Source organism: Maylandia zebra, unplaced genomic scaffold (genome assembly GCF_041146795.1).
Source record: "Maylandia zebra isolate NMK-2024a unplaced genomic scaffold, Mzebra_GT3a scaffold11, whole genome shotgun sequence".
Taxonomy (NCBI): domain Eukaryota; kingdom Metazoa; phylum Chordata; class Actinopteri; order Cichliformes; family Cichlidae; genus Maylandia; species Maylandia zebra.
This window is the reverse complement of record NW_027490041.1, coordinates 2,820,154-2,892,242: the sequence shown is the minus strand read 5'-3', so window position 1 is coordinate 2,892,242 and position 72,089 is coordinate 2,820,154. Positions and strand designations below refer to the sequence as shown.

At 42.9% G+C, this 72,089-nt stretch overlaps 1 protein-coding gene and 2 long non-coding RNA genes across 3 annotated transcripts; 1 reads left to right on the top strand and 2 right to left on the bottom strand.

The window, feature by feature from the left end:
- Window positions 1-439: 439 nt before the first annotated feature.
- Window positions 440-5,762, bottom strand: LOC143415907 (uncharacterized). The gene is made up of 3 exons (XR_013096335.1): window positions 5,649-5,762; window positions 797-926; window positions 440-541 (listed from the first exon to the last, which is right to left on the bottom strand). It is a non-coding gene; the product is annotated as an uncharacterized LOC143415907 (long non-coding RNA).
- A 7,435-nt stretch (window positions 5,763-13,197) lies between these two features.
- LOC143415902 (uncharacterized) lies at window positions 13,198-13,667 on the top strand. Its single transcript, XR_013096329.1, has 3 exons — window positions 13,198-13,309; window positions 13,395-13,502; window positions 13,580-13,667. It is a non-coding gene; the product is annotated as an uncharacterized LOC143415902 (long non-coding RNA).
- A 13,923-nt stretch (window positions 13,668-27,590) lies between these two features.
- LOC143416076 (protein NLRC3-like) lies at window positions 27,591-64,880 on the bottom strand. The gene is made up of 8 exons (XM_076881450.1): window positions 64,595-64,880; window positions 62,643-64,443; window positions 55,321-55,494; window positions 49,159-49,338; window positions 38,155-38,328; window positions 33,234-33,407; window positions 28,614-28,660; window positions 27,591-28,465 (listed from the first exon to the last, which is right to left on the bottom strand). Exons 1-8 carry the CDS (start codon window positions 64,878-64,880, stop codon window positions 27,927-27,929), a joined length of 3,375 nt encoding a protein of 1,124 aa, XP_076737565.1. The 3' UTR covers window positions 27,591-27,926.
- Window positions 64,881-72,089: the final 7,209 nt, after the last annotated feature.

The window sequence follows — 72,089 nt, the reverse complement described above, 5'->3', positions numbered from 1 at the left end:
CTCCAAAGGTCACAATCTGAAGGTAACATCTGGTTTTGTTCCCTGTGGTTAACTCTGAGCATCAGTATGGTGGGATTTATCCACTACATCCACACCACTGTGGTTCAGTGTTGTCCTGATGGAGTAACAGCAGCCAGTATGATCCAGGCTTTAGCTGCTGGGTCTCTGTGTGACCTCTCAGACTGTTTAACAGATCAGACACAAAGAGAATCAGAGCAGCTCTGTTCTTTAAAGACAAACATGAACCCACTCAGGTCACACTTTCCCCACAGATATGAGCATCACTGTCCTCAAACAGCAAATGACCAAGTCGAACATTTGGATCTTTTCTCTTTCATTGTTTTCTTTTTAATGAATCTTTGTAACAATCTGAGGATGTTTCAGGTCATATTTATCCAGGAAACACAAACATGTAAAGGAGTCATCACAGCTCTCTGACCTCGTTGCTCCAGGTTCACCACTGAAGACTGGAGGGAAATCTTTGGACCGGTCACTCCTCACAGACGGACAGCTGGACCCTGCAGACTGTGACCTCTGACCTCTGCAGACACAAACATGATTGAAGCAGCTGTGATCACACAGACTGCAGATAATGCAGCTGTTTCCTGTCAGTAACATCCTCTTAGATTAGAGTTCAGCTTTTTACAGGAAAACTGGACAAAACTGATTTTTGTTACAAACTCATTTTCATTTCCTCTCAGCTCACAAACACAGTCAGACAATCAACCAGAGTCAACACTGATTATAATGTCAGTGCAGAATTATTTCTGTTACTCAGTGAGTTCAGCTCTCTGACCTCGTTGCTCCAGGTTCACCACTGAAGTCTGGATTTAGATCTTTGGACCGGTCACTCCTCACAGACGGACAGCTGGACCCTGCAGACTCTGCTCTGTCCTCCTCTTCCTCCATCATCATCTTCAGCCAGTCTGAGAGGTAAACCACAAGCACTCAGTGAGTTCACATTAACAGGAGGAACTGAGTTACAGTCGCTGACCTCTGACCCGTCATGTGACCATGAAACCAGGTCAATGTGTCTGTAGGTTCAGTCATCCAGGTCATGTGATCTAAGGAGCTTGGAGAGAAAAGAGACGTCTTTAAGTTTCTGGAAGACGTTTCATCTGAGAAGCTTCTTCAGCTCTAAAACCAAACGGTGGAGAGTCCCAGATATTTAAACCTGAGAGGGAAAGAAAGCATGTCGCTGACCCACCACTGATGTTATTTCAAGGAGGAAACTGAGAGCCTTTGCACCAGGAGCACAAACATCAGCTCCAGCAATGATCCACTGATGTGTTTTTATTCCATGTATGAATGTTGTTATTGACAGAGATGACGTTTGTGTGTCAGTGATGCAGTGACTGTTGTTGTTACCTGTACAGGCTGGTTAGACTCTATGAAACAGATCATACAGATCTCTGCATGTTAGAAGAGACTATTAAAGGTCATGAATGAGACAAAGGCAGGGAGGCGTCCTTTACAGCTAAACAGCAGAGTGAGAGAACAGCCAGCACCTCTACATTTATCACATTATACAGCACATGTATGATACTGACAGGGATGAGAAGAATTTAGTGATTCTGATCCCATCATTGATATTACTTATTGATTCTCAGTAGCTCTGCTCTGACAGTCACCACCATCACTGAGCAGCATATCAAAGACATTTGTGCACATTAACTGCATGTTGTGGCTCAAATGTTTGTGCATGTTGGAGGCATTTCCTCTTTGTTGTGATCAGTGTTGGTCATTACTCAAAACAGTCATTATTACACATATTACACAGAACACTTTAATTAAAAGTAATGGAGTACGTTACTTCATTACTCCTCATAACATTACTTTGATGTTACTGTGTAAAATGAACAAATGAGCATGTAACAACATAAAGCTGAGGTACAGCCCCACACACCAACACAGATCCTGATGAGGTCACGTGATGTTTCTCTGAGTGTTTATGAACACAAATCAAAGATGAAACAGCACAAAGACACTTCAAAGTGATTCTACTGTAGAAACATGAACAGGTAGAAACCTGCAGCCTGACTGCTCATCACTTTGTTACCTGTTCAAGTTCAGCAGCAGCAGCTCACTTTATCACGGTGCTGGGCCCTGTTTCAGGAAGCCGGTTTAGTGGAAAAACTGAGTAAGTATACCCTGAGTTAACGAAAACTCTGGGTTTTCGGTTTCACAAAGCGAGTTCAGCTGCAGCCTGAGTGAGTCACTATGACGACACACGCCGTGAAGCTAACCTGCCCCCTAGCAGGTTTACTACAACTAACCCTGACTGTCTCCGCCCCTTTGTCGGAAACCTGACAGTAGGAAGTGTCGGACATGGCGTGCCACTTCCTTGAAGAGCCAGTAGATGTTGAAGCCCAAATTCTCCGCAGAGCTCTCCGCCGGGAGAGAGTGATTAGAGCGCGTTCGGACATTTTATCATTTCCTGATGATTTTCTGTGTGAACGTTACCGTTTCTCAGCACAATCTATAATTTATTTGAATAACATCCTCAGGCCATATATTACGCATGTGACACATCGCGGACATTCTCTCAGTTCTGTACATATTATTTGTATTGCACTTCGGTTTCTTGCAAACGGGAGCTTTCTGTATAATATTGGTGACGCTGAGCACGTTTCCAAGGCTACCGTCTGTCGGGCAGTCAGGAATGTTACAGTTGCACTGAAACGTCTCCTGTACTCGTCTGTGGTGTTCCCCGGTCACAGACCCACAAGATTTATCAAAGAGGGATTCCACAAAATTGCAGGTATCAGGATGAACGAAACTTAATTCATGATGTGGTGATATTTGAACTACTACTTAAATTTTACATTTATTTTCACGGTTCCCAGGCGTGATTGGCTGTACAGATGGCACTCACATTCCAGTCATTGCTCCTTCAGTAAATGAAGGAGACTATGTGAACAGGAAGTCTTTCCACAGCATTAATGTACAGGTACATAGTTCCCTGTAGCATGTCAAACTAACAAATTATTTCATCATAGTAATGGATGCTAATTTGTGTTCTCTGCACTGTGAAGATCATATGTGATGCTGCCAACATTATCACAAATGTGGAAGCCAAGTGGCCAGGCTCTGTCCATGACTCACAAATATTCCGTGAATGTACACTGAGCACAAAATTTGGACATGGTGAGTTGAGAATACTTTAAAATATATAAAGACCAATTGCTTCAGGGACATTTGAACTGAAGTGTACCCTTCTGTCTTAGGAGAGTTCACTGGCTACTTGCTTGGTGATAGGGGGTATCCATGTTTACCCTATTTGCTTACCCCTTACCCTGACCCTGAACCGGGCCCACAGCAGCGATATAATCTGGCTAATTGCAGGACAAGAGCCAGAATTGAAATGACTATCGGAATGCTTAAGGCCCGGTTCCAGTGCCTGCAAAGACTCAGGGTCACCCCAGAAAGGGCATGTGACATTATTGTGGCATGTGTGATTCTTCACAACATTGCCACAATTAGAGGAGAACACTGTCCTTCTGAACCAAACATCAGCAGTGATCCAAACCATGAACATCCTGACCCTCCCACGGACATACAAGATGGAAGAGCAGTCAGAGACACCATATGTCACAATCATTTCCTTTGACCCATCACCTCAACATGTTGAAAGAAGAATAAACAGATTTTTGTTCAACTGGCTTTATTGGTCGCCTGTGTTTCCTGTACACAAAGTATTAAAAGATGTAAACCTCATAAAGTGTCTCTGTTGCTTCCTCCTCTGTAACAGCTGTCAATGTTTCTTCATTATTTTCCTGTAGTAAAGAAATAAACAACATTGCTGTTCTACTGTAAACTCATATAATCTGTGGAGTATTAAGAGTACTCACAACTGCATGTTGGTCTGGCTCAACAGGAGGCTGCACCAGATGCAGTACACCACCACCATCAACTGATAGAATATGAGGTTTATACAGGTCACTTATAACTTACAAGGGACCAAATGGCAATTAACAAACATACCAATCACCTTACACTTCATTGTCATTATGCTCTCAAAGACAACCAAGACTGAGGCAAGGCAAAATCAGTAGGAAAATAACTTCACTACAAAATAATCCATTATGGTAAAGAGTTTATCAAATGAATGAGTCGCACTGCAAAGGTGACTGTGAAGAAAGGATGTATGCACATCATGTATTATTTTGGATTTACCCCCTATGTAGGCACTTGTGTCTTGCGGGGTTATTGACTCAGAGGATGTCCCCGCAGAGATGCCTTCGGCCACAGGGCGCCCACTGTTTTGGCTGAGGGCCAACTGCTCAGCCTCTGTGAGTGGTGGTGGTGGAGGACCCCCACCTGTTTTTCGGGCCTGCGCTTTTTTTCTGTTGGCTATAACGGGTCACATTTGAGCATACAGAGTAAGCAAATATGTACTTGTAATGTGCTCAGATAATTTCAATAAGTGCTTACAGACAGAAAATTAATGTAGCCTCTAACTGCAATTGATTTACATAGGACAAACAGACCAAGCACTATGGCTCATAATACAATTACACCTTACCTGTTTGGACTATATTTTTATATTTCATTTTTACTTGCTGCCAGGAACGTTTGGGTCCTGTTGGGTTGCACCTGCGCTCACATCACGTCACAAAATAAAATGTATAAAATAACAAATAAAATAACATATGATAAAATAACGTGTTAAATGGGTGGAAATCCCTCGATCAATGTTTAAATTAACACTCACGCATTGACTCTGTCGGCTATGTTTTGCCATGCATGCTCACTTTCTTTTGCAGCTGTCGCTGTGTTACTTTTTTCCGCGGAATTTGCATGTTATCGGCATATGCTGCCATCAGAATTTCGGCCTCAAGCGCTGTGAAATACATTGACCGCGCCTTCTTTCCCTCCGTCTCCATGGTGACTCGCTTAATCTGTGCTCCGCTTATCAGGGCTTTATGTATCCTCGTCCGCGCGCTTCACTTGGGGTTAAAGCAACTCCGCCTTGATTGAACTAATTGTTATCAGCCTTTCTGAAACGGAATATTCCGAGTTGGACAGTTCGGGGTTACTCAACCGTGAGTGTCGTTTTTCACTCTGAGTTTTCCAAACCGGCTTCCTGAAACAGGGCCCTGGTCTGGGGTCAGTGTTTACTCAGCTTTAACCTCACTCTGGGTTCTTGGCTAGCTTAGCATTAGCTTAGTGTTAGCTTAGCGTTAGCTTAGCATTAGCTTAGTGTTAGCATGCTGTGTGGCTAGCTTAGCGTTAGCTTAGCGTCAGAGCTCTGCAGGTGTCTCGTGTGTAAATATTAATCACAGTGACAGTAAAGGAGGTAAAGGGCTGTGACGTCATCACGTACGCTGCGTCCTCTGTGGGCTCTGAGTGAACTCAAAGTACAAACTACAAGTACACAAACACGAACGTAGCTCAGCGTGGCGGACACACTCGGCCTCGTTGGTCCAGCTGTGAGTCCGTTACCGTGAACTATGGAGCGGCAGATTTGTGCTGAACTAAGCTGCACACAGCTGATGTTAGCCAGGAAACATTACACACTGACTTTAATGGAGAGACCGGAAATACAAACACACACAGTTTGTTGTGTGAAGAAATCAAACACGAGCTGAACAAACAGTAAAGTTCCTAAAGACAAACTGTTAAAGGAGGAAACAAAGCAAACTTACAGTTTCTTCACACACCAACAACAAGCTCCACTCCACACCTGGACACTAAACACGGACACACAGGTGAGCTGCTTCCTGGAAGGAGGCGGGACTCCACCTGAAACTCAGCACAGGTGGGAGGGGCTCAGCTCTGTGTTTGCTGATGTGTTAACTTTAAAAATATGCCGTCTGACTGCTCAGACTGAGTCAGAGTAAAGTTCACATGCTGACGTGTGGAGACATGAAACCTTGTTGTAGCTGCAGGTGTGAACACACTGATCCCAGATCAGCTCTGCTGTATTTGTAACATGAACATTTCTGCTGCAAAGCTTCAAATGTTCAGCATGTTTCTCTGTTTCCAGTCTATAGATCCAGTCACACTTTCTACCTTCACCTGTGCAGTAAAGACTGAGAGCAGAGCTGAAAGCAAGCGTCCAATCAGTGAGCAGCATCAACACCTGAGCTTCATTCAGACTCTGTTATTGAAGATGTTGTTGGTACAAAGTTCATCTGCTGCTCACATGAATCCATGAAAGATTTATTTCACTGAATGTTTCTTCAAAGCTCATTTCAACCTGTTGAAGTCATGAATGAAAGTGCAGACTGAGAGTGGATCACATGATGTTTGAGGTGTGTCATGTGACATGTTCAGTATTGTCACACATGTCTAGATTGTCCCTGATATCATAACTGCTCAAACACTGATGATTATATTTGAAGAATTATTCCTGATGGCAGCAAAGTTTGAATGGAGCTCTCTGTCTGTGCTGATTTGTCGCCCTCTGGAGGTCAAAGCACAAACTGCATGATGTCACTGTAACCACCACAGTGACAGGAAGTGTTTTTATGACTGAAACACTGAAATGATGCTAACGGCTGTCGTTAGGCTCACTGACAGCAGTGCTGATGTGTTCATGTCAAACACTGGCTCAGGTCAGACTCCTTCATCCTTCTCCAGCGTGAGGCCGCCCTCAGACCCACAGGAGCTCTGACCTTTGACCTCCTGACCCTAACCATTTTAGTCTTGTTGCATCTTTAAATGCAAATCCATCCAAACTGTAGCCGAGCAAAAGAAGCTGGAAGCTGTTCTATGAATGATGTTGTTGAAGGAGCTTGGAAAGAAAAGCGTCTGGACTTCTTTAAGTTGCTTGAAGAGGGACATGGACGTCTTAACGCCCACTCACATCCTGGGACATTTGATCACAGGAAATCACATGATAGCGTGGGGCTAGATCTCACAATGGGTTCACCCAAAACCTTGGCTGATTGTGACCCACACCCGTTTTCACGGAGGAGGAGGAGTTTCACATGCTGAACATGTGACAGCCTGGTTTAAAGGGACCAAAAGTAACTGGACACCTGATTCAGTTCAGGTTTATTCATCCGCTCCAAACCACAGCAGCAGTCACCTCCAGGGAACCAGCTGATCCATGTAACTGGGGACAGACCACAGCCCAGAGCACTGGTTCATGATGTGTTTGTGGACTGTAGGTTGTTTGGATAGAGATGAGATGTACTCAGCAGTCTGTCTCTAATGTTTAATGAAATGTTCTGAAGATGATAATAACTTGTGATTTTCTTTTGAATGAATCTTTAATCGTGTTGTAGGGCCTCTGACTCTCATGAAGATTTTCACATCAATGTGCTTTTCACAAAGATATTAACAATGAAAATGACGTGCAGCCCTGAACTACTCATGCGTTAACTCAGCGGTTCCCAACCCCCGGGTCACGGACCGGTCCGTGAGTCGTTTGGTACCGGGCCGTGAGAGTCGAGGCTCGGTGTGAAATTGATGGTTGATAGGTTTGTAGCATAAACCTGTTCGCTGGATCGTTCAATCCAGCTACACAGCAAAGCAAGACACGAGTAGTTCTTTATGTTTCTCGTGCACGGGAGAGAACTGGACCAATGCCGTTCCTTCGCTTGACCACAGTCGCTCTCGTCCGTTCCCTCGTAACACTGTTCTTTTATTGAGGTTACATGAATATACATAGGTTCATTAACATACACGTGAACAAAGGTACCAGTCTGTATGTTATGTAGGTGTGTGTGTGTGTGTGTGTGTGTGTGTGTGTGTGTGTGTGTGTGTGTAGGTGTGTGTGTGTGGAGTCAGAGTGTGACCCCATAAACGACTTCCCTAAACCTGCTGGTCTGGAAGTCCAGCAGTTCATCTAAACAAAAGGCACTTAGACTAAAACAGACATCCTACCACAAAACAATAAGAAGGTAGCACCTCTCCCATGATCCCAGGACGTGGGTGTGAATGCCAGAACACTCTGGAGTCACACAAAGTCTTTAAAGACTACTATCATTACACAATTGGTTCTACACCTCTAAGCATATATGGTTAGATATTCCCCAATAACAATGACAATGATAAAATATAAATCCAACAATGGTTTTCAGGGTTTTTATCGTTAACTTCGTTTCCCTGGGTCTTTTCCCGTGTTGTAGTCGTGTGTCTTATTTTGAAAGAAATGTTTACGCGTTACCATAGCGACCAGAGAGCATTAAGGGTGCAGACAGGTGCATCCAACCAACATTTTATTTTCCCTTATTTGATTTATGGACCTAACTGTATGAACTGGACTTTGGCTTTAATGCTGCTCCTCTTCATCATTGCTGTGTTGCATTTCCATCATTCTGCTGCTGGATTCACTGCAGGCTTTAACAAACACTCCTTTGGGTCCAGGCCCAGCCACGTGTTTGTAAGCTGCTGTGCTCCTCACAAATAAAGCCTGAAGCAGCTCAGACTGTTAGAAGCAGCACTGAGCCCTGTTACAGTTATAGTGTTAGAGCAGCGGCTGCAGCCTACAGCATTTAAACTAGCTGACAGTAAACACATCAGTCCAGATGTTACCACATTACTTTGTGATGCTGAGAGTTAAAGGAGACTGGCTGATTAAAATCCCATTCCTTACATCACCGTCCTCTGCTCTGACTGCTTTCATTTACTCACAATCAGAATACTTTTTTGATCCCCAGGGGAACGATGAGGCCGCCTACAGGGAGGAGGTGGATCGTCTGGCTGAGTGGTATGACACAAACAACCTGCTGCTTAACACCGAGAAGACCAAGGAGCTCATCGTGGACTACAGGAGGAATGCTGACCCACATCCACCCATCCACATTAAGGGGACGGCTGTGGAGCGTGTGAGCAGCTTCAAGTTCCTGGGAGTCCACATCTCCGAGGATCTCACCTGGACGACCAACTGCTCCAAGCTGGTCAAGAAGGCTCACCAGCGCCTCTTCTTCTTGAGGACTCTGAGGAAGAACCACCTGTCCTCAGACACCCTGGTGAACTTCTATCGCTGCACCATCAAGAGCATCCTGACCAACTGTATAACAGTCTGGTACGGGAACTGCTCTGCCTCGGACCGGAAGGCGTTGCAGAGGGTCGTGAAAACTGCCCAGCGCATCGCCGGAGCACCACTTCCTGCCATAAAAGACATCTACAGGAAGCGGTGTCTGAAAAGGGCTGGGAAAATCATCAAAGACCCCAGTCACCCATCACATGGACTCTTCACCCTCCTGCCCTCTGGGAGGCGCCACAGGAGCCTCCGGACTAAGACCACCAGGTACCGGAACAGCTTCTTCCCCACAGCTGTCAGACTCCTGAACTCTGCCTCCTGACATCTGACCCACATTAAACTCATGGACTGAACATACACACACCCACAATGGACAACTGTACCCTCAAACACACAATAATAACATGGACTGAACCACCACTCACAACCACTAGCACTTTATATAGCCTCTGTAGAAACTACCTACACCCTCACTTATCTTAACTGCACTACTGTATAGCTCTGTGTAAATAATCATTCTGTACATTCGATAATCTTTAATCCTACAACTGTTTACAACTTGCATAGTTCCCATTTCTGTATAGCTGTATATCTCAGATTCTGTAAAGTTATTTATTTTATATTCTGTATAGTTTTTCATATTTATACCCTGTTCATAGCCTGTACATAGCTTGTACTCACTACAGCCTGTACATACTTATAGTTATAGAATATTCACAACATACTTCATACCGTGTACATTATAACATAATAGACCCATTTCTGTAATATACTTACATATCTATACTATTGCTAATATATATTGTAATATATCTATATCACTAAAGCACTTCTGGATGGATGCAAACTGCATTTCGTTGCCCTGTACCTGTGCATGTGCAATGACAATAAAGTTGAATTCTATTCTATTCTATTCTAAAGTGACTCTTTTAAAAACACGTCTGCCTGAAATTCACATTTCATTTATTTTGGGGGATTTTAACAGAGAGATAGAACTTTATGAATCCCTCATGTTTATCCTCCAGGGAATCCAGTTTGTAGTAGCAGAACACCGACAAATTTTTACACAGCACAGAATTAGGATATCAAATAAAGGGGAATAAGAGAATATGAATATAAGCATAAATACACTGAACAAAAATATAAACGCAACACCTTTGTTACTGCTCCCATTCCCCATGGGATGGACGTAGAGACCTAAAATTCATTCCAGATACACAATATAACCATCCCTCCCAAACAGTGGTCACAAATCAGTCCAAATGTGTGGTAGTGGGCACATCTGCTATATTGAGATAATCCATCCCACCTCACAGGTGTGCCACATCAGGATGCTGATCTGACATCATGAGTAGTGCACAGGTGTACCTCAGACTGCCCACAACAAAAGGCCACCCTGGAATGTGCAGTTTTGTCTCACAGCAAAATGCCACAGATGCCACAAGCAATGAGGGAGCGTGCAATTGGCATGCTGACAGCAGGAATGTCAACCAGATCTGTCGCCCGTGCATTGAATTTTCATTTCTCAACCATAAGCCGTCTCCACAGGCGTTTCAGAGAATATGGCAGCACATCCAACCGGCCTCACAACCGCAGACCTCGTGTAACCACACCAGCCCAGGACCTCCACATCCAGCAGGTTCACCTCCAAGATCGTCTGAGACCAGCCACCCAGACAGCTGCTGGAACAATTGGTTTGCACAACCAAACAATTTCTGCACAAACTGTCAGAAACCGTCTCAGGGACGCTCAACTGCATGCCCGTCGTCCTCATCGGGGTCTTGACCTGACTCCAGCTCGTCGCCGTAACAGACTTGTGTGGGCAAATGCTCACATTCGATGGCGTCTGGCACGTTGGAGAGGTGTGCGCTTCACGGATGAATCATGGTTCACATTGTTCAGGGCAGATGGCAGCTGAGAATGTCCCAGTTCTTGCATGGCCAGCATACTCACCGGACATGTCACCCATTGAGCATGTTCAGGATGTGCTTGACCGGCGTATACGACAGCGTGTACCAGTTCCCACGAATATCCAACAACCTCGCACAGCCATTGAAGTGGAGTGGACCAACATTCCACAGGCCACAATTGACAATCTGATAGACTCCATGCGACGATGTGTTGCACTGCATGAGGCAAATGGTGGTCACACCAGATATTGACCGGTTCTGGGTCCCCAGACCCCCAATAGCGCAAAAAACTGCACATTCCAGGGTGGCCTTTTGTTGTGGGCAGTCTGAGGTACACCTGTGCACTACTCATGATGTCAGATCAGCATCCTGATGTGGCACACCTGTGAGGTGGGATGGATTATCTCAATATAGCAGATGTGCCCACTACCACACATTTGGACTGATTTGTGACCACTGTTTGGGAGGGATGGTTATATTGTGTATCTGGAATGAATTTTAGGTCTCTACGTCCATCCCATGGGGAATGGGAGCAGTAACAAAGGTGTTGCGTTTATATTTTTGTTCAGTGTATATACATATATACACAGACCTCACACAGAGACAGCAGCTACACTGTGTGTGGATGTGATCCAGTCACAGCTGTGGGTTTCAGTCAGTGTGTCTCTGACTTCATGGTCACATTTCAAAGCTTATTGGAGCCAGAAGATGTTCAAGTAAAAGATTTATTGCTGTACTCGTCTACCAGGATAACAGGAGGTTCATAAAGCTGTGTAATACTTCAGCTTTACATCATGCAGTAGTAGTTTATTAAACCCCCCAAAATATGACTATCCAGAGTTGGGACCAGGAAGCAGAGTTGCAGTCTTACATGCCTCTCTGCAGCTTCTCTCCTCCTGCTACCCCCCAAAAACCCATCTCCATAGAGACTGTGTCAGCTCCCAAACAGACAAAAAACAAACTAAAAACCAGCAACAAACAACTTAAACATAAACAATCACAAAGAAAGAACAATACAGTATCCACATCTGAACCAAAGAGTAAAACAGTGAAATGTGGATTATTAAACATTAGGTCTCTCTCCTCCAAGTCTCTGTTAGTACATGTTAGTAAAAACATTTCTGCATTTTACCCATATTTTATTTTTAACTCAAAATCAAAGATTCCAGATTCTCCTACATGTTGGTTTTGAATCAGATAGGACGACAGATTTCAGGTGGCCCTGTGTCTTTCTCTATTACATTTGCCACTGTGTAACTCAAAGTTATTTAAGGACTAGTTTATTTCAATGGATGAGTTTACTGACTGACGCGCAGAAGAAATAGTTCTTTATGGAGCCTAGATGGTGTGAATGATGAGACCAAAGACTGCAATATCTTGTACCAAAAATATATTGAATAAATGGAGGAAAGGGGAAATGGAACAAAATAATTAACACAACACACAACATAAATGCCCACAATTAAATAATAAATCAATGCTGTGATTTTTCTGTGCAAAAGTCCTTTTTGGTCCTCTTCTTTTTAAAGTTCACTTTTAAGGTATTCCTCCTTAGAGTCCAGCTTCATACAAATGGGGAAATATGTCCGTAATCCAAAGACGGCTAAGTGGGGGAAAGAGGGGAAACAAAGAATGGTCCTACCGGCTCGCCACTTCAATATGAAGAAGATTAATTCAAAGGGAGGGAACAAAACCTGACCTGTAGGTCAGAAAAACGTCCATTAGCACATCAAGTTCGATTCAGTTTACCGGTAAACAAATATATTTTTCTGCAAGCCTATGTAACAATGCAAATCATCATCAACCAATGTACAACAGTTAAATTATTAATTATCTTGGCTACGTAGCTTAATCTATACATTCCAGTAGCGTTCGCTACAAACAATACAAAAACAACAATAAAGGAAAACAGCTGTCTAACAGACAGCATAGCCGAATTCAAGGCAACACATAACAATAATCATTCAATCGCACTTTGTTTCAAAGTAAGCCCATTAAAGTGCTTAAGTAAATAAAAGTGTTCAAAAACAGCGGTTTTTGAGCCGGAGTTCTGCTCGTGGTGGGAACGCCGCCGCACAAAGTCATTTTTTAATCGCGCAAACGATCGGCTGGTTACTGACAACCAAAAGGTTGTTTTTGGCAGATATTAAAGATCATGGGTGGGCGGGGCAAATGGAGCAGTTTTCTACAGTCGAGTAAAATTCCAGGAAAGAGCTGGGTGTGGCTTTCCTTTAAATCACATGATCAACAGCTTTAAGATGGAGGCAACTCGCTCAGTGTTTCCTGTTTCATTCTTAGACTGTGGCGATGGTAAGTAGCAGCTTTTCACTTGTTACCTGGCATCTTTTCACTTGTTACCTGGCATCTTTTCAGCCACCAATGATAGTCATTGTATGTTATCAACATTTCACTAACTATGTTTTCTCTCATGTTTAAAATAGGCCGACCAAGAGCAAAATAGGTATGTCTGCAGACTCTGCTGTAGCCAAAGTTATCAGATCTCCTGTGTCTTTAAATCCCTAACTGCTCGATCATTATCATTTTAGAAGACAACAATTTCTCAAAGGAGGTTCAAAACTAATGCCTACAAGATTACCAAGAGGAGGGTTCGGGGCTCTTACATGACTCCGGGAAGTCAACACTTGGTGGATGAGGTGTGTTACCTTTGACACTTTTAAGACAGTCCTGTTTATCACTACTAACAATAAGCAAATATGTTTTCACTCAACAGATCCTTCACAGCATGTTGTTTCTGGGCAAAATCAACAACATCCCCTTTTCTCCAGAAGAAATCTTCCCTAATCCTTTTGTGTTGGGTTCTTTAATGAGAAGATATCCCAGGCCTTTTAAGTTGTATTCGACTCAGCTTCCCAGGCGAAGTCCCTTCTCCTGTGTGCTCGACATGGTAAGATAACTCTTCTCACATTTTCAGTCAATCTGACAAACTTCCAGTTTTTAGGAAAGTATAATGCAAAGTGCTTTTTTACTGAGAAATCCAAAGAAAATCCATACTGTACCTTATACTTCAACATATGCTTCTAGCTATACTTCTCCACCAAACACAGAGACTGCAGGAGAGCTGGAGACTTGCTTCAGAATTTGTTCGTTCTAAATAATGTCTAACAGACTCATTATTGGAGATGCTTACAGTCTTCAAGGCGTATATGATGCTGTCACTGTGTAGCTGCTGGATCTGTTAAGCTCAAAGACTCTAAATTCAGCGTGTTTTGACAGCCCGGCATAGCAAAATAGAAAAAAAAGGTCAATTAGCAAATTTAATTATAAATTAGTGAGAACAAAGATGGATTTTTGCTTATTGATTTAAAATTAAATAGATTTTTGTGACATGTTTCACCCCCTATCTTAAAATGTCTAAACCAAAAGCATCCAATGGTCCTGCATAGTTAAACAAGTCAAGCAGCGAAACAAACATGTTGATCAACTTTCTATGAAAAACAACTATATAATCAGGTGCAACACTTTGACCAGATCTGTAACTGTTTTCAGATCGTCCTGCAAAATAACTCAGAGAATGAAGAGCAAATAAAGCAGAGTCTGCAAGATCTCCTCACAGACTTGGACTTAGAAGAGAATAATAAAAAAACAGCTTTCGTCTCGTCCACCATCTGCATTTCTCAAAAATCCCAAACCAACAAATCAGAAAGGTACTGCGGAGTCTCCATGTCCACCAAAGGTCCTAACGCTGGGAAAATTATGATTGCTGCCTCCTGTCTTAGCAAATGGCATAAATATGTATCTGGTGCGGTGATGACCTATTATCCAAACACAGTCCAGAAAGATTACTTTGATGGAACAATTGAAGTACCTGGAAATATCAGGTGTGAGGCTTTTTGTCTCCGTGATGGTGCCAGAATGAAGCCTTGCAGATCATGTAAGAATTTGTTTGGCTTGAACACAGAAGACCTCAGAGAGTGGCCATATGGTAACTGTGCTGAAGCTGAGAGCCTGAGCAATTTGCTTGAAAATGAGAGAGAAGTTGAAACACATGTGGATGAATACTCAGCTGAAAAGGATAACAGGCAGAGAGCTGAGGATGAGGTTGGTAGGGTTCTTAGAACCGTGTTGCAAAGGATTCGGTTTAACTGGACAGGTGAATTTTACAACCCAGAACAAGAGTGAGATTTCATGAAATCATTTGCATTCATCATTCTGATAAATCAAAGATTCTCTGCTCTGACAGCATCTGTGTGGATTTTCTGTAATCACAGAGACGTGTATAAGCATGTTTACTTTCCATCTCCATGTAATTGTCACATTTAATAATTAAAACTGGCTTCTATGGGTTTTTGTTTGTTTGCTTACATATCTAGTGTTTAATGCAATATGAAGCATTATCAGACAGCATTTATTGGGAAGAATCCCATTTTTATACTGGTCTGTACCCAGGGTACACAGAAAATAAAAACACATGTTTTCTTATTATGATCCCAACTATAATTTACTTAAACAAAAGCACTACATGTGTAGTTATAATATTTATAGCAGTTACTGTTGAGCTTTAAATTTATCATCTTAAATGTTTATATGCTGATTATATTGCTTTATATAAGAAAGGCCTAACTCTGAGTACACTCTGTGCCAAAAAGTGCTGACAGGAAACTGCATGCTTTTGCAGAAACGTGCTTTTGCAGCTAGAAAGTGAAGCTGATATATATCAGTTTTAATTAGTTTTTACCAACTGCTTGCTAGGGCAATCCCACGAGTTTGGTGTTTTTGTATTGAACATGATTCCAAGTGCTTTCTATAACACATAGCAGAGGTGCCACAACAAAGACTGAGAAGAGGACAGGAAGAGACAGTGAAAGAGATGCACTCCTTCGCCATTCATGTTAAAGCGTTGCATAGCTTTAATTTTAGAGAGTGTTGCATAACTTTAGTCATTTTTCTACCACAGGTGAAGCCAAGAATTGTGAAGCTCTCTTTTGGCCAAATACCAGAATCTGTAAGAAGAAGAAGAAACAAACAATCAAATAGGTCATTATTAAGAGAACAACAATCTCTTGATGATTATCCACAGTGTCTTTGATAACTCTGAGATACAAACTGTCAAGTATATACACATCCCAGCAAACAATAGCTGTGTTTGACTAAAGCGATTAATAACAAGGACAGAGCTACAATCACTACAGTCAAACATAAAGGGCTTAATCCTGAATCCAAGTCTGAGCTGTGATGCCATTGGTGCTGAAAGCTGCTCAGATCCTGAAGCTGCACGTTTTGTCTCTCTCTAACCAAACCAGCAGCAAAAGAAGACACATTTCGCTTGACATAAACATTGTCATGAATTCCCTCTTACTTTTGCTGGTTTGCTTCCACCACCATTAAAACACACACAGAAAAACAACACAGCACAGCTCTCTGCCTCTCTCAGTGTACTTTAAGAACACCGTTTCCCATCTCAAATCTCTGTTTTTGGCATTATTCGCTTGCTTGTTATGAAGCAGTCTACCGTTGCTTACAGCCATTTTTTTTTAATGACTTCCGACAAGACAGCCTCATTTCTGCTGTTCAATACCAAATTTTATTTATTTTTTTCAAATTAAGTGAAACTGCAAAATGCTCTGCTGTGTCTCTATTAAAACCTCTTATTAAAACCTCTGAATCACTTCAGCAGCATCAGCCAATGTACATTTGTTGAGTCGTGGTTCTCGTCTGCTTTTGTTCTACTGCAGAATAATATTTTTAAGGTTATCTACTGTAAAAAGCTAGGCCAGGAAAATCTGCTTCATGGTTTTGTGTTTTATCCTCAGTTACTTTGACACAAAAGCATCTGCTGTGATGCTCACACCTCTGATGAAGTTTCACAAGTGTCAGTACTGATAAATGATCAGAATTATAATGTTTCTGACTCTCTGAGTAAGAATTAAATGGAATCTAATTGGGACCTTGTGAATTGGAATTGAACAGGTTCTAGAAATCAGTGATGATACTCAGCTCCAATACCCACCTATGATATTAGGCTGACGAACGCTGACTGGGTTTCATTTACCAGCTTTTTATGTTCTTCCTGCAGTTTCCTCCCCACATCACTCATCTTAACTTTTTTCCAGTCCTCCTCAGTCTAAACAGAACACACAACAATACAAAGAAAAGCTCAGGTGATTGATCTCTAACACTAGGCATCCCCAGTCTTATTCTTAGCAGTCTAACTTCTCACCATATCTTTGAAGGCCTCTCCATTGTAGTAGCGCTTGGATGCTGGATACTCTATCGTTTTGTCACATAGTTCCAGGAAACTGGAAGCCACCAGATGCAGCTCCTCTCCGTCATAGCCGTACAGCTTTTTGTCCTCACGCGTCATCAGCACAAGCTCGTCACATGGACATGAGGTGCCCTTTACCACACCAATAACCTGCATTTTTACAATCTCGGGAAGGTAGAATTTTCCCCAGGCGTTAACTTCATCATCATCCCCGTTGTATTTGGTGTTCTCAAGCTCTTCTATCCACAGGTCAGCACCACTTGGCTTCTTCAGGTGAACGCACATGCTTTTGTTTTTGGAAACAAAATCTTTCACCCATTTCAGGTACTTTTCACCTGGAAAGAAGCAGACAAGGAAATATGGATGAATGTAGAAGTGTTGGAAAAGACAAATAGCAAGGTTATCCTACAGCAGTTTGTGAAAATGTTGTATCTTGAAATAAGCAGGCAAAATGAGGATCTCACTTATCTCATATGTTCTGACTACCGACTTTCTTCAGTTAAAGGACAAAAAAAGGGCACACTGGAGGCTGACAGAGTGTGCAATGGTGGGAATCATTTTGCAGAACTCACTAAAGTTTGTTTCTCCTGGAACAAGCTTTTTACACTTCGGCAAATGAAAATACTGTGTTAAACTAAAAAAGAGCACCAGACCAAGGTCTACAGTACTAACAGAAAAGCATGCCGTTACCTGTTGCCTGTCGACACAGCTGCTGATCTTCCTCACCAAAAAAATGAGGATCCCTGAAAGGAATAGAAAGGTTATGTTAAAATGAATGACTGTCACGGTGATCATGGGAAGCTCCGAAATATCACAACAATAGCTACGAAATCACAAAATGCAGTGTGATGTCTGTAAGCACCAAACATGACATCTCTGCAAATTCATCTTGAAATATGTAGGTACCTCACACGTACAGCTGCAGCCATCTCAGCCATTTATCACTGTGGCTGCCAAGTGGCAGCCACTTCACAAGCGCATGGCACAACACAGAAGAGCCACCTCCACAGGACAAGACTCAGCAGTCCATCTGCATCTTAAGGATAAAGGACACTCTTTGAGGATGCTAATGTTCACATTTTGGACAGAGAGGACAGATGGTTTGAAAGAGGAGTGAAAGAAGCATCTATGTCCACTGTGAGCGACCATCTTTGAACAGAGGCGGGGTTTACGACACCAACTCTCTGCCATCTATAATCCAGTTTTGAGATCCTTCCCAGACGCCTTAACGCCCACTCACATCCTGGGCCATCTGACCTCAGGAATTCGCATGATAAGGTGGGGCCAGGTTTCACAATGAACTCACCCGAAACTGGCTGATTGGGGCCCACACCCAGTTTCACACCTTGGCTCAGGTGATTAGAGGATCATCAGGGGGTCCTTTTGTCCCTCTGTGGGGGGTCACTCCCACTAGGTTTATATCTGGGACTCTCCACCATTTGACCTTAGAACTGAAGAAGCTTCTCGGATGAGAGGTGAAACGTCTTCAAGTAACTTAAAGAAGTCCAGACGCTTTTCTTTGCAAGCTCCTTTGACTACGATGACCTGGATGACTGAGAACCTTCACAGACATAAGGTGAATGTGACAAACAAAGCGCCTTCTTGTTCTCTGTGATAATGTAAAGTTATTAATGAAAAAACAAACGAGTAAAAAACGGACTGGAAACATGTCTTCAATCAAAACTCGACAAAAACAAAGAAACATCCTCACTTCTCTGCGACGCTCCCTAAAAATGACGTTACGTGTTACGTACCAGAGATTTCTATACAGCCCTTTATCAAGCCGAGAGAAAGTGACGCAAAACCCTCCAACTAATAACGACTAGCAGAGAGGCTCAGCTGAGTGTAGTTACCTGGTTTGCAGACGCATACAGACGTTTCCTGTCCTCTCGGACGCAGCTGTGATAGAACATGTGGTGCATTACCGCCACCAACTGGCTTGGAGTGAGGACCGGAAATCGCTCATGCCAAATCAAAAAAAAAAAAAACATAAAGAAAGATTAAGTGAAGAGATAAATGAATACATTAAATCAAGAAGAAAAAAACCCACCACCGGACATATACATCCTCATATCCTTCTGTACAAATGAGTTTGTTTTAGAAACTGAAAAAAGCCACAAAACCTTCACATCTAGAAATCCTTTGCAGTAAAACTTGTTTTTTGGCAGGTTCCACAGGTTTTGAATCAGTTTTCTTCTTTATTCCTGATAATTTTGACAATGAAAAAGAACATGTTCTATAGGGCTTTGGAGTTGACGTCACGCCGCAATGCATTGTGGGAGCGCGGCACCATTTTCGAAGTCTACGAATCAAAACAAACACACTGTGTTGGAACGACGATTACAAGATGCTTAAAAGCAGCTCACATTCTGTCTCTCACAGTTGACGTGTACCTCTGGTGCAAATTACTGACCTCTGTGCAAGTTCCCCCACCTAAAATGATGACAATCGGTGGCTGACTAAATACTTTTTTGCCCCACTGTATATATCAGCAATCAATCAGAAAATCATTGGTTCATATTACAATTAAATATGAACAGGCTCCTTAGATGTAAGCAGTTCAGATCTGATGTCATTTACATTCTTCACACAGCACATTCGTCCAGGCTGACAGGTAAACATAGAACTAATCTCAGGTAACATGACTCATAGTAGAGATCCAGTAAGAAAGATTGCAGGCTCTAATATTATTACCACACAATGCAAGGACACACCAACAGCTCAGATTTGTAGAACTATTTAAACAAATGTCTTCTGAATATTCAATTCAGGTTCACAGTGGGGGGGGGGGGTTTCGTGGAATTTTTTAAATAAAGTCTGCAACACAGAAAGAGCTGTGATCAAGCTATTTATTACTGCGCCAACACACATCAAACATCACAGTTCAGTCATGTCAGCGCTGCCACAGAGGTCGTGCTCCTCCTTTACGCCTTCCAAGGAAGAGGGAGGAAGTTACAAACTGATCCTACCACACTTCACGTGTCTCGCTATGAAACCTAACGCATCAATGGTTGTGCTGTTTTGTGCCCTTGGCCTTATCAGCGCCTGTAAAGGGAGTTGTTTTCTCAAACTGCTGAAGTAAGTTCATCTAGTTTTAGCAACTTTCACTGAACAGTAACAGTGTCACAACTAAGCATATGCATAAGCACTTAAACACTTTAAATGAGAATAACAGAACATTTCTATTACAGAGGCTGGAACCTGTCCCAGTAGTAGGTAGAGCACACCTGGACAGGTCACCAGTCTGTCAGAGGACTAACACAGAGACAGACATCAGAGTAACAAATCTATTTAAAATTAATGTAAGTTTGCTGCAGCTGTATGTATGAACATGTGTTTCTGTGCTCACAGTCCACCTCTCAGGAACCTGCAGTTCACTTTTAGTCTACTTTAAACAGACCTCACAAAAGGCTGATGTGGCTGGATCAGTAGTCTGATTTGAGTACGATACCTTTGGCCAGGGATTACTCTGGTGCATCGCTTCACTGCAGTCTTACGTATTTTCCCCACACCTGAATAAAAAAATACTGATATATACAAATAACAGCTTCAGCTGATGCAGCCTGACTCAATCCTAGATGTTCAGCACACAGAGACACAGAGGTGCCGTTTAAAGTTTAGTGTTAACCTGAGTCACTGATCATTTGCAGTATTACAGAGTCTGGCAGTCTTTGCATGATGTCCACGTCACTGTAAGTTTCTAGCTGACTTCACTGCAATTTCAATTTCAATTTCTGCTGTTCACAAACGCTGTCCATCTAATCTGACTGAGCTGGAGCTGTTTTGCAAAGAAGAATGGGCAAAGATTTCAGTCTGTAGATGTGCAAAGCTGGCAGAGACAGACCCTAAAAGACTGGCAGCTGGAACTGCAGCAAAAGGTGGTTCTACAAAGTGTTGACTCAGGGGGCTGAATAATTACGCACACCCCACTTTGCAGTTATTTATTTGTAAAAAATGTTTGGAATCATGTATGATTTTCGTTCCACTTCTCACGTGTGCACCACTTTGTGTTGGTCTTTCACCTGGAAGTCCAATAACATTGATTCATGTTTGTGGCTGTAATGTGACAGAATGTGGGAAAGTTCAGGGGGGCCGAATACTTTTGAAAGCCACTGTATATGTAGACACAGGACTACAAGTAGAAGATCAGACATGAAAGTGGAGATAACACAGAAGACCTGCAGCAAAGGTCAGAGGTCAGACTGGGCCCTGGATTCAACAATGAGCCAATGATCATCAAGCAGTGACTAAAGCAGAGCCCTGACATTCTGACATTCATCACACAGTCAGAACAAATGTCTGCTGATGACTTCATCTCATGAAACGACTGATAGATGTCAGTTCATTGATCAGCTGAGCTGCTGATCTTCATCGTCACAGAAACATTCAGCTTGTTTCAATCAGTAAATAACTCCCACTACTCCCAGTTTGAACTGTTCCCACTCAAAATGCTGTGAGAACAATGATCATTGTAGAACTTCACAAACATCACGTGTTGTTTTCCACATGTAAGATCAGCAAACACACAGAAACTTCCTGTTGCCACACACGGCCTCTAAAATCTCTTCCACGCTTTCTGTCTGAAGTCCACTCTCTGTGTCGGATCCACAGGAAACAACAAGATCTTATTAACATGGTTTTCAATGTGTCTCCTTCCAAAAAGTCCAACCAATGAACAAATGTGTGTATTTGTGGAGGCCGAACAAAAGCATGACACATTTCTCTGTTTCTATAAACTGGAGTCAAACACAAACATGAAGAGTTTCACTGACAGACTCCAAAATGCCCCCACAGTGGATCAAAGGGAAATCCTACAGTGTGGCCAGAGACTCTTAATGGCTCCAACATCAACACATCCACAATGTTGGATCCAGTTCTGCCTCACAGAGTTACTAAGACACACCCTCTGCCAGCATCACAACAGCTCCACCTGCTTCACCTGCCTCCTCAGCATCTGTACACCTGAAGAGAAAAGAAAGGCTCCAACAGCTCAAATCTACAAAGGATTCATGAAGTTTCATCCAACAATAACATGTTTGCCTTCCACAGTGTGCTGTTAGACACCACTGTACCTCTGCCATTTCAAAAAGAGCAGCTTGGGAACATTTTGGCTCCAAACACTTTGTGTTTAAGTTCTTTGTTTTCTTTGTGAAGCCGACAACATCTGGAGCTTTGTGACTCATAGAAACATCATTTTGTTCTTTAGATGACAGCAGATTGGGACTGAATAATCAATCACTATCAAACCAATAAAGACAAACATGCTGATTTTACAGGAACTTTGTTGGAGAAGCTGCAAAGACATGAAACTGGTGGAGATCCCAAACCAGTTGATAGTGCTGGTTATTCCAAATAAAGCTGTTTCCCTTTGAGATGAAATGACTTTGTGTCCTGATATATAATAAAGATGTTGTTGTTTTTGAGCCCCTGTATTAAAAGTAGTTTAAAGTCAGCTTGAGTTTGATGTCTTTATGTCAAAGCTGCTCATGATGTTGAGCTGCTGATGGAATAAAAACAATATAAAAGCATGTAGTCCAGACTTAAATGTAGCCTGTTGTTAGCTGAGGTCCACACACAGTGTTTGACAGTGTAAAGTGTGTGAAAGGGCTGCTGGTGGAGCTCACTAGGATGAGCAGGTGACCACGAGGTGGAGAGCAGCTGGCCTGGCTTTGACCCGGGCCACGCCCCCTTTCTCTCTGCTTTGCTGTCACTTATCTTCACTGCTCTGTCCAATAAAGCTGAAAAAGGCCCCGAATCAAAGAAATCTGCTGCAGCCTCTGAAACGTCTTCTGTTTCCTTCCCGACGGCTTTTTCACCGTCAGCCCATCAGACAGTCCAGCAGCATTTATGATGATGTCATGATGTTGAAGAGGCTGCTACGGTGGCCTCCCGTGACCCCCAGCCTCATCACAGCTGAGATGCAGACATTTGAAAACATTCAGCAGACAACTGAATAACAGTCCAACACAACAGTCTGTGTGCAGACACACACTGACCTTTCATATAGTCAAACACAGCTGGTTGAGTCATTTCTCTGTGAGTCTAAAGTGAATCTAGTATTTGAAAGTCCACTTCCTGTATTTGTTGTTGAAGACTTCTTCAGCTTCTTCTCAAGGACATCAGCTGCTTGTTTGGCAGCAGAGGCAGTTAAGAAGCTTCCTGAAAAACACTGAACAGTGAGTTCACTGTGGCATATGACAGATTCAGCTTTCTGTGTGCAAATGTGTCTGTGTCGACCTTTCAAATGCTGTTGAATCCAAAACATCAGCGGCTCCTCGGCTGCTCACTTCATGCACTTCTGTCTGTGTGACAGTCCAATGACATCACAGCTGTTTCCAGCCCCAGTGTCTCAGGACTGGACACCTTTAAACATGTCGAGGATCAAACAGCGTCCAGCTAAACACACATGAAACTATCAGAGCTGACAATCATTCCAATAACATCTAATGGTTCATGTATGTAGACACAGGACTACAAGGAAATGGCTCTCAGCATCTGGCTGTGGGAACACATGAGTCCCTGTTTGTGTTCAGATTGTGTGCATGTTTTAGACGTGTGTCACATGTAGAAACACAACAATCCCACAATGACACACAGATGTGTTTGACACAGCTGTGCAGCTGTAAGTTGTTTCTAATGATTCATTGAAGCTCTTCTAACATTCTGGAGACGATCAGTACATGAATCTGTTCAACACGATAACAATTTGACTTCAGTGTGAACGTTTGCATTAAATAACCTTCTTCATCCAGCTGACAGCATCTTCATCCTATGATGTGAACAGTTCCTCCTGTTGATGACAAACCTCTGACAGGATCTGCTTGAGGAGCTTTTTCATGTGCAGCTCTCTGAGCTCAGGGCTGAGCTGCTGTTTCATCTTTAAGAGCTGCTGCCTCCTCGCCGGACTTGTTCTCCTCTTCTCCTAATGACACCATTTCTGCTTCATATAAAATTCAATAAAGATGCTGACATGTATCTGTAGCAACAACATCATTGAATCTAGAACAACTGGAGCCAAACCAGTGGCTCTGCTGGGATCACTGGTGAGCCAACACTTCCTTGTTGATGCAGATTTCAGGGCTTCCTTTTGCTCCTCCGTTATAACTGTTCTCTCTTCTCAACACATGATGACACAAAGGAATCAGCAGTGACAAAGATGATGCTGAAGAGAAGCACACACTTCACACATATAACAGACCAGTGCAGTTACACACACCTCTGCTCGACATCAGGCCTCAAACAAAGACACAAAACACTAACTTGACTCTAAACAGAAGAAACGAGCAGCTGTTTCTGTTCTGTGCTTATTTATATTTGACACACATGCTTCTCTTTGTGCAAACACACATCGCACTATAAGGGTAACCTCGCACACAATGATTGGACAGCACAGTGATGATGCTGGGAGATCCTATACGCAGCAACACAGAAACACTGAGAACTTTAAACAATGATGGAAAGTGTTATAAATGACTTGTTGGCCTCTGATCTGTCACAAACAGCTGAAACGTGTCTCTCATGAGTCACATGAAGGTTTTTGACAGAAAGGACAAAAAGTAGCTGCAGTCAGTTTGTGTCATTTTTATATTTATTCATCTGGGAGAAAAATCTGAGGGACATTAAAATGTGTTTTCAACAGAGACAAGAACATGAATATAACAGAACAGGTAAATGAACATGTTTCAAGTAAACAGCTGGACTGATCAGGTCCAAACACAGAGTGATAAACTTGTCAAACAGCTGTCATATCTTTATATAGAAGCTCTTTATAAATGCTGCTCACTGCAGTCTGTTTACTAATAATGTCAAAGTGTTAGAAACACAGAAACATCAGAATGGTCTTTGTTCACAGAAACCTGTCTGGGATCCTTTGTTGTTCTTTTGATGCAGAGTTACATTATAAATATAAAGAGTTATTTCAGAGTCTCATCAGTTTTCCTGCATGTCTTTATTTAACACATCAGCAGGGCTGAAGCTCTCATGTTAAACACACACTGATCTATGGACACGTTCATGTGTTTCTAACAGAACCAGGCTGTTATCAGCCTGCACTAACATTATGTCACACACACTGAATGTAACAGTGACAGTTTACATCATCACACAATCAGCTGTGATTGTTTCACTGTCATCAAACGAGTCAACAGGAAGTAGAATCAATAGAAACCAATCATTTACTGACAGCATGTCTGATGGAAATAAGTGCAGATTATGTATGAAGTCTAACTGCACACAGTAACTGTGTTACAATAAGGACTTAACAGCGCCCTCTGCTGGAGTGTTTCAGTACTGCGTTAACTACAATACACCACCTCCTCCTCACACCACCTGCTACAGCTCTACTCTTCTATGACTACAGTCATCCACAGCACTGATGTGAGGTCACATGGTTCATATGTAAGGAGCACAGCTGACCTCAGGTCAGTTTAATGACTGTGAGCAGCAGCTGTGTTATTGTCACTGTGACAGGGAGACACTCTCAGACACAGCGCTCATGTCAGCTTGTTCTCATGCAGGAGGATCAGGAGCTCCATGTTTGTCTTTCTGTTTGAATCATGATGTGTTTGTGCCATCAGAGTCTGTCATGAGTACTCAGGGTTTCACAGCAGCTCTTCTGGATGCTGACGAGGACTCCAACCTCATGTTTCACCTCTCTGAGCTTCTGATGTCTGTGAACACTCGTGTTTCTTCTCTGGGCTCATCTGGACAAAAACACCTTTCTGTGTTTGGCTGCAGCCTCATTCTGACTGACAGGAAGTGTGTTATCCATGAGCTGCACTTCTGTGAGGAAGTTTCCTGCTGTGTTTCCTGTCTGTGGACAAACACGAGTGTTCCAGCTGAGGACTTGGTTCCTTCCACCTGTCCATACAGGACATCACGCTGTCTGCAGCTCTGTAAATGCAGCTCCAGGTCCTTCCACGTGCTGCTCTGTATTTGTGCAGTTTGTAGTGTGTCCTGGGAAACGTAGCACACATGGTGTTCTTCTGCTGTTTCCTCCTTTCACTGAGTGTGAAACACTGACGCTGTGCTGTTGTTCACAGAGGGGAGCTGATTCTAGCTGCAGCTGGACTCTGTCATCTAACTGAATGTGTTGGTGCTGATCACGGGGCTCTGAGGGGGGAGCAGCAGGAGGACTCTGGATGCTGACGTCAGTGTATCTGTGGAAGCTCCCACAGCGTGTCTGTCATTCAATATTGTGCTGTATATTGTATCTATGCAAAGATGAACAGACTGTGTGTTCACTGGTCTCTGTGCTGCAGCTCTGATGTCATCATCACTCCCTCCTCCACCCTCAGCAGTCCCAGCATGCTGCTGTGGTGCACCCCACCCTCACTCTACACCTGAGCCACAGACCACACCCTCCACCTCAATATACACCACAGTTTTCTCTGCTGTGGAAATGAGATCAGGAGGAAATCATCATTATTATTATTTAATAAACGCTCACATTAATGTGGGCTTATTTGTTTCATATTAGAAACATTAGTTGAGTGTTTTTAGTATAAAATGGTCAAAGTCCCTCTTTTTGCTCCTCCCCTCACCTGTGGATGGGCGGTGCTGTTACCGTGGTGACAGCTTGGATGTGTTTCAGTCCTGCCTGGTTATCACTGCAGGAATCTTTCACATTTATTACAGGTAATAACTCTGATTTTTCTGTGTATTATGAACCAAATGTATCCTGATACACACAGAGATGGATGAGCAGAGGTTTTTTTTGCAGTTTATGTAGTTACTATGGACTTAATGCATACATATTATTAAAATTAGGGCTATAACAGTTGTATTGATGTATAGCAACTTGAAATGCTCCCACAAATGGCTCCACAGCATGTAAAAATATAACAAAAGCTCTGGCGGACTTGGTTCTGTGGTCAGTCTTAAAGGGTGAAGTTAAACTCTGTAATCTTCACTGTGTCACAGAGTTCAGTGAGTCCCGTTATTCACAGTATCAATCAGATCATCAGAGAACAGCTGATCAGCAATCAGTGGTGCCAACAGCGCCTCCTGTGGTGAGAGGATGCAATAATGCAATGTAGCATTTTTCCACTCAACACTTGCAGTCATGGAAACTGTCTGTTGGATCTGTGTGACGTTGCTTTCTTGGTTAGAGTTCCTCACAAATGTCCAGATGATTCTTCTAATGAGGCGTCGACCATGTTTGCAGCTCTTTGGAAGAAAACGTCGCCCTTTGCCATCCTTACTTTTCTTTGACTTCTTCAAATGCAGCTGAACTCCAGCTGGTATTTTCTTGGACTTTGCAGCTGTTTCTGGTCATCAGTTCATTCCTGCAAACCTCTGAAGCTGAACAACAATGATGCTGCATTGCTGGCTGATCCCAAAAGGTTGATTCTGTTCATCTGGACGTTTTCAGAAACGTTTGCTCACTGATCAGGTGACTTCTTCAGTCTCAGCTGACTGCAGCTTTACAAGCTTACAAACAGCACATTTGCACAATGACTGAAAGCAGCAGCACCTGATATATATGATACTAATATAATACATATACATATATAATCCATACTAATGATGAAGGAACTGAGCTCACAGTCCATTGTTCATTCAGTGAACTACTCAGTTTATTTTGGGCCTCAGAAATGCTCACTCTGTTTGTACATCACTGTCAGCAATAGACTCATTCTGCTGTGTGGACAGGAACACATGTGACATCACTTCCTGTTTGTTTGTGACTGAAGAAGTTTACAAGGAATCATTTAGAAGAGTTTCAAACATCAACTGATTGAATCCATGAATCTGAAAACGTGTTTGTGAGTGAAAGAGACAGACATGTACAGACTGAACTATCTGTTCAACAGTCAGAGTGTTTCTGTAACAGGAGACACTCTTTACACTCCACTCAGCACAGGGACACTGAGGAACCACGAGACCAGAACCAAAACCCAGGATAAAGAGTTTGAGTGAATGTGGTGTTGAAGGTGTGGAGGTGGATCAGAGTGTCAGAGGAGACTCTGTAGAAGGACAGAGTGCCAGCAGGACAGTCCACATACACTGCTGCTCTGTTAGAGACAGAGGAGGAGGAGGAGGAGGAGGAGAAGGATGTGTAGCTGTTATTGTGCCAGACAGACTGAGGACCATCATCAGAGCAGACCAGACTCCAGGACTGATCATTGTTTCCAAACAAACAGTCATTACTGTCTCCTTTCCTTCTGATGCTTCTGTAACTCACTGATATACAAACGTCTCCTCTCCACTCGACCTCCCAGTAACAGCGACCAGTCAGACCATTTCTACACAGCAGCTGATAAACATCATCAAATCTGTCTGGATGATCAGGATATGACTGAACCTCCTCCACACGTGTCACCTTCCTGTTGTTGTCAGACAGTTGGAGCTTTGTGTTCACTGTGTTTGTGTCGATTGTGAGTTGACAGGAATCTGATGGAGAGAACAAACACAATCCAGCTGCAGTTATTGATCCATCATCTGTTCATTGATTGACACTTTGATGATGACTCCTGACATGATGAAGATGGTTGAATGTGTGCTGCTTTGTTTTCATGAATCCCATTAAAAACACACTTACACTTCCTCAGACCTGGTCTCAACCATCGGACTCCAGCAGGCTCCACCCTGAAAGGAGGAGGGGGGTCAGAGCAGCACAGTCAGCATGCACACATGGACATTACATGGCTCTCACACACACACTGTTACACACTGAGCTCAAAGCTCGGCTCCACTGTTTTATTCAAAGAAATCTACATTTATTTATCAGCACATTTAAAAACAGCTTGAGCCAAAGTGCTGCACAGAGTAGAGAGAAAATAGGAAACATACACAGTAATGACTATAAAGACTGGTCAGGATTGAAAGCTACAGAGTACAAATGTGTTTCCAACCGGCTTTTAAAAATGTCCAGTGTTGGTGACGACCTGATGTGAAGGGCGACTGTTCCAGAGTTTGGCTGCAGCCATCGATAAAGCTCACCTCTGTTTTTACGTCTAGTTCTGGTCAGAAGCTGCTTATCTGCAGACCTGAGGGCTCCACTTGGATTCTTTTGTTAAAGAGAGATAAGATGGAGCCAATCCATTCACAGATTTAAAGACAACCAGATCTGGAAGTGGATTCTACCACGTACTGGTAACCAGTGGAAAAAGCTGGTGATGGGTCGTCTAGCACAGACCCACCGCTGGAACCAGACAATTGATGAGGGAGAGAACTGTGACAGCGCCGTTCCTTCACTTGACCTCAGTCGCTCTCGTCTGCTCCCTCGTAACACTGCTCTTTATTGAGCTTACATGAATATGCACAAGTTCATTATGACGTCTTACACAGGTATGAACAAAGAGTACCAGTGTGTGCATAGTGTGTGTGTGTGTGTGTGTGTCTGTGTGTGGGTGTGTGTGTGTGTGTGTCTGTGTCTGTGTGTGTGTGTGTGTGTGTTCCAGATGTGACCCTGTGACCCCAAAGCTGGTGCTAAGAGTCCAGCGGTCCCCCTAACAAAGGGCTCTTATACTTAACCAGACACAGAGTAGGTGTCCTCCTACACCAGGGGTCTCAAACTCGCGGCCCGTGGGCCAATTGTGGCCCGCAGGACGATAGTTTTTGGCCCCACCTTAATATGAAAATGTAATGTTAGTTTGATAATGTATGACACTTTACAGTGTTGTGGGCGGAGCTGAATTAACCCACCAATCAGGGTGGGATATGGATTTCAGGGGACACCAGCCGGGCTTGATGCAAGCAGGGAAACATTTCTCAATGAGTCAAAGTTCCAGCAGCGTTGCCCTGGAGTGTTTCTTTCTTTCCTGTGCCTGGCTGGCTTCCTCCTTTCTATTGGGCAAATGCCGACATTCGCCCCAGCGCGCTGCGTTCACAACACTTCAAAAAAAGTTGTTTTTTTAAGTTGCTGCCCAGCGGGACATTATACGTATATAGATTTATACACACGTCAGTGGGATTTAAAGTTATTTTTCCACAGAGAGAGATCTCATATTAACTCTCACAGTGATGCGTAGGCGGCGGGATAAAAGAAAAGTCATGAACTCAATGCAGCCCAATTTAGTCTGCAGTCACATAGCGACACCTGTTCATCGGCAACAACAGTCCCCGGTAACCCGGACTAATTATAGGGTCGCACCGTAATTTGTGGCTCGATGTTTTTATTTGCATCACTGCGTTTGCATTGCAGCAAACATGAACATTACATATATTTCAATATAATGTAAAAGCAGTCAAAACAACTAACATCAGAAACAGCTGATGTTATTTGTTATATGTCACGGTGTCATTTCCGCTTCTTTCTCCTGTAACAACAGCCCGGCGCCGTGAGCAGTCGCCTTTTTTGCGCTCGCTATCCCTGCACTTTCTACCATCTGCAAACGCCACGGTGTTCGTGTCGTCATGAAAGACATGAACATCGAGCGTAAAAACAAAGGAGACTGCTACCGGCTTTTTATCTGCCGATCGCCGTGCTACGGTTGCAAGAAAAAGAAGCAGAAATGACGTTCTCTACGCGTTGAGACGTTCCCCGTCCGTCGGCTAAACGCTTGATTGAAACTTCAATGCGACAGTGACACCAAGTAGAATTATAAATGTCACATAGCCCCAAACATGTCTTTTTCAAAGCCTGCGGTGAAGAGAAAGGTTGGTGATGAGCACCGACAATTTCAGGAAAAGTGGGAAATGCAATATTTCTTTGTTGAGCACAGGGGCACCCCGACCTGTCTTATTTGCACAGAGAAAGTTGCGCTGCACAAGGAATACAATTTGAAACGTCATTACACAACTAGACATGCTGAGCTGGATGCAAAATACCAGGGAGACGAGAGAGCGAACCGGGTTGCCAGTCTTAAAACAGATCTACTGAGGCAGCAAGATTTCTCCAAGAAAGCAACCAAAGAGAATAATGCAGCAGTCGGAGCCACGTGGTTAGTGAGATGATTGCTAAAGCAGGGAAGCCATTCACAGAAGGTGCATTTGTCTAAAAGTGCATATTGCAGGCTGCAAATATAGTCTGTCCGGGAAAGAAAGGTCAGTTTAGCAACATCAGCCTTTCTGCCAACACCGCAGCAGATCGCATTTCTGACCTGTCAAGTGACATTTATGACCAACTGTGTGAGAAAGCCAAATGTTTCAGTGTATACTCAGTCGCTCTTGATGAGACCACAGACATCACCGACACTGCCCAGCTCCCAATGTATGTCCGTGGTGTTGATGACAGTTTTGAAGTGATGGAGGAGCTGCTCACAGTAATTCCAATGCATGGCCAGACCACCGCTCAGCAGATATTTACAAGCTGTGTGATGCCATTGAGAATGTTGGTTTGCCATGGAAGAGGTTTGTTGGAATAACAACAGATGGAGCGCCATCAATGACAGGGAGGGAAAATGGACTGGTGGCACAAAACAAACTGGAAGAGGAAGGCGTGGAGGAGGCCATTGCTCTGCACTGCATCATCCATCAGCAGGTCCTTTGCAGCAAATGCCTGAAGTTTGACAATGTGATGTCTATTGTTGTGAAATGCATCAACCAAATCAGATCCAGGGGCTTAAAGCACCGAAGGTTCTGTGCTTTTTTAGAGGAAATGGAGTCAGAATATGGGGATGTGCTCGACTTCACTGAGGTACGTTGGCTCAGCAGGGGAAATGTATTAAAGAGACTTTTTGAGTTGAGAGCAGAAGTGAAGCCTTCATGGAGAAGGATGGAGTTAGTGTTCCTGTGCTAACTGATCCCAAATGGCTCATGGACTCAGCTTTTCTTGTTGATATGACACATGAGCTTAATGTACTGAACAAGACGTTACAAGGCCAGGGGCAACTTGTCAGTGCTGCCTATGACAACGTGAGAGCATTCTCCACAAAACTGGCGCTCTGGAAAGCTCAGCTCTCTCAGACAAACCTTTGCCAATTCCCAGCATGCAAGGCACTCGTGGATGCAGGCACACCATTCAGTGCTGACGAGTATGTTGATGTCATTTTGAGGCTACAGGAGGAATTTGATCACAGATTTGCTGACTTCAAGACACACAGAGCCACCTTTCACATTTTTGCGGACCCCTTCTCCTTTGATGTGCAAGATGCCCCTTCTGTGCTTCAAATGGAGCTCATTGAGCTGCAGTGCAACTCTGAACTCAAAGCAAAGTTCAGGGAGGTGAGTGGAAAAGCAGACAAGCTTGGACAATTTTTGAGAGAATTGAGCCCTAGTTTCCCTCGGCTTTCCCGAATGTTCAAGCGGACCATGTGCCTTTTTGGTAGCACATACTTGTGCCAAAAGCTCTTCTCCACTTTGAACTTCAATAAGTCCAAGTACAGGTCCAGACTTACGGATGATCATCTTCAAGACATACTGAGGGTCGCAACTGCTTCCTTCCTCCCTTTTTTAACCATGCCTTTATTGTGGAAAACCTTTCCTTATAACAATATGAGCAGCTAATGCTAATTTGATGTGAATTAGCATTATATTAGTGAGGAGTTAATGTTAAGTAGGCTACCATTAGCAGCTAAAGCTAATTTGAGGTGAATAAGCATTAGTAGCTTATGCTAATACCCTTTTCTCTTGTGTTATAATGATGTGAGACGTTAATGCTAAATAGGCTTCCATGAGTGACTCCTTTCCCTTGCATTATAAAGATGTGAAGAGTTTATGCTAAGTAAGCTGCCATTAGCAGCTAATGCTAATACTGTTTTCCCTTTCTTTATACAACTTGAGCAGCTATTGCTAAGTAGGCCACTTTTCTCTGCTAAGGATTTGTGTGACCATGATGGAAACTGATAAGCTCATGCTGCTAAGCTAATGCTGTTTATGGGCCCTGTTAGAATCAATATTTCATTCTCATTCTGTTGTTTGAGAACAATAACAGAAAAATGTGCACTTGAGAACAAATTTATTGTGAATTCAGCTGTGAATGTACAGTTTGTCATTATTTAAGCTTCCATTTCCAAATGTTAGCTGACACTTTATTAGGTACACTGGTATCTATATCAGGTACACCTGTGACCTAAATGTTCCCGCAAACAGACTCCTTGGAGACCCCTACATAAATATCCATGAACTATCCAGCTAGACAGCTAGTGTGTCTGTCCCTGAAAATATTCCTGCATGTGTGATTGTTCATGTGTCATCTGCCCGAAACAAACAGGAAGTGAGTGAAAGACACAGGAAATGTTTCCAGCTCTTCCTCCTCTATCAGATTTTCTCTCCATACCTGAGAGTGTCCAGTCTCCAGCCTGGATCCTTCAGTCCAGCCGAGAGCAGCTTCATTCCTGAGTCACCTGGATGATTGTAGCTCAGGTCCAGCTCTCTCAGATGGGAGGGGTTGGAGCTCAGAGCTGAGGCCAGAGAAGTACAGCCTTCCTCTGTGATCAGACAGCCTGACAGACTGCAGACACACAAAACAACAATCTATCTGTCAACAGTTGTTTTCTCTTTGTCACAATAACATCTATCCATTTACATCCATCCATTGTAACTTTATTTATAAGTGACAATACCCAACAGACAACAACAGTCATCTGAAGCTGTTTAACAGTGTAAGGTAACCGCCTCCACTGTGAGCAGCACTTGGTGATGGTGGGAAGAAGAACTCCCTTTGACACAAAGATCCTCCCAGTGAAAACAGGCTCCAGGAGGAGCATCTACCATGACTGGTTGCAGGGTGAGGGGAAAGAGAAGAGATGAGCTCAGAGAGACAAGAACAAAACAGAGAGACAAAAGTTAAGGACATGCAGTAGTGACATATAAAAGCATCAGGAGTGAAAAGAGGGGAGAAGAAAGCAGAGCATCATGGGAAGTCCACCAACAGCCTGAGCCTATAGCAGCATAACTAAGGGATGGTTCAGGGTCACCTGATCCAGCTCGAACTATAAGCTTTATCAAAAAGGAAAGTTTGAAGCTGATCTTCAAAGTAGAGAGGGTGTCTGTCTCCTGAACTCAAACTGGGAGCTGCTGCCACACCCAGTCCAACATAGCCAGGCTTTCTTTGCTGCTTTGACAAAACCTCAAATCCCAGTCAGAGATGATGAGCATCATCACAGTGATGATCATTTCTCTGTAACCCAGGCTTTCTGCTTCAGGATCTGTGCACGCTCACAGAACAAGGAGGCTTAAAATGGGCGTCATTATGCGTCTCAGCCAATGGGAGCATTGAGGGTGGGCCTAATACTACTGCAGCGCTCACATGACCCAGGACAGAAAGAAAGGGGCGGGGACAGAAACATGGAGACAGGTACAGATCTTTGACATGTTCATTTTAAACTGTTCCAGGAGGCAGTGTTGATACAACTAAAGTTATCTGTTGTTGAAGAAGTCGGTCTGAGGAACGTTCTTAGGATCAACAAATGACGGCATGTATGAGCCTCAAGACGCAGCATCACAAGAAGAACACATGAGCTGTACAAAAAGGAGAGGCTACGAAAGCCACGGCGTTACAACGTGAACCAGCTGTTGGTCTCTCTGGAGACTACTGGGCGTGGCTGTGTAACCATGGTTACCTGGGAGTTACAGAAACGTGCAGAACATGTGATTCATGTTGCACAGCAGTGGGACATTTGAAATAAAGTCAGCACACTCAGTACAGATAGTGCATCAAATATGATGCTGCTGCCAGACGTCTGCCTTTGAACACGTCCCTGCATCGCGCACAACACCAAGGTTGCCATGGCAATCACAGCTGACAGGGACAAAGCGCACAGCTGGAAGCCTGCAGGTATATTTAACATGATGTATTTCTCAGTGTCCTGTCTGTGTGTGAGAGACAAACAGCCTCTGTATGTGTGTGTAAATACAGCATGAATATGTAGAGGACATGTTTGTGGATATAAGTAAATGAAAGCTCTGCGTCATTTGAATCTTCTTGTTTCTGTTGCAGGTCTGTGACTGAACTTCTGGGAGGAGAAACGTTGGTTTCATGCTCTGTGATTCTGTGTTTTGTCATCTCTCTCAGGTGATGGAGAGCTCAGATGATGACCCCGCCTACGTGGTCAAATTCAAGTCTACATTCAGAACAGACCTGGAGACACGCAAGCAAAATGCCAACATTGTATATGTGAAAACTGCTGCTGGAGCCAGATTCAAGGAGCTCAAGTGTTTACCCAGATCTTACTGAACTTACTGCAGGAACAGAGGGTTGTTGGAGGGAAACCTGTGGAAGCAACAACATCCGAGCCACCAGAGAAGAAGTTGGCCCTGTTGGTGCTTCATCAGAGTGTGAACAGGAGGAAGACTCAGCTGAGAACAGTGTGGTGGATACAGAGCAGAGCCCACCATCAGTACAGAGGCCTGTCCATTAGAGTGCTGCTCCAACATGCAGCACATGTACTTGGCCACAGCTGCAACATCTGTACCTGTGAAAGCTTCTTCTCTGTTGCTGCTCATATTGTGCAGAAGAAGAGAGTTTCTTTATCATCAGAAAATGTCAATGAGCTTGTGAGTCTTAGCAGCTGGCTCGGTGCAGAGGAGGAAGAACATGTCAGTCAGAGGAAGATAAATGCAGTTCATGTTGTCAACTCAACCTGGACTGTTGAAAGAGTTTTTCTTTGTCTGGTTTCTGACTGAGATTCTCCAAAGGAAATCCAGCACAAACACACACTTCACACACTCAAAGTCCTGCACAGTAAATGAGCTGATGAGCGTTTGTGCTGCTGCCTGATAACAGAACAATAGTTCTGCTGCTTCCTGTTCTGCAAACACACATTTATAAATGTTCACTTGCTGTTGATCAAAGGTATGTTGGTGGCTCTGGACGCTGAGGGAACTTTGTAAAAAACTAGATCAAATGTTAACGTCCTGGCAGAGGCAAAGAACTTTGATTTGATATTTGATTAGATTCATGTTTCAGCTCAGACTGACAGAAATATTTGAACTGCTGCTGTGTTAAAGGGAACACTGCTGTTAGAAAGCACCTGATCTGTTTCTGCACACTGAATGTTGCACTTCTCATACTGCAGTACTATTAAAATAAGTACACAATGCACTACTTTTGAACTCATGACTGCATGTTGCTGTAACAAAGCCATTAATGTGATTCAAAGTGTTCATGGTTTCCCAGCACAACAAATGATTGCACAAGTGTGACTGATCCACTTTCTAATGTGTGTGTAGCCCACACTGTGTGTCACTGTGTCACAGGTGAGTCTGTGTGTCCAGGTTCTATGAGGACAACAGGATATAGTGACTGAGTCCAGCAGCTTAAAGTCTGACTCCATCCTCCATTTAAATAACTCACAGCAACAACTGAATAGCTTTGCCTTTGTGTAGCTGACACTTCATTTTAATGTCCTTCTATTCTGGTTCATCTGGTCTCAGTTTCTATAAGCACACAGGTTTCATCAGGACTCTATGACCTCAGTAATCTTTGCTGGGACTTAATGCTCTGAACAAAGCTGCACATCACAAGACTAAATAGAAATGAATCAGTCTTTCATTCTCACTGTTGTTTGACTTCAGCTCTCAATGTCCCACCATAACCCATGGAAAGAATTACTGTCCATCCAGGCTGCTGAACATGAAGCTGATGAAGGTGGAGTATTGTGAGGGCTGATGGAGATGATGATGAGAATCCAGGAGCAGTGGGTGGATGGCAGCATCAGCATGAAGGACCAGTGTGAGAACACATCATCATCCACAAAGGAAACCAGTCTGAGTGTCTGACGCTCTGGTTAGAAAGACGCAGTCCCAGCAGTTAGCTTGTCTGCTAGTTACCTGAGAGCTAACTCACTTGTACATTGAATACCAAACCGTGTAAACCAGGGGTGTCAAACATATGGCCCGTGGGCCAAATCCAGCCCTTGACATAATTTCATATGTCAAATATTGATGAATTTTCAGGCTTGCTGATAATCAATGTGAGCACGGCTGAGATGTTATTCTGATGAGCAAACCATGTGGCCAATCACTTTAAGAGACAGACTGGGATCATACCATTATGTGAAAGAGGACATGTCCCATAGACAGCAAGGGTAGTGGTAGAGACCAGTACACAGAGAAATGGGAGCTGTACTGAAATGCAAGCGTGTCAGGAAAGAGTGAAAAGGCAAAATGAGCAGCATCTGGCTGCATTTCAGTGATATTGGAGAGCACAAAGCTGAGTGCAACATTTATACAGGAGATATACAGGAGACGCTGAGAGTAGAACTGATAAAATTAGGAGCTGGCTAAAGTGAGACCCATTTTTATTTCCACCCATTTTCCACTGTGGAGGACAAAAGGTTTCAAACTGGTCCAGGTCTTAAACCTCACGTGTTCTTCCTAATAGCAGTAAATGGATAAAAATAAGGCTTTTATGAAAACACTGAATAAAACTTGCTGCCTTTATAAAGACTAAATGTACAGTTCAGTATTGAACACTACATAAAATAAACTATATATAAAGTGTGTCTGAATGGCAGAGATGCAGAAATATGTGCATGTAGCACAGAGCCACGGCTCAGTGTCTGAATGAGTCTCACAGACCTGAATGTGCTGTTGAAGCCATTTATAATTATAACGTAATTCTTTACTCGTTTGATCTGCTCCTTACCACAAGCCACCAGACGTAGAAGGTTTTGGACTTTTAACTATATTTTCTGAAGTTTTACAACTTTTCTTACTGTTAAAAACCTCGTTATGGCCATTCATGCTGTACAAAGTAATTAGACATGTGTGGTATCTACAGAAACGTCAGAATCTCAGCTAAAAGTTCACAAAACCATCTCAACAACCACCAAACAGCTGAAACAGCAGGTGAACAGATCACACAGAAAAGATGTAAACACAAATCCCCCTGATCATCTGTTTTTTAAACATGAAGTGTAGTTTTGGACGTTCATTTACTGCTGGTTCAGTGAATTTTGGTTGGACAGTGATGAAACCTGCAGCCTCAGAATCTGTGAGAAGTCTGCTTTCAGCACCCAACAGCATTGTTGTGTTGTGTGCTGTGGATCCACCTCTGCAAACTCATCACTGTTTCACCATCATGTTTCTACTTAGACAATAACAAAGGAAGCAGTTCCCAGGAACTACTTCCTGTCTTGTTAACATAAGAGTATGTTGCCCTTCAAAACACCTCCACATCTCCTCTTATTAGAGGACTGCCTTATTATTAATCTGCTAATTCTGTCAGTTGATGAAAGAAAAATGCTTGATCTCACCTGAGAGTTTCCAGTGTACAGTGTGGACTCTTCAGTCCTTCAGACAGAAGCTTCACGCCTGAATCCTTCAGGTTGATGTTACTCAGGTCCAGCTGTCTCAGATTAGAGGTCTGAGAGCTGAGACCTGAGGCCAGAGCTTCACAGCTTCTCTCTGACAGGTCACAGTGACTCAGTCTGAAAAATAACAGATAAACAATTACAAAAATAAAACACTTATGTTGAAGCGTAATGAGATACTATTATATTTAGCAATATTTCATCTTGTTTTGTCAGGAAACTGAGCACTGATGCAGAGCAACATGTGGAGAGAATCAGAGGAGAAGAAGTGAAGAGTGAACAGCAGTAAAACAACACTGAATTGTTCAGTGTGCTTTTGATATCAACAGAATGTGTCAAATTTCTTTATTTTGTATTTGTTTTAGTAGAATTGATGATTATCACTTAGATAACAACCACAGGCCAGGTCTAAATTGCACTTTGGTGACAGTTACACCCAGAAATATTTCAGAAACGTGGACAATTTGTGCTCCATTGTATTCAGTATTGAACAAACTGAGTACCGATGACCACTTAATATTTTTGATATTTTATTTGAGTTGTTCCACCTGATCTGTGTTAACTAGAATAAACATTTAAAAGCTAAAGCTATGATCACATATGTACTTACAGAGCTTTGTTGGAGGCTTTGACCACTGGCAGCAGCCTCAGAAGAGCCTTTTTAAAGGCTCATGTTCTCACTTAGATCACTTTATTGCTGTATATCTCAAATTTCTGTAAAGTTATTTATTTCATATTCTGTATAGTTTTTCATATTTATATCCTGTTCATAGCCTGTACATAGCTTGTACTCACTACAGCCTGTACATACTTAGTTATAGAATATTCACAACATACTTCATACCGTGTACATTATAACATACCATAATAGACCCATTTCTGTAATATACTTACATATCTATACTATTGCTAATATATATTGTAATATACCTATATCACTAAAGCACTTCTGGATGGATGCAAACTGCATTTCGTTGCCCTGTACCTGTGCATGTGCAATGACAATAAAGTTGAATTCTATTCTAATTCTATTCTATTCTATTTATTTCTACTTACATTTCATTCTGGGAAAAATGGGGATTACTTTGAAAACAGGAACTATTTTCCCCAAAAATCAGCCCTGGATTAGTAAATCACTCCAACATGTTCTCGGGCAGAAGAAGCTGTCTTGTTATGAGGGAGAGAAGAAAAGCAGCTAAAATCAGGTGTAAAAGTAAAGCAGAGGATGAGCTGAATAAAGGACACTCAAGGCTGGCTTGGAAAGGAATGAAGTCCATGGTGGGGATGCAGAACAAGGAGCAAAGATGAATGTGATGCTGAATCAGCAGAAGACTTGGACTCATTGGATTCCAGCTTCTTTTTTTTTATTGACATTTTAGAATCACTATACAATACCATCAACTTCAGCTATCTTTCAGTACATATATTTTTTCTTTTTTTCTATATTTAAACAACTAAAATATCCATACAATAAGAATGAAAGAAGAAGAAGAAAAGAAAAAGAAGCAAAACAGGAAACAACAAACAACATAAATAAAAAATACATAAGGAAAAAGAAAAAGGAAAGAAAAATAAATAAATAAATATAGGGCTGTGTTTTTGTTTCCATTAATGTAACTAATTTTTCCTCTAGTCTTCTAGTAGTTAACAAAGTCAAAATCTAATGCAAAAGCAAAAACTAATTAGTCTGCCTTCCTCCATTACCATACATAAAGCTGTTAATCCTTTATATGTCCAATCTTTGAATCTGGTGTCCAATTTATTTGGAGCAAAATGTGTGTCATATGCACACCACTTAAGAACTGCTATATCCTCTTCTAGTTTATATTCTTTTATTACTGTTTCCCAAATTTTAAAAGTCAACTTGATCCATGGATTTTCTTTTTTTTTTTTTTTTTTTTTTTTATACTTTCTCTTTATTGATTTTCATCTTATTTTACATACAGAACTAAAGAGGGCAGGGAGAACCAATACAGTCACATATGTTCGCATATTCCAAAATACACAACGCCTTGTTTTACTTACACATATTACATATTACACAGGTGCATGTTCCATTCAAACAAATTCGCAGCTGTCCCTCTGCATCACAGAGGTATCAGTTTCTAGCCTCTTGACATAATGATCCCATCGTTCCCAAAGTCTCTCTCCTTTCTCCTTCTGTAGCCGCAGTGAGAGGGTAATCAGTTCCATATGATGAATTGCGTTAATAATGTCTATGACCAGCTTCCGCGTGGGGGGGCTTGTCTGTAACCAACACCTAGTAATTGCCTTTTTGCATGCAACCATAATTATTTTCAGTAAGTATAAGTCTCTGTTATTTATATCCTCAGGGATATTCCCAAGGTACATGGTACTAAAGGAGAAGTCCAGTATTACTTCCAGCACATCCATCACCATTTGTTTAATCTCCTCCCAAAAGGTCTTCAGTTTAGGGCACGACCAGAAGACATGGAAGCAACCTGCAGCGACCTCCCCGCACTCCCTCCAGCATGAAGCGCCTGAACCACTTATTTTGGATTTCTGCTTTGGTGTGATGAAGAATCTAATTAAATTCTTCCATCCAAAATCTCGCCATGTTAAAGAATTTGTGGTAGACAACACATTCTTCCACATCCGCAACCAATCTTCCTCTGAGATAGTTATACCTGCTTCTTTTTCCCATCGATGACTGACATATCTTGTTGAGGTCTTTTTCATGGCTGTAAAACTTCTGTATATTTTGCCTATAGTACCTCTTATAATGTTCTCACCATAAGCATCCATAAATATTTGGATCACCCCACTAGCATCTGCGTCAAGCATTCTAATTTCCTTCCGGAAGAAGCTCCGAACCTGCAGGTAACGATAAAAATCTTCCCTGCCGATCTCGTAAATCTGACACATGTCCTCAAATTTGATCAGCTCCCCATGCTTAACTATCTTACAGATCGCAGTGATTCCATGCCTGGACCACTCCCTGAATTTATGGTCTAACAATGCTGGAAGGAAGCGTGGGAGATACGCTGGCCATCCCAGCAACCCTATTTCCCTATTAAGACCAAAAATTTTAATCACATCTGCCCATTTTTTCAGGGAAAAACTTACACATAAATTTTGCATCTGATATGCCTGTGGCAAACTCTCAAGAGACCCCAGAACAGACTGTATTGGGAAATCCATCAAGGAAAGCTCAATGTGCTTCCATTTTGCCTCAAACTTAGAGTTACACCAGCACACTAGAGGTCTGATCTGGGCTGCCAGATAGTAATCTTATACACTGAATAAACCTGTCACATAGCCCAAATCTCTTCAACACATGAAACAGAAATTCCCACCCGACTGTATCGTATGCCTTTTCCGCATCAAGCCCAATGAGAACTGTTCCAGTTTTCCCTTTAAGTATCCGGTCAATAATATGAATGGCCCTTCTGATATTATCGTGTGTTTGTCTGTTACCAATGAAGCCTGTTTGATCCTCCTCTATCAGCGTGGGCATCAATGTACTCAGCCTCCTAGCCAAAATCGCGGCAAATAGTTTATAGTCTATATTTAACACGCTAATAGGTCTATAACCTCTGGGGTCAGTTTTATCCTTCCCTGCTTTTGGTATGACAGAGATATACGCCTCCCGCCACGATGGTGGGAGCGCCCCCCCACTCAGAGAGTAATTAAAAGAGGCCTTTAGTAGCGGGATTAAGGGTTCCCTCATCTGCCTATACCACTCTGGTGGAAATCCATCACATCCTGGGGCTTTAAAAGTCTTGAGTTTTGAGATCCCAATGTTAATCTCTTCTGCTGATATTTCTCTGACGAGTTTTTCATTCTGCTGCTTACCTATAAACGGTAGATCTAGGCTGGATAAGAAATTCTGAATCTTATGCTCATCTGCTTTGTCCGGTTGTGTGTATAGCTCAGTGTAATATTCTTCAAATGCTCTCTGAATTTCTTCAAGTTTATTAGTTATCTTATTTGTTCTTAAATTTCGAACTTTATGAATAGTGTTCTCCTGTTGTTGCCTCCTGAGTCTCCATGATAATAGCCTAGCAGCTTTGGGTCCTGCCTCATACCACCGTTGTCTATTATATTTTAATTTTTTTTCAATTTCCTCACTTAAAATTTTGTGGATCTCTTGTTTAACCAGCCTCATCTGCTCCAATACCTGGGGGCACCTTGTAACAGTGTGCAATTGTTCCAATTTTCCCAAATTTTCCTGCAAATCTGACAGCTTTTTTGCTCTGACCTTCTTTAGGACTGCACATTTTGCAATAATTTTACCCCTAAGGTATGCCTTAGCCGCATCCCATAAAATCGTAGGATTAACTGTTCCATTGTCATTGAGTTCTAAATATGTTTTTAACTCCTGTCCCATTTCTCTTTTAAACAAGTCATTATTTAACAGACCTGTGTTAAGCCTCCATAAGGTGTTTTTGGGGCTAGCTTTAAACCCAATCTTCATAGTTAGTCCCGAATGATCAGATAAATCTCTTTGTCCTATTATACAATCCTTCACTCTGTGGAGATCTTTACTAAAAGTAAAGAAATAATCAATCCTCGAGTACATATCATGTCTCGCTGAATAAAATGTAAATTTGCGTTCATGTTTGTGTAAATATCTCCATATATCTATAAGCCCCAACTCAGACAACATTGTTTTTACTTGTTTCTCTAATTTAGTTCCCCTCCGGTCTCGGCTAGTTGTATCCCATTTTGGATGGAGAAGTAAATTAAAATCTCCTGCACATATACATGTACCAACACTTTCTGCGGCGATAAGACTGAATATCTCCTTAAAGAACCCTGTACTACTACCAGGGGGTGCATATATATTACACAGCGTGACGTCTTCCTGTTCCATCTTCCCTTTCACCAACACAAATCTTCCCTCTTTATCTTTATGTTCTCCAGTAAACTCAAAACCAACCTTGTTCGGTATCAGAATGGCCACTCCTCTTTTTTTGCCGGATCTATGTGAGGCATAATAGATATTTTTGAATCCCATTCTCTTCCACTTCTCATGTTCTTCCTTTGAGAGATGCGTTTCTTGTAGAAATGCAATATCAATTTTTTCCCTTTTTAGCTTTGAAACTATCTTACTCCTCTTAATGGGATTCTTTATACCATTTACATTCAAAGACAATACCTTATAATACTGCATATGTTCTATATATTTCCAACTTATTTTCCTGCACCAACATACCAATACTCCCAGCCCTCAGAACACATAATAAACACACATGAACAAAGACAGAACTTGTCTTAACCAAATAAACCAGGTCTTCCATAAGAGAGGTTTTTTCTCTCCTCTCAGTCTGGGGGAAATGCCACAGTGTGGGGCCCCTCTCGTTTCCTATTTTAAAAGAAAAAGGGAAACTAAAAAACAAAAACAAAAAACACGTGAGTCACCTGCATCGGCCCCTCACCACTCTATGATCAAAGGGATATCGACGTGCCATATTCCATCACGGCCAGGGGAGGAGGCCATCCAACCATATATCCCCCTGTATTGATCAGCAGCCCGGCGCACCTGTTGTTCCGTTGGTCTTATGATCATCTTAACAGCGAAACGGGGCGGGTGGGGCGCAGGTGTTACTCCTCCGTACCGACGTCCTCCGTGCGCTGGAAAACCTTCAGCTTTTCCCGTACGCTCCCGCGTAGATCAGCTGTATTCCCGGCGCGTCGCGGCCCAACCACGCTCGTCGGTAGGATACTGCTGATCATCTCCGCCGTAATGCCTTTGGGCTTTCTTGTGGCCACCGGTCCCACCGTGTATCCGCGTCTTCTTAGATCCGCCGCAGCTTCCTCCGCGTTATTGTATAGGACCATTCCCGAGTCAAAATGAACCCGCATTTTAGCAAGCGGGGTCTGGAACCGGATGGCGTTTTCTTTAAGTACTTTTTTAACCGGGCCATACTCTTTTCTCTTCATTTGTATGTTTTCGGCATAGTCGTGATCAAAGAAAATCCGTTTCTCCTTTATATATACAGGCTTCTTCCATGCAGCGCGTAGGATTTGTTCTTTAATATTGAACTTTAAGAAGCGCACCACCGTTGATCGAGGGGGCGCCCCCGGCGGCGGCTGCACTCCCAGCGCCCGGTGAGCTCTCTCTATCCCTAGGCTCTTCTCGCTGCCCAAGTCCACACCGTCCCCCAACTCCGATATCATCATGCTTTCCACATACCTTAGCATGGAGGTGCCTTCTATGTTCTCAGGGATGCCATATATCCGTATGTTATTACGGCGTGAGCGCCCCTCCAAATCCGTAACCTTCTCTTGGAGCTGCCTCTGGTTATCCAGCAGCTGAACAATGGCATCCCTCACTCCAATATCCCATTTCTCCTTCCCTACCATGTTTCTTTCCATTTCTTCCAGACGTTTCCCCACCTCCTCGATCCTGCTTGTGGCGGCGGTAACCTGTTGATTTATCTCGTGTGTTAACTCGCTCATTTGGGCTTTCATGTCCTCTTTCAAACTTGTTCTCACGAGCGATAGCTCCTTCTTCATCTCTGCCTTAAGGTCTTGCATGCCCTCCGCCACTACTTCACTCACCACTTGTCTGAGGGGGCCTAGCGCTGATGTTGCGGCCTCCGCCGCCATCCTCTCGCCCTCTTGCTCGGAGCGTGTTTCATATGTCTTACTCTCAAGTCGCGTTTCTAAGCTTCGGCCTGGGGCTCGTCCCTTCTTATTTTTATCTCCGCTCATATTTCTTAAAGGGGAAGTCGCTTTTAATGAATTATATTCTTGAATTGCGGATTATTTTAGCTATCGATGCAGGAGCTCCTGTTTATGCTGCTACTCTCGCCACCATGACACCGGAAGTCGATCCATGGATTTTCAATAGTTTTTATTAAATTTTGCAAGCTTCTGTCTGCTATAATAGCTTATATGGGGATGGAGGTCAGACTCTCCTCAATAACTTTCCATTGAGCGTCATATGAAGGATTACATCAGCATATCATAGGCCTTAATTGTGCTGCCCAATAATATTCCCTAAGAGAAGGTAAGCCCCACCCCCTTTTCCTTTGTTAAGTTGTAGGGTTTTAAATCTAATTCGGGGCCTTTTTCCTTGCCATATGTATCTTGACAAAATTTCATCCCATTCATTAAACTGTTTCTGGTTCATTTCTATTGGTAATGTTTGAAATAAATATAATAATTTAGGAAGAATATTAATTTTAATTGAGTCTATTCTCGAATATAAACTTAAATATGGAATTAGATTCCATCTCGCTATATGTTCCTTAATTTTTTTCTGTATTGGTAAATAATTTCGTTCTAATAGTTCTGTAAGATCCTTAGGTATTATGACTCCTAGATATTTAAAGTACTCTGTTTGCCATGCTAATTGATACTTATTTTTAATTTCTTCTGATGGAATATAGTTGTACTTAAGCAATTGTGTTTCACTCATATTAACCCTATATCCAGATAGTCGACCAAAGTATTCAAATGATTGCATTAATTTAGGTAAAGAGTTTGATGGTTGACCCAAAAATATTAAAATATCATCTGCATAGCAGGCTAATTTATGCTCCTTTTCATGGATATTAATACCTTCTACTTCTTTATTTTGTCTTATATATTGAGCCAATGGTTCCAGATATAACGCAAATAATAATGGTGAACACGCACAGCCCTGCCTTGTTCCTCTTTGCAGCTTAATACTATTTGATAGGTAGCCATTAATTTTAATCCTTGCCGTAGGGTTATCATAAAGTGCCTGTATTGTCTTAATTATATTTTCGTGAAAGCCAAATGTATGCAAGACTCGGTAAAGAAAGTTCCAATTAACTGAATCGAATAAGAGATAATTGCTTCTTTCCAGCTAGAAGGTACTTGAGCCTTCTTTAGGATCCAATTCATTGTTAGAAGCATCACTGGTATTAATTCTTCTTTTAGCTCCTTGTACCATTCTGCCGTATATCCATCTGATCCTGGAGATTTATTTCTGTTAACTTTACTTATTGCTATTCTTAGTTCCTTTTCTGTTATATCTTCAAAGTTTTATTCTGTTCTTCATTCAGTACTGGTAAATCAAGAGAATCTAAAAAACTGTTAATTTCAACTATACTACTCTCTGTGTTATTAGCATACAGAGTCTTATAAAATGTTTCAAATGCACTCTGAACTTCTATTGGTTTATTTTTTTATTAGTTTTGTCACTGGATGTTTAATTTTGTGAACTGTATTATCTGCTATTTTCTTTTTTAGTTTCCAGGCTAATACATTCATTGCTTTTGATCCTCCCTCATAATACCTTTGTTTAAGAAACATTGATTTTTTTTAAATTTCATATGTGGTCAAATCATTTATTTCATTTCTTGTTTTCCTAATTTCCTCCAATATATCCTGAGATGTTTTTCTTTCATGCCTTTTCTCTAATTCCTATTTTGTAGCTCTTCTAATTTCTTATTTCTCATCTTTTTCTTATAAGAGGATATTGCTATAATTTTCCCTCTCAGGACAGCTTTTAAGGCATCCCACAGTATAGGAGGAGACACCTCACCATTGTTATTAGTTTCCATATAGAAGTGAATCTCTTTCTTAATTTGTCCTTTAAAGTGAGGATCATTCAGTAAGCTTGAATTTAATTTCCAATTATTGAGTTTTGGTTGCACGTTTAAATCAACAGACAGGTATACTGGTGCATGATCGCTTAACTCTATTGCTCCAATTGCACAAGTGTTTATTTTATCTTTATTTTTCCCAAAAGTTATGAAATAATCTATTCTTGTGTATAACGAGTGCGGTGAGGAAAAATAAGTATAATCCCTTTGGTAGGGATGCAAGTCTCTCCATATATCAATTAGTCCCACCTCCTTCATCAATGTATTTATATTCTTAATTAATGTTTTAGTATTCTGTGCTTTTCTATTGGAAATATCTAGCTTTGGTTGTAGATGTATATTTAAATCTCCTCCGCAAATTAGGAAACCTACTGTCTCTGTTACCATCACATCTATAATTGTCTTAAAGAAATAAATATTGCTTCCAGGGGGTGCATATATATTTCAAATTTCCCACGTGTGGGACTAATAAAGGTTATCTTATCTTATCTTATTTAACAACGTGACTGGGTTCCCCTCAATGTTTCCCCTTACCAAAATATAACGTCCCTCTTTATCACTTATCTCAGATATTTTTTCAAAGAGTAATTTGCTTGATAACAGGATAGCCACTCCTCTCCTTCGTCCAGTTTTATAGGAAGAGGAGAAACTGTTGTATAACCCATTCTTTTCAGTTTTTCATGCTCCTTACAGTCTAGATGGGTTTCCTGTGGATACACTATTTGTACTTGTTCTTTCTTCATTTTAGTTAAAATTTTATTACGTTTAATTGGATTCGACAGGCCATTTACATTATATGATATGATTTTTACCTTATCTTTAAGCATACCCTTACTATTTGAATATTATTAATGTAACAACGACATGTACCATCAGACCACTCCCTAAACATACATAAGCAAACATCAATATTAACATTAAAGCTGTATAAAACAACAGCTACAGAAATAAGCTTTATTTGGTCAAAGAAAAATAAAAGAAAAGACTTCCAACTGTGGGGTCCCCGATATGACCCTAAGTAAGCCCCGATAAAAGAGGGGGCTTCGAGGGGGGCCTCTCTCACCTCTATGTGAGACAGGGCCTTCCTTAGCCAGCAGGCCAATGTCCATTCTACTAATAGCATAGGTAGCACGTCCGCCTATTTTCAATTTCTGCATTGCCACTTCAGTATATTATTTCGAGATAAGAAGTCTTTCCCAGTGTATATGGCTATAGCTTGATTCCAGCTTTGATATCATTGATTTCAATGAAGAGCTTTGTGATTGTAGCAAAGGGCTGGTAGCTCTGAGAGTCCCACTGATGAGGCGTTTGTGAAGGTTCGCAGTCATCTAAAGAGCTTAGAAAAAAAGGCATCTGGACTTCTTTAAGTTTTTTGAAGACGTTTCGCCTTTCACCTCTCATCCAAGAAGCTTCTTTATTTCTAGGGTCAAATGGTGGAGAGTCCCAGATTAGCCTGTGTACAAACAGACTTCAGCCATATGAGAGTGAGTGAATGAGAGCACACACAGGACACTCTGATCGCTGAATGTGTGTGACGCAGTGAAAAAGAGGATTGTACTGGATATACTGTGACTGACAAACAGAGTTTAAAGAGAAAGGTGTTTGGATTAAAATGGATTATGCTAAAGTGAACGTGCTAATGAAATCTGAACTGACTGAAATATGAAGTGAAGATAATTCAGATGTAAAAGAGAGAGAAACTGATAATAAGGTGGGGCTGGAGATCAGTGAAGGGCATGTAAACACCTGATTGGTTCAGTAGATATCAGATCGACAGTTTCACAGTTTTCCCTGTGGATTATAACTTTAAGAAGATGTGACATTCATCAAGGAATCCTGCTCTCTGGATTATTTCCATGAACACTGAGCTGGATCACATCTACAGTGCTGGAAGTGCCCGTCTCACCACCAACCTCTCTGTGCACATTCACTTTTCAACCCTTTGTGAGACACTAAAGGTGTAAATCTGAGTATTTATCTATGTTAGTGCGAACACCTCTAATAGGTTGGTTTAGTCTTTCCAAGTCATATCTTCCCTTAGATCTGCGGTCCAGGCTCCTAAAATCATCCTAGTTTAACAAGCACTACAATCTAGAGGAGAACTGCACTAACAGGTGTGACTGATGAGATCTGACCTGCAAGGATACTCATGTTTATGTATATCAGGACAAGCAGGGAAGACCTGGACATCAACTCTGTCAGGCTGCCTGAGTCCTCTCACCCACATCAGCTCAGAACTCTGCATTATCTACTGAGTCAGACTCAGAGGATCAGGGATCAGAAGTTCTACAAAGAGTAGAACCAGACTTCCTGTATAGAGGTGTGTGGGCCTACTGATCCACAGTGTCAGCACAACTTTCACATCATATTCATCTCAGCACAACTAAAACATGTGACTGACCTCAGAGTTTCAAATCGACATCGTGGATTCTCCAGAAGAACACACAGCTGCTTCACTCCTGAATCCTGCAGGTTGTTGCAGTCTACACTCAGGTCCAGCACTCTGGGATACGAGGGGTTGGACTTCAGCGCTGCTGCCAGATAATCACAGCTGATCTCTGACAAATCACAGTCCTTCAATCTGAATAAAAAATGAAAGATGTAAGTTTATTAGACAAAGTGTGAGCTTGAAATCATTCAGTGTTTCATCATCTGTTCAGAGCTGAAGAAGGTTCAGAATGTAGAAGTTTAGAAAATGGAAACTCCAAACAGCTGAAGCCAACAGGAAGCAGCTTCAAACAAACAAGAGAAAAAAAATGAATTTTTCACATTGAAGTTGTACATTTATCATAAAGTTGTCAAGTTTTGCCGTGTGAAATAAAAAAAACTGAACAGGAATCCTCAGAGTTGAACCCTCTGCACAGAGGTTCAGGTTCCTCTTCAGGTCCCAAAGTGCAGAACAACAAGGTTTCAAACAGCTTCGTTCCAGCAGCATCAGCCACAGAAATGCAGAGATAATTCTTTGGATCTCTTGGTTGTGTTGTATGATGCTGTGTTTGCATATCTGGTGTCTGTGTTGCTTTGTGAGGACGGATCATTTACTGCAGCTCCAGATAAACAGAGCTGGACCTGAACCTGGTAGCTTCACTTAGAAGACACTTGTGACGGGAACGTCAGGTCAAAAAAGTGCCCCTCCGACAGCCAAACCCATCTGTTCTCTGATTGGATAGTTACATTTGTGATTGACATGACATTGACCAATCAGATGAAAGGAAGAAAAATAGGGTCAAAATTCGTACTTGTAACTTGCAGGGTTTTTTTTGGCTAAGTCCACACACACAAATCTTTTTCACGCACACACAAATTCTTTTTACACATACAAATCCTGATTTACAAGTACAAAATATTTATGACCACATTTTGAGCCCATACAAATGTTCTGCAGATGAGTCCACATGCTCACAACAAAGCTCAGTGTGGACGACGCTGTGCACGCTCCAATGCTGATTGGTTAGAAAGTGGGCGGGAACAGGGAAGAGAGCGACAGCAGTGTTCAGCACAAACACGAAGGATCAAAGAAGAAGAACATGACAAGCTCAGATGGAGGCTGCAGTGGACACTTTTCATTGTTTTAACATTTGCTTTCACTTCAGCTTCACCAACAACAGCACAAGCAGAGCAGCCCACTGACTGCGTGGCCGTGACGGCGCCCCCTGGTGACTGTAAACCACTACAACATGTAGACGGCCGTCTGCTGCTCATTTCTTTGCCACCATCACAGGAGCTCTTTATCCTGTTCTACACTCTCATTGGTTCTTTGTGTGCTTGTTTTTTTAGAACAGTAGTCATTGTGATTGTTCAAAGAAGACAGTCAGCTGTGACTAAATGTAGCTCCTACAGCAGTGATTGGAATAACTACTGAAGCTAATCCAGTATCAAAGCTCAGGAATCAGCAGCTCCCACCTCGTTTTCTTTGAACAACTATTTTTAGCTGCTGTGTTTTTGTGTTTCTGCGGACCTCAGACATCCTGCTGCTCTGGAGAACTGAAGCTCTAAAGGCTTCAGCCTTTATCTCCAAGAAACAAAGCTGATCATGGAGACCCAGCAGGTCAGCTGATCTGTGGACAGCACCAGCATCTTTAAGTAAGTCTGAGAGGTGAGCAGTCTTTGGAAGCCTTTACTGTCTGATAGTCTCAGAGCAGGATTTGGATCATTATTTGGCTTTTCTTCTATTATTATGTTTAGTTTCTGCTTCACAGATATTCTCTGAGATGTTCTCTGAAATGTTTCCCACTGTTGGACAAACTTTCACAGTTTCTTCATAAAGGAGATCTCCTGTGCAGTCCATCTGTGATAATATGTTAAACACTGAATTATGATTCATATCTGAATGTACTGACTAGGGATGGGTATCGAAAACCGGTTCTTGTTGAGAACCGGTTCCCACTGTTTCAATTCCTTGGAATCGTTTGCCATTTTTGCAAACGATTCCCTTATCGATTCCAGTCGCCCCGAATGACGTCACCACGTTGCGGAGCGTCATTTACCTGGCATGAAACACGGCGCCTAAGCGGCTCAAACGCTCAAAAGTTTGATTATACTTTATGAGAACCAATGACAACAGGGCAACTTGCAAAGTAGATATTTCATTTAAGGGAGGAAACACTACGAATATGCAAAAGCATTTGCTCACAAAACACGCGATGACACGCGTTTTTAATTCCGCTCCGGACTCGTGACTCTCAGCCCAGCAGCAGCGGTAACGTTTGCACGTCCTCTCCCATTAATGCGGCAGGTAAATAATCAACTAACAGTGCATATTATGTTAGCGTGATCTGCCTTATTACAAGACCTGCCATTACTGTGCATTTAGGTGACCATGATGAGAGAGACAGACAGAGTCTGGCTGGCGCTCGCTGGCAGTTCTCGCTGCAGTCTACCGGTAGCGTCTCCTTTCAGGCCAGGATAGACGAATGTCACCGAGCAGTGTCTAAGTTTGTGGTCAAAGGCTTGAACCCATTTGCCACAGTAGATGCCCCCGATTTTCAGTAAGTGAATGTGTTTAATTGTAGGCAGGGACATTACTGGATATTCTTGTGTAATTGCCACAGAACAATTTATGTTATACTTTGTTATTGCTACAGAAGAATATTTATTTTATTATTTTACATTTACAATTTTTTTTCCTGGGGACCCTGTGACACCCCATTGAAGAGCCGTAGGCTGGATCTCTTAAGATCTCACTGTTGGGTTTGTAAGGCCATGTTACTCCTAAATTTCTATCTTGTTCAAAGAGAAGATATAAAACAAAGTTCTAAGCTAATCGACCTTAGTGTTCTCCTTTTTAAAAAGAATCGATAAGAGAATCGATAAAGAATCGAATCGTTAAACAGAATCGAAAATGGAATCGGAATCGTTAAAATCTTATCAATACCCATCCCTAGTACTGACTGTTAATTATTGATGAGAACATAATCAGTAAATATAAATATGTTTGAGTTTGGCTTTGATGAATCAGAATAAAAGTAATAAAATAATGATTTTAGAGACAGGCCTAACTCAGGCCAGCTGACAGCCTGTGTACAAACAGACTTCAGCCATATGAGAGTGAGTGTGAGTGAATGAGAGCACACACAGGACACTCTGATCTCTGAATGTGTGTGACGCAGTGAAAAAGAGGATTGTACTGGATATACTGTGACTGACAAACAGAGTTTAAAGAGAAAGGTGTTTGGATTAAAATGGATTATGCTAAAGTGAACGTGCTAATGAAATCTGAACTGACTGAAATGTGAAGTGAAGATAATTCAGATGTAAAAGAGAGAGAAACTGATAATAAGGTGGGGCTGGAGATCAGTGAAGGGCATGTAAACACCTGATTGGTTGAGTAGATATCAGATCGACAGTTTCACAGTTTTCCCTGTGGATTATAACTTTAAGAAGATGTGACATTCATCAAGGAATCCTGCTCTCCGGATTATTTCCATGAACACTGAGCTGGAACACATCTACAGTGCTGGAAGTGCCCGTCTCACCACCAACCTCTCTGTGCACATTCACTTTTCAACCCTTTGTGAGACACTAAAGGTGTAAATCTGAGTATTTATCTATGTTAGTGCGAACACCTCTAATAGGTTGGTTTAGTCTTTCCAAGTCATATCTTCCCTTAGATCTGCGGTCCAGGCTCCTAAAATCATCCTAGTTTTACAAGCACTACAATCTAGAGGAGAGCTGCACTAACAGGTGTGACTGATGAGATCTGACCTGCAAGGATACTCATGTTTATGTATCAGGACAAGCAGGGAAGACCTGGACATCAACTCTGTCAGGCTGCCTGAGTCTTCTCACCCACAACAGCTCATCAACTCTAAACAGGAATGAGCAGCTCATTTCAAAATAAAAGGTTGGAATTGTAAAGAAAACAAACAGAGCTCATAAACTGAAACTGATTTCATTTTTTCAGCTGGAACATTTTAGTTGTTCCTTTTTCAATACATACATAATTATATTTACAGTAAGTCTTATCAATCCCCTTTTCCCTGCCAGTCACCGCCAATGTTCCCTCTAATGTTTCATGTGTCTGAGCGAACACACAAACTCCCTGAGCGTCCCTTGGACCACTGTGAGCAACAGCAGACGTGTGCACTGTGGTCACGCCAGCATCTTATCCATCCAAGTTACATGGTTTATTAAAGTAATCAAATTACAGCATTTACATTTATGTTAGACTACTTTTAATTAACTGCTTTAGCCCACTTACAATGAAAATTAAAAACAACCTTGTTCATGACCTTTAGCATGTTAACACTATTGGAAGTAAAAGTAACTTGAACTCCAATTTTGAAAACACAACTTTATTTTTTCTATTTTTATAAAGCTCTGACTTGTATTATGAGTCTGTGGTCTGGGAGAGAGTCTGTAACTCTGTCTGCAACATACAGGATATAATGACCAATGTTGGGCAATTAATTATATAGTTACTTCTTCAAAAAAGTAACTGAGTTTTGCAAACAACAAAGTTTGTTGCAATAAACACTGAATACTATCGTTGTTATAAACAACAATACTATTCAGGAAGAAAACCAAACATTGTAGATATTTTATAATAACTCTGGTTTTACGTGGCCGATCAACACAATTTAAAAACTGGTATAAAGTCCTCACTTTGTCCGTCAGTTGCTCCGTCTGTCCTGCTCACATCTCCAATGGTTGTACACGTTGTCATTAACGTGGCTTCACCTCATCATCAGCCACTTTGCTCGCTATAACACCGGTGTTGGCACATAAGGACGCTGTCATAGCCTGTCAGCGACGTTGATTAGCTGCGTATATATGAATGTGAATCGCGTGATTGGCTGGACTATGGGATAAGGTGGCATCGTTCTAATCCCATATGGGAGCAGCCAGTCACTGACTAAGACTGCAGAACAGAATTGTTGAAGATTTAATTTTAATTTCAATTGAGATTTGATTTTTTTTTGTTGTGTGCAACACAGATTTTCAGTGCGCAGAGACGTGCCAGCAGCTTATTGGGAACATTGGGCACCACCACAGTTCACTTCAACAAGACTTTACTTCAGATTTGTTTTCATGTTTTGATCCAGTGATGAGAGCCGTTTCCCCCATGTCCAGTCCTTGTACTAAGCTAGGCTAAACATGTCCAGGGCCTGTCTCTGTGCAGCTTTTAATCTGATGTTAATAAGGTAGAAATGGAGGAAGAAGAAAATGACTTCATCAATCAACATGCAGCTACCAACCCAAATGGTGAGGTGGTGGTTAGTTATTACTGTTGTTTCTGATCCCCTACATTATCCTACATTCAAATATATTCTCCAGCTACAATAGTGTTTGTGTTCCTAAAAGGATTTCATGAATGTGTTATTGTTCATGTCACATCTGTATGAAACAAAGAGGAAGTGAGGTTTATCCTTCATGATCACAAACTGTTCCATGTAAACCTGAGATCTGTGTGGAGCAGCTGACCTGTACGATGTGCTCAACACAAACATTATTTACCATCAGTTACTGTGTGACTGAACCACGTGGGTGTATGAAACATCGCTTTCAGTTTTGATAGCACATGGCAACATTCAGACGTGAATCTATACAGTAACACTTTGATTTGTTATAGTGAGGAGACTGTTGAAGGAACGATGAGGGGAAACTGTAACAGCAGCAACAGAAACCAGGAGACAAAGCTGAGGTCTGGGTTCCTCTATGCTACACACAGCCTCCTGCTCCTGGACTTTAGAAAACACATAAATGTCTGCAAGTACACTTACTTCAGAAACTCTATTAAACTCATTACAAGTTTACTTCAGCTTTAAATTACTCACAACATCAGCACACACGAGTAAACAAAGTAACTCACAGCTACTGTTCAAGTTTAGTCATCTTTAATACAAATATACCTCATTATTATGAATCTCACAGCTACCTGCTCATTGAACTGAACAATAATTCTGTTTGACCATTAAAACAAAATGTGACTGTAAAAAAATATTCAGACAGTAATTAAGAATCTCCTAAGCAATCCAAAGATAAAGAAAAGTTCACCTGCCAATTCTATAAAGCTTGGTTGTTTGTACAATAATATCATTTAATGATATGTTTGGATCCTGACCTGAGAGTTTCCAGTGTACAATGTGGACTCTGCAGTGCAGCAGACAGAAGCTTCACCCCTGAATCCTGCAGGTCATTGTTACTCAGGTCCAGCTCTTTCAGTCTAGAGGACTGGGAGTTGAGAACTGAGGACAGAGCATCACAGGTTCTCTCTGAGAGGTTACAGCCACTCAGTCTGGAAGAAAACAAACAAACAATTAAATCAGTCAAATGAAACATTTTTAATGCCAGCATGCAATACAATTATTGGTTAACTAAATTTTTTTTTCACATTCTGTCTCTCACAGTTGAAGTGTAGCCTAATAGCCTAAATAGCGACCTCCTCCTTCCATGCGGCTTCCTCACGGGCAGTGAGGTTAACTTGGAATCACCAGAGCAATCGCTTCCGCACAGACCAAGAACTTGGCAGCAGAACCCGGATTTAAATTCCTTCACAGAACCTCTGGTTGAGGATGAGGATACAGGAAGCTTGGTTTCATTATATGTTAATCCTCCAACGTTGCACTTCACTGTGGAAAAACAGAATCATTTTCCAGATTCATCTGACGGTGGGAGCCTAGGACCACTGATTTTGGATCCTTCAGTTGAAGTGGAAGTGCAAGGGGAACCAGCCTCTGTGTCCAGTGTTCTTCCTCCAGCAGGGGAGTCTGGTGGTGAGCAATCTGACTCTGATGTGGAAGACATCCTACTTGAACTTGGTGAAAGTCACCCTGAAAACAGAAATGGCCTACCTGAAAACTTACTTGGAAATGGAGACATACTTGTCGACATTCCTGTCGTTGCTGTTGAAGATTCTCCTGAAGAGTCTAGTGTTATTGAGCAGGACACTGACATAGGTGACAGGCTAAGACGTTCACAACGACAAAGAGCACCACCTGACCGACTTCACTATTTCACTCATGGCAATCCTCTGATTTCCGTTGTCCAAACGATGTTGCATAGTCTTTCCGATGCATTGGGCCATAATGCTAGCCGTCCTTCATCTGTTCACGTTGTCTAGCGTTTAACATGCGACGGGACGTGCATGGTTAAGGCGGGGAGGATGTAACCCACATAAAAATAAAAAGAACTGCGTCTATAACTAGATTGGAATCTTAAATTCCAACCGGAGCGTGTCCGTGAAGGCATCGTGACACGTCATGACGCACGCCACGCCACGAGTCTGCACATGCCTGTTGTGACCAATCACATTCGCGAGGCACCGATATATGCCTTCCGGGTTGTCGTCTCGAAAAGACGCGGGGGAGAGGCGTTAGCGGATGGAAGCAACAGGTACGTAGGGCGAGCGCTTTTCGCTGTTTACTATCTTGGCTTGTTTTTGAATTAATTGTGGATTGCGTTCAACAGTATTTTGATACCGCCGCGGGTAGATGCGTGGGGCTCGTATGTGACATCGCACGTAGTGAATGGTGAGTTGAGCCTGAATGTTTGTTTGTATTTGTAACCTGTATCAGTATGCCAGTGCTATTAGCTGATGGGATAGCTTTACATCTTCCAACAACTGCTCACACTGTCAAGGCAATACACCAGACAATTACATCCACGCTCTTTGGTTCTGTCCACCAGTGCAAAAGTTTTGGCGCGAGATATGTGAAGACTTATCAAAATGTCTGAAATGTAACATTCCAACTTCCCCCTTAGTGTGTTTGTTGGGCAGCTTAGATAATGTCACTTCAGAAAAGAATATAGCCCATATGATCTTCACTGCCCTATGCATAGCCAAGAAAACAGTCCTCATGAACTGGAAAAATAAAAATAATCTTAATTCTAACCAATATAGAAATTATCTATTAGATTACATTAGTCTTGACACAGCCTCTGCCACCACATCAGATCAATTGCTCTGGGCCCCTTTTATCAGCTCCATCACCTAGTGGGGGTGGGGGGTCATAGTTTGGTCCCGCCTTCACTGTTGTGATTGGTGAGGGGGTAGGGACAGGCTTAGGGCGTCGGGGGGTTCCCCGGAGGCATCTTCCTTGGGGGGCTCAACCCGGGGTAGCGGTCACGTCCGGTTGAGGGCTCTGTTGGCTCTCAGGTGACTGTTTCCTCGCGGCTGCGTGCAGCGGGGCTAGGGGAGGGTCTGTGCTGACGGACGTGGGTTACTGACCTGGCAACCTGGCTGCCCCTGGGTGGGTCCGGGATGGGCGTGAGGTTCTGGGGGTGCTCCGTCTCTGGGCGGGGGCCCGGGCCGGGCCTCGGGGGCTCGGGTCCTGGTTGGTGTGTTGCCGGGGTTGTGGGCGGGTGGGTGCATGGGGGCCCGGCCCTGGAGCAGGGTGCCGCCGGTGCATCGAGCCGCCTGGGGGGCTCTTCAACTGGTGGGGGGGATGGTCACATCTGGCAGGAGCTTTCTTCTCTCAGGAACTCTCTGCAGGAGGGGGAGATACAGGAGAGGTGGAGGAAGATCTCAGCCTGGGCGTTTACCGTCTTATGTAGTCTGGAAGATGTGTGGTTGGTGGGGTGGGTGCAGTTTTCTCTGTGGTGGGGTTGGGTGGACTGTCCAGGGCTCTGTGGAGCCGGGGGGCGCTACTGCACTGGGCCCCGGTCTGATGGGCCTGGGCCCCCCTTCCCTGGCGGGTCGCGGAGGGTGGGAGTGCCTACTGGGGTCAGCGGGGGAGCTGGCCCCAGGGAGGGGTTACCTGCCCCTCCCTTCCTTCCCTCCCCATCTCCAGCTGCCTCCCTCTTCCCGCTCCTCCACAACCACCCACACATGCAGGGCCTTGGAGTGGGGGTATGTCACCAGGGTGCAGAGGAGGCTACCCCCCCCCCTGTCCCCTTCTGGCTGCCTCTGCCTCAATTTTATCCCACAACTTAGACATTCACATTATTCACACTCTCATTACACATACATATAGGATCTTGGGGGTGGGCACAATCACGGAGTCCAAATCACCATCAGGGTGTATACCTCACCCCTGACGTCGTTGCCCACCTCTCAATTTTAAATACACTTAGTCATTGAGGGCTAGCAGGAGGGACCATGCGCTTACCTGCTGCTCCTTGGCAGGTAGCTCCATGCCCTCCTGGGTTTTAATTGCACCTTAGAACACATATGCATCAACACTACAATGAGCGGGTGGAGGGAGGTTTGGAGTCTTCTCCCACCCCCATTCTCTGCGGCCTGCTGGAGCGGGGGGGCTAGTAGGAGGAGTTGGCCGTCCGACTGCGGTCTGGGGTGTGGGGCCTCCCTGCTGCTGCGGAGTCGGGGTGGTCTGCCTCTCCCCACCGCAGGGAAAAGGGTAACACCACCTGGGTCTGGGTGCAATTCCCCCCTCCAGGGGCAAGGGTACCTAGACCCGGTTTGTAGAGTACGCTTGGGGAGTGTGATTGTGTGTACAGCGTCTCTTTATGTCTGTCTCCACGTTGGTTGAGTGTGGAGTGAGTGCATATGAGAGCATGAGGGTGGGAATGGATGTTTGTGTCTGTGTGTGCCTGTATGTCTGTGTCTATATGTCAGGTTGGGTATCAGACGCCACCTCTCTGGGGACACCTCAGGCCCTCCAAGGTTTGGAGGCCTATCTCCACCCACCACCACTTCCCCTGCCGGTGGCGGACTCCCTCAGGTGTCGGTGTGTTGGTGGTTCTTTGTGTCTGGGGGTGGGCGTCCGGGTACACACCGGCTCACTCCTTGGCGGCCGCTTGTCGGGGCCTGGGGCCTGGGGCTCGCTCGGGCCCCTTTGGAGGTGGGGTGCCCCCGGCCTCTCGGCCTAGGGCTCGGTCACTCAGGCGCAGCTGGGGGCCGGCGGAGCTCACGGGCGCGTCACTGCAACCCCCCCTGGCTTCTGCTCCGCGGCTGCTGAGTGAGCCCTCATCTGGGACTCTCCTCAGCTCTTACTGGAACAGTGGCGCGGCTGCCCCTCTGTTGGTCTTCCATGGTCTCTTGTGTTCTGGGGTCCTCTGGATGTCTGGAGTTTTGATCTCCTCCATACCCGCTTCACACCCTGGAGGACGGGGCTGTGGCCCCCCCACACTCCCTAGCAGATCATTACATGGAGAAACCTTTGGAATGCAAGCATGCTGATCCACACAGGTATGCACACATGGGTATTCACAGACGCGGACTAAAGCTTTCTTGGCTGCTGCCTCAAAGCACACTGTGCGCTGTCTATCTTGCGTGCTGCACAATATCGTTTATTACTTAGTAAATACTGATATCTATGACTAGCTAGTTTATTGTGATGGTGCTTTGTTTTCTCTATTATTATGTTGCTCTTTGTTGTTTGCTGTCTCCTCTGTTTGTTTGTTTGTTTGTTTTTTCTCCATACAGGTGACCCAGGAGTTTTTTTTTTTTTTTTGTCTCTCTTCCCCCCCCTTCTCACCGTCTCTTCTCCCCTTGGGTTTTCTTTCTTTCTCTCCCCCTCTCTCTCTCATTCATTCCCCCTGTCCTATTTATTAAAAAAAAAAAAAAAAAAAAAAAAAAAAAAAAATGACAAAGGATGAACTGAAGCTCTGCCATCACGTAATGTCGCATACTGCTGTTTCTGATGTCATTTAAAAAAAAAAAAAAAAAAAAAAAAAAAAAAAAGAATTAATTGTGGATTGCGTTCAACAGTATTTTGATACCGCCGCGGGTAGATGCGTGGGGCTCGTATGTGACATCGCACGTAGTGAATGGTGAGTTGAGCCTGAATGTTTGTTTGTATTTGTAACCTGTATCAGTATGCCAGTGCTATTAGCTGATGGGATAGCTGAGGCTGAGGCTTACTGCATTACTACTACTCTCACTTTACGTGGCTGTAGTTTTGTTATTTGAGATTGTCATTTATTTTAAATCATTATAATGGTTGGATATGTACAGTGGGGCAAAAAAGTATTTAGTCAGCCACCGATTGTGCAAGTTCCCCCACTTAAAATGATGACAGAGGTCAGTAATTTGCACCAGAGGTACACTTCAACTGTGAGAGACAGAATGTGAAAAAAAAATCCATGAATCCACATGGTAGGATTTGTAAAGAATTTATTCGTAAATCAGGGTGGAAAATAAGTATTTGGTCAATAACAAAAATACAACTCAATACTTTGTAACATAACCTTTGTTGGCAATAACAGAGGTCAAACGTTTACTATAGGTCTTTACCAGGTTTGCACACACAGTAGCTGGTATTTTGGCCCATTCCTCCATGCAGATCTTCTCGAGAGCAGTGATGTTTTGGGGCTGTCGCCGAGCAACACGGACTTTCAACTCCCGCCACAGATTTTCTATGGGGTTGAGGTCTGGAGACTGGCTAGGCCACTCCAGGACTTTCAATTGCTTCTTACGGAGCCACTCCTTTGTTGCCCGGGCGGTGTGTTTTGGATCATTGTCATGTTGGAAAACCCAGCCTCGTTTCATCTTGTAAGTTCTCACTAATGGAAGGAGGTTTTGGCTCAAAATCTCACGATACATGGCCCCATTCATTCTGTCCTTAACACGGATCAGTCGTCCTGTCCCCTTGGCAGAAAAACAGCCCCATAGCATGATGTTTCCACCCCCATGCTTCACAGTAGGTATGGTGTTCTTGGGATGCAACTCAGTATTCTTCTTCCTCCAAACACGACGAGTTGAGTTTATACCAAAAAGTTCTACTTTGGTTTCATCTGACCACATGACATTCTCCCAATCCTCTGCTGTATCATCCATGTGCTCTCTGGCAAACTTCAGACGGGCCTGGACATGCACTGGCTTCAGCAGCGGAACACGTCTGGCACTGCGGGATTTGATTCCCTGCCGTTGTAGTGTGTTACTGATGGTGACCTTTGTTACTTTGGTCCCAGCTCTCTGCAGGTCATTCACCAGGTCCCCCCGTGTGGTTCTGGGATCTTTGCTCACCGTTCTCATGATCATTTTGACCCCACGGGATGAGATCTTACGTGGAGCCCCAGATCGAGGGAGATTATCAGTGGTCTTGTATGTCTTCCATTTTCTGATGATTGCTCCCACAGTTGATTTTTTCACACCAAGCTGCTTGCCTATTGTAGATTCACTCTTCCCAGTCTGGTGCAGGTCTACAATACTTTTCCTGGTGTCCTTCGAAAGCTCTTTGGTCTTGGCCATGGCGGAGTTTGGAGTCTGACTGTTTGAGGCTGTGGACAGGTGTCTTTTATACAGATGATGAGTTCAAACAGGTGCCATTCATACAGGTAACGAGTGGGGGACAGAAAAGCTTCTTACAGAAGACGTTACAGGTCTGTGAGAGCCAGAGATTTTCCTTGTTTGAGATGACCAAATACTTATTTTCCACCCTAATTTACGAATAAATTCTTTACAAATCCTACCATGTGAATTCATGGATTTTTTTTTCACATTCTGTCTCTCACAGTTGAAGTGTACCTCTGGTGCAAATTACTGACCTCTGTCATCATTTTAAGTGGGGGAACTTGCACAATCGGTGGCTGACTAAATACTTTTTTGCCCCACTGTATTTGTTGTATTTTCTCATGGATTTTATTGTGTACACTGGAACTAAAGTTAGCTTGGGAAATTTAGATGAATTTTGCTAATAGTGGTTCTGTGATTATAGTGCAGGCTAGTGGTGCTCTGGAGAGACCACAGCAACACCACTACTTTGGATGGCGAGCTAGGCCCAACGAGCCAGAACCCCAGCTACAACTTCCTGCTGTCTGGTAGGAGGCTGCTGCGGCCTACACTCTCCCCTCTTGGTTTTCAGTCCCCCAAATCTCACTTCTGAGATTTCAGTTTTGGAATCTTAGTGCTGATCATCATACTTCCAATTTCAACCTGTCTAGACTGTCATACGCGTTGGACTTATATCACTCATGAAATAAACTTTATGGACATTGTTTGCCAGAGGTTGGACGAGGTTGCTGCACTGCCGTGCAGCGGATATTTTACAAGCTTGAATTGTTTTATCTTTTCTTGTCTGCAGATTTTGTAAATATTGGTGTTTGGTAATTGCACTTTATGTTCACTATAAATAACAATTGTAATCACAATATCTGTGGTTGTACGTTTATTGTACTTCACTCACCTCCTAGAGCCGAATCTGATATCTTCTGAATTAGCCCAACTACTCATAACCAACTTAAATTATTTTAGCTTATGTACTTGCTACACATGCATGTGAATATAAAGTATCACAACATCAGGCACATGCAGCCTAAGTGTTTAAACAAAGACTGATAACATAACAGCAGCAGTGATGATCAGAGTTTATGGTGAATCCAGCGTCTCGAGTTCACCGAGTTCTGGAGGCATCAAAGAGGTTACAGTTGTATTGGAGAAATCCCAAAACTTTACAAATTCATACAAAGACAGAAAGCCTGGTGAAATAAATTACTGACACAGTTGGATGTTAAAAGTAAAGACATGAGTACAAATGTACTCACAGAGCTTTGTTGGAGGCTTTGACCACTGGCAGCAGCCTCAGAAGAGCCTCCTCTGAAGCAGAGTATTTCTTCAGGTCAAACACATCCAGATCTTTTTCTGATGACAGTAAGATGAAGACCAGAGCTGACCACTGAGCAGGAGACAGTTTATCTGTGGAGAGACTTCCTGATCTCAGGGACTGTTGGATCTCCTCCACTAGAGAACGATCATTCAGTTCATTCAGACAGTGGATCAGATTGATGCTTTTCTCTGCAGACAGATTCTTACTGAGGTTCTTCTTGATATACTGGACTGTTTCCTGATTGGTCTGCCAGTTACTTCCTGTCTGTGTCAGCAGACCTCGTAGGAGAGTCTGATTGGTCTGCAGTGAAAGACCCAGGAGGAAGCGGAGGAACAAGTCCAGGTGTCCATTTGGACTCTGTAAGGCCTTGTTCACAGCACTCTGGTGGAGAGATTGTAGGTTTGGTTTGTTAAATAATTTAGATTTCTTGGAGGTTGTTTGTTGTTGTTCCAGCAGATTGAGTCCAGAGTTGATGAAGGTCAGATGGACATGAAGAGCAGCCAGAAACTCCTGAACACTCAGATGGATGAAGCAGAACACCTTGTCCTGGTACAGTCCTCTCTCCTCTTTAAAGATCTGTGTGAACACTCCTGAGTACACTGAGGCTGCTCTGATATCGATGCCACACTCTGTCAGGTCTGATTCATAGAAGATCAGGTTTCCTTTCTGCAGCTGATCAAAAGCCAGTTTTCCCAGAGACTTAATCATCTTCCTGTTCTTTTTATTCCAGTGTGGATCTGTCTCAGTTCCTCCATCATACTTGACCTTCTTCACTTTGGCCTGAACCACCAGGAAGTGGATGTACATCTCAGTCAGGGTCTTGGGCAGCTGTCCTCCCTCTCTGGTTTCCAGCACATCCTCCAGAACTGTAGCAGTGATCCAGCAGAAGACTGGGATGTGACACATGATGTGGAGGCTTCGTGATGTCTTGATGTGGGAGATGATCCTGCTGGCCTGCTCCTCATTTCTGAATCTCTTCCTGAAGTACTCCTCCTTCTGTGGGTCAGTGAACCCTCTGACCTCTGTCACCATGCCGACACAGTCAGGAGGGATCTGATTGGCTGCTGCAGGTCGTGTGGTTATCCAGAGGTGAGCAGAGGGAAGCAGTTTCCCCTTGATGAGGTTTATCAGCAGCACATCCACTGAGGTGGACTTTCTAGGGTCAGTTAGGATTGTAGTTTTGTGGAAGTCCAGAGGAAGTCGACACTCATCCAGACCATCAAAGATGAACACAACCTGGAAGTCTTCAAAGCTGCAGATTTCTGCTTCTTTGGTTTCAGTAAAGAAGTGATGAACAAGTCCCACCAAGCTCAACTTTTCCTCTTTCAGCACATTCAGCTCTCTGAAAGTGAATGGAAATATGAACTGGATGTCCTGGTTGGCTTTGTCTTCAGCCCAGTCCAGGCTGTATTTCTGTGTTAAGACTGTTTTCCCAATGCCAGCCACTCCCTTTGTCAGCACTGTTCTGATTGGTTCATCTCTTCCAGGTGAGGCTTTAAAGATGTCTTCTTGTCTGATGGTTGTTTCTGGTCTGTCTGGTTTCCTGGATGCTGTTTCAATCTGTCTGACCTCATGTTCATCATTGACCTCTGCAGTCCCTCCCTCTGTGATGTAGAGCTCTGTGTAGATCTGATTCAGGAGGGTTGGGTTTCCTGCTTTAGCGATGCCCTCAAACACACACTGGAACTTCTTCTTCAGCTTAGACTTAAGTTTACGATGACAAACAGCAGCTGGAAGTTCTGAATAATAATAATAAAAATACAACTTTAACAATCATATTTTACAAAATGCTGATGACAATTTCTGACCCACTGAGAAATGACTGAACACACTGGTGTCACAAATCTCTCATTTATCCAGCAGCTTAAATCTTTAGATAAATCCTCTTACGTCTCTGCAGACGGTCAGCCAGCTCCTCCTGCTTCATTCTCCTCAGGAAGTCCACTGTGATCTTCACAAATGCCTCTCTGCTGTTTCTCCTCTGCTCATCATCCTCCCTCTGAAACTTCAAGCACTGGGGCTTATTTGGATTCAGAGCCTTCTGGATCTTCTTCAGCTCGTTCTTCACAAAAGTGATGATGTTGTCCTCCAGCAGCTGGAACAGAATATTTATGAATGACCCACCACTCTGAACTTTAGTCCACACAACATCCACTTCTTTACCATCAAGGGGCATATCATCCACGAACTCTTTACCAATTATAAGTTTGGCTTTATCTGATTAACTGAGACTTTGTCCACAACTCCATGATCCCAAAGCGTTGATTCTGTTCATATGAATGCAGCGATTTCAGTGGGAGAAACATTTCACTGGTGTTCAGAGCTGAACTACCAACAGGTTGATGATCAAAGCCAGAAACTTGGAGATGTTTCAGGTGACTGAGTTGATCGTACAGACAACTGGTCTTAAAGGTTCACTCTGTTTACACATACAGATCAGTATTTAAGGTTTGACTCTCATCATCCACTGGAGCACAAACTGGGCGTCATCAGGACGCTACAACACAGAACAAACACCATCCCCACAGACACAGCAGCCAGCGAAGCAGAAGAACTTCACATCAAGAAGGTCCTGAGTAAATGTGAACGCTGGTTTGAGGGCGGAGTCAAGGAGGCCATTTATGTGAAAAGACCATCTCTGAATGGAGGAGGGGCCTAAGGGTACATTTGTCACCATCTTACATGCTGTGATTGCAGCCATTCCCCAGCTCTCTGTGAACTGGACTCATGACCATTGATCAACAACCATTGATCAATGGTCCTGACAATATGCGTACCAATGATCAATGAACTGACCTCCCAGCACATTGTTCCTTCAGTGGGCTGGTTTCAGTCATACAAATGTCCTGTTTATGAGATTGAAACCTGCAGTCAGCTGAGACTGAAGAAGTCACCTGATGATGATGAAACGTTTCTCCCACTGAAAACATCCAGATGAACAGAATCAAGCTTTTGGGATTTACGTACCTGGATGATTGAGCATCAAGACACAACTCTGTGACTTTTCTCAGATGAATAAATCAGTTATTTTATCTACTGTGTGTCAACTGGCTGAGCCTCCAACTGTCTACTGTCTCCCTAAACTCAACAATGACTTAGTGATCTATCCATTCTCTGACCAAACACATCCTGCTGCAGGAGGTTAACATAGCAGCCAATGATGATCCCACTCACTGTGAACAACACATTTGGACCTGATTTGCTGCTCTGGTTTACACGTGAACTTCCACTGCTGCTGACACCAACTTGAGAGGCTCTACAGAAAAACTGGACTTGTCCATAAAAATCATAAACTACATTACAAGGACAGCATTGCTCAATCAACTCTAATTACTACTGACATGTTATCTCTTCTAACTAAGGTACAGACACTCAAACTTGCTGCTTTCAGTGAGAAGTCAAATGTCTGAATATGAGCTGGAAGCTGCTGAGAGTCCTCCTCCTTCCCGTGGGGTTTACTTTCTCTACTACTTTCACTATAAACACGCCCCTTTCATGCACCTGCAGAGGGCCACCAGCAGATGGAGCTGTCTTAAACAAATCCACTTGGATAGTTAGCTGTAGATGACTTTATCAGTATGACTGTAGGACTTTGAGTTATTCTTTAGATTTATTTAAACTCTTATATTGTGCACAAGTGTTGAGCGACCCATAATTTCTCTGTACTTTTCATAAGAGCAGCCAGACTTTCAGCTGGTTTTTCTTTGCTCTGCAGGTTTTATGAAGGTGTGTCAAAGTTGTTCTTTGGACATTGGCTGCTTATTAAATCATTTTCAGTCCTCGTACAGGAACATTCTTCAAGCTAAATCCAAGTGTGTTAGACCAGAGTTAACCTGATAGATATGTGTGGGTGTGTAACTCTTAGGAGCTGATTGGCTGCTTTTTATGGGGGCTGGGTCTTTGGAAAGTGTTTTAGTAACACACCCTGAACTGCACACTTTAACAAACAACATGAGATTTTAACAGTAACGTAAAAATCCTGTGATTCACTGTTATTAAGCACAAACACATCTGTGGCCCTGTTTCCATTAGTAGCTGCTCAGATCGACTCACCACAGGTCGCCACGACTGGACTGGATCCACTGGTTTCCATTACAGTTGAGGACCACCTAATGTGGTCGTCTCAATACAGCCGAGTGTCGACTAACATCATTAGTAAGTGCTAATGCTGCTAATTTCCATCATATTTGTCATTTATTGCTCAAAGTTATTGAAGAAACAGTTATTCAGCTTCATCCCCACTGATCTCGACTACAAACTGTTTCACTTTGGTTTCTGTTTAAAGCCTCGATGTTTAAAACGTTTCCCTGTGATCACATTTGCACCGTCTGATTTCAAAGTTTGTTTCTTTTGGTCATTTAGTCCACAGAGTCCTTGGTGTTCTGAAAGGGACCTATAAATAAATGCATTATTATTAATATTAAAGTAGTTGTTGTACATGTACAGACCATAAATATGGAGTCCAGCTGTGTTTGATGCTGCTGGGCAGACTGACCACTGGGAACCTCTGAGCTCTGCTGCTCCACTCTGTGGAGGAACCATGAAGGATTAGATCAACACAGGATAAAGATCCAGGAGTTTCTGCTCAAATAACTTCATCTGAATCAAGTCTGTCAAGTTTTAAACTCTCAGATTGTGAACATATCAGTAATTTTCAGTCTGTTTTCATGGACGTCCTTTCAGTGGTGATGTCAGGGATGATTTTGAAGAAGCTCATCAAACTGAACCATCAGCAGATCACTGCTCCAAAACCAGAACATGATCCGAGTCTCCCTCCACCACCAGAACACCAGCTTTACTAACGTGGTAGATCAGTGTAGTACAGATCAATAACTGATGAGTCATTTGATCAAAATCACTGAGTGCTTCACGTCTGACCCTCTGATGCTTCTGTAGACATTTTGCATATTTAATGAATGTCTGACAGTTTTACATTCATTCTATGAACACAGTGGAAATGTTGTGTTATAGTCTCCATGTTGTTTCCAGCATCATAAATTCTTAAGTTCAGAAAATTAGATTCTTTCTTCACAGCTGAAAAACAACAACATTTATTCTCTATTGAAATCTGCATCGTCCACTCCAAAGGTCACAATCTGAAGGTAACATCTGGTTTTGTTCCCTGTGGTTAACTCTGAGCATCAGTATGGTGGGATTTATCCACTACATCCACACCACTGTGGTTCAGTGTTGTCCTGATGGAGTAACAGCAGCCAGTATGATCCAGGCTTTAGCTGCTGGGTCTCTGTGTGACCTCTCAGACTGTTTAACAGATCAGACACAAAGAGAATCAGAGCAGCTCTGTTCTTTAAAGACAAACATGAACCCACTCAGGTCACACTTTCCCCACAGATATGAGCATCACTGTCCTCAAACAGCAAATGACCAAGTCGAACATTTGGATCTTTTCTCTTTCATTCTTTTCTTTTTAATGAATCTTTGTAACAATCTGAGGATGTTTCAGGTCATATTTATCCAGGAAACACAAACATGTAAAGGAGTCATCACAGCTCTCTGACCTCGTTGCTCCAGGTTCACCACTGAAGTCTGGATTTTCACCTTTGGACCAGTCACTCCTCACAGACGGACAGCTGGACCCTGCAGACTGTGACCTCTGACCTCTGCAGACACAAACATGATTGAAGCAGCTGTGATCACACAGACTGAAGATAATGCAGCTGTTTCCTGTCAGTAACATCCTCTTAGATTAGAGTTCAGCTTTTTACAGGAAAACTGGACAAAACTGATTTTTGTTACAAACTCATTTTCATTTCCTCTCAGCTCACAAACACAGTCAGACAATCAACCAGAGTCAACACTGATTATAATGTCAGTGCAGAATTATTTCTGTTACTCAGTGAGTTCAGCTCTCTGACCTCGTTGCTCCAGGTTCACCACTGAAGTCTGGATTATGACCTTTGGACCGGTCACTCCTCACAGACGGACAGCTGGACCCTGCAGACTCTGCTCTGTCCTCCTCTTCCTCCATCATCGTCTTCAGTCAGTCTGGGAGGTAAACCACAAACACTCTGTGAGTTCACATTAACAGGAGGAACTGAGTTACAGTCGCTGACCTCTGACCTGTCATGTGACCATGAAACCAGGTCAATATGTCTGTAGGTTCAGTCATCCAGGTCATGTGATCTAAGGAGCTTGGAGAGAAAAGAGACGTCTTTAAGTTTCTGGAAGACGTTTCATCTGAGAAGCTTCTTCAGCTCTAAAACCAAACGGTGGAGAGTCCCAGATATTTAAACCTGAGAGGGAAAGAAAGCATGTCGCTGACCCACCACTGATGTTATTTCAAGGAGGAAACTGAGAGCCTTTGCACCAGGAGCACAAACATCAGCTCCAGCAATGATCCACTGATGTGTTTTTATTCCATGTATGAATGTTGTTATTGACAGAGATGACGTTTGTGTGTCAGTGATGCAGTGACTGTTGTTGTTACCTGTACAGGCTGGTTAGACTCTATGAAACAGATCATACAGATCTCTGCATGTTAGAAGAGACTATTAAAGGTCATGAATGAGACAAAGGCAGGGAGGCGTCCTTTACAGCTAAACAGCAGAGTGAGAGAACAGCCAGCACCTCTACATTTATCACATTATACAGCACATGTATGATACTGACAGGGATGAGAAGAATTTAGTGATTCTGATCCCATCATTGATATTACTTATTGATTCTCAGTAGCTCTGCTCTGACAGTCACCACCATCACTGAGCAGCATATCAAAGACATTTGTGCACATTAACTGCATGTTGTGGCTCAAATGTTTGTGCATGTTGGAGGCATTTCCTCTTTGTTGTGATCAGTGTTGGTCATTACTCAAAACAGTCATTATTACACATATTACACAGAACACTTTAATTAAAAGTAATGGAGTACGTTACTTCATTACTCCTCATAACATTACTTTGATGTTAAAATGAACAAATGAGCATGTAACAACATAAAGCTGAGGTACAGCCCCACACACCAACACAGATCCTGATGAGGTCACGTGATGTTTCTCTGAGTGTTTATGAACACAAATCAAAGATGAAACAGCACAAAGACACTTCAAAGTGATTCTACTGTAGAAACATGAACAGGTAGAAACCTGCAGCCTGACTGCTCATCACTTTGTTACCTGTTCAAGTTCAGCAGCAGCAGCTCACTTTATCACGGTGCTGGTCTGGGGTCAGTGTTTACTCAGCTTTAACCTCACTCTGGGTTCTTGGCTAGCCTAGCTTTAGCTTAGTGTTAGCATGCTGTGTGCTAGCTCAGCGTCAGAGCTCTGCAGGTGTCTCGTGTGTAAATATTAATCACAGTGACAGTAAAGGAGGTAAAGGGCTGTGACGTCATCACGTACGCTGCGTCCTCTGTGGGCTCTGAGTGAACTCAAAGTACAAACTACAAGTACACAAACACGAACGTAGCTCAGAGTGGCGGACACACTCGGCCTCGTTGGTCCAGCTGTGAGTCCGTTACCGTGAACTATGGAGCGGCAGATTTGTGCTGAACTAAGCTGCACACAGCTGATGTTAGCCAGGAAACATTACACACTGACTTTAATGGAGAGACCGGAAATACAAACACACACAGTTTGTTGTGTGAAGAAATCAAACACGAGCTGAACAAACAGTAAAGTTCCTAAAGACAAACTGTTAAAGGAGGAAACAAAGCAAACTTACAGTTTCTTCACACCAACAACAAGCTCCACTCCACACCTGGACACTAAACACGGACACACAGGTGAGCTGCTTCCTGGAAGGAGGCGGGGCTCCACCTGAAACTCAGCACAGGTGGGAGGGGCTCAGCTCTGTGTGTGCTGATGTGTTAACTTTAAAAATATGCCGTCTGACTGCTCAGACTGAGTCAGAGTAAAGTTCACATGCTGACGTGTGGAGACATGAAACCTTGTTGTAGCTGCAGGTGTGAACACACTGATCCCAGATCAGCTCTGCTGTATTTGTAACATGAACATTTCTGCTGCAAAGCTTCAAATGTTCAGCATGTTTCTCTGTTTCCAGTCTATAGATCCAGTCACACTTTCTACCTTCACCTGTGCAGTAAAGACTGAGAGCAGAGCTGAAAGCAAGCGTCCAATCAGTGAGCAGCATCAACACCTGAGCTTCATTCAGACTCTGTTATTGAAGATGTTGTTGGTACAAAGTTCATCTGCTGCTCACATGAATCCATGAAAGATTTATTTCACTGAATGTTTCTTCAAAGCTCATTTCAACCTGTTGAAGTCATGAATGAAAGTGCAGACTGAGAGTGGATCACATGATGTTTGAGGTGTGTCATGTGACATGTTCAGTATTGTCACACATGTCTAGATTGTCCCTGATATCATAACTGCTCAAACACTGATGATTATATTTGAAGAATTATTCCTGATGGCAGCAAAGTTTGAATGGAGCTCTCTGTCTGTGCTGATTTGTCGCCCTCTGGAGGTCAAAGCACAAACTGCATGATGTCACTGTAACCACCACAGAGACAGGAAGTGTTTTTATGACTGAAACACTGAAATGATGCTAACGGCTGTCGTTAGGCTCACTGACAGCAGTGCTGATGTGTTCATGTCAAACACTGGCTCAGGTCAGACTCCTTCATCCTTCTCCAGCGTGAGGCCGCCCTCAGACCCACAGGAGCTCTGACCTTTGACCTCCTGACCCTAACCATTTTAGTCTTGTTGCATCTTTAAATGCAAATCCATCCAAACTGTAGCCGAGCAAAAGAAGCTGGAAGTTGTTCTATGAATGATGTTGTCGAAGGAGCTTGGAAAGAAAAGCGTCTGGACTTCTTTAAGTTGCTTGAAGAGGGACATGGACGTCTTAACACCCACTCACATCCTGGGACATTTGATCACAGGAAATCACATGATAGCGTGGGGCTAGATCTCACAATGGGTTCACCCAAAACCTTGGCTGATTGTGACCCACACCCGTTTTCACGGAGGAGGAGGAGTTTCACATGCTGAACATGTGACAGCCTGGTTTAAAGGGACCAAAAGTAACTGGACACCTGATTCAGTTCAGGTTTATTCATCCGCTCCAAACCACAGCAGCAGTCACCTCCAGGGAACCAGCTGATCCATGTAACTGGGGACAGACCACAGCCCAGAGCACTGGTTCATGATGTGTTTGTGGACTGTAGGTTGTTTGGATAGAGATGAGATGTACTCAGCAGTCTGTCTCTAATGTTTAATGAAATGTTCTGAAGATGATAATAACTTGTGATTTTCTTTTGAATGAATCTTTAATCGTGTTGTAGGGCCTCTGACTCTCATGAAGATTTTCACATCAATGTGCTTTTCACAAAGATATTAACAATGAAAATGACGTGCAGCCCTGAACTACTCATGCGTTAACTCAGCGGTTCCCAACCCCCGGGTCAC

What these genes read in the sequence shown, in the direction of transcription:
- LOC143416076 (XM_076881450.1), bottom strand. Translation starts at nt 64,880, where the DNA reads ATGCCCCTTGATGGTAAAGAAGTGGATGTTGTGTGGACTAAAGTTCAG. An exon ending in AAAGCCTCCAACAAAGCTCT is followed by an intron (nt 55,495 to 62,642) that starts GTGAGTACATTT and finishes GTTTTCTTCCAG; the next exon opens with ACTGAGTGGCTGTAACCTCT. An exon ending in TGTCGATTTGAAACTCTGAG is followed by an intron (nt 38,329 to 49,158) that starts GTCAGTCACATG and finishes GTTATTTTTCAG; the next exon opens with ACTGAGTCACTGTGACCTGT.